The sequence below is a fragment of the Trachemys scripta genome, chromosome 4 (assembly GCF_013100865.1).
Source record: "Trachemys scripta elegans isolate TJP31775 chromosome 4, CAS_Tse_1.0, whole genome shotgun sequence".
NCBI classification, from domain to species: Eukaryota; Metazoa; Chordata; order Testudines; family Emydidae; genus Trachemys; species Trachemys scripta.
The window spans coordinates 96,428,025-96,500,113 of NC_048301.1; the positions used below are offsets into that span (position 1 = coordinate 96,428,025).

At 40.0% G+C, this 72,089-nt stretch overlaps 1 protein-coding gene across 1 annotated transcript; it reads right to left on the reverse strand.

Moving 5' to 3' along the window:
* Positions 1–2,199: 2,199 nt before the first annotated feature.
* CTR9 (CTR9 homolog, Paf1/RNA polymerase II complex component) lies at positions 2,200–29,608 on the reverse strand. The gene is made up of 25 exons (XM_034770007.1): positions 29,429–29,608; positions 27,812–27,910; positions 25,751–25,990; positions 25,035–25,152; positions 23,632–23,721; positions 20,367–20,515; positions 17,694–17,801; positions 17,062–17,169; positions 16,679–16,915; positions 15,512–15,601; positions 15,266–15,394; positions 14,964–15,147; positions 14,392–14,480; positions 13,930–14,115; positions 13,675–13,762; positions 13,275–13,423; positions 10,988–11,104; positions 10,734–10,879; positions 7,661–7,732; positions 6,007–6,142; positions 5,497–5,637; positions 4,952–5,106; positions 4,522–4,618; positions 4,029–4,141; positions 2,200–3,234 (listed from the first exon to the last, which is right to left on the reverse strand). The coding sequence occupies exons 1-25, from the start codon at positions 29,471–29,473 to the stop codon at positions 2,790–2,792; spliced, it is 3,531 nt and encodes a 1,176-aa protein (XP_034625898.1). The 5' UTR covers positions 29,474–29,608; the 3' UTR covers positions 2,200–2,789.
* Positions 29,609–72,089: the final 42,481 nt, after the last annotated feature.

The following is a 72,089-nucleotide window of genomic DNA, read 5'->3' on the forward strand; positions in this document are numbered from 1 at the left end:
TTTCCAGAGTCTCAGCTATAATTTTAAAAGTTTGATATGGCTGCAAACAAAACATTCAAAACACGAATTAAGTATACCACCTTCCACAGGTACTACTAGGCAAAATTCTCTGGCTCCTGTGAGTTGGGCGCACACACAGGTAAGCGGAATATACAGCTGCATCTGCTTGAAGATATCTGCTGCAGTTTGCAAAGAACCTGAAACAGCCGCCTTGAGAGGTAAGGACTGCCCCATTTATTAAAATGGGTGCTAACTCAGACGCCAACAATTATATTAATAGTGGCATTTAAAGTAGTTTAAAGCATGAAAGGGAGTAATTATATTCTATACAGGTTTTTATACCACACATCACCGTTGTATCTGAGAGCCTTCCAGCAGTGCATTAAGCAAAGTCACTACAGATGTTTCACTTGTTTATTCTCTCATCCTCCCCAAAGGAAGAACGTGCAGTAGATTATCGTGTTTGGGTGGTTTTTCTTTTTAAAATACACACACACACGTACGTTGCTAAATATTTATGTTAGAGAAGGCAAAAAAAAAAAATCAAAGAAAGGTGCTTTGAACTTGGAGCAGAATGGGCTAAGGTCTGTGATGGCCTTTAGTTCTTGGAGTTCATTTCACAGTCTCAGACAGCCCCCTGAGAAAATGCTGTCTCCACCACTGACGAGCTTTACTCTTATTGTTGAGAGTTCCATTGTGCCAGAGGAGCATAACTGCCTATCACAGTCTTCAGAGCTTTTAGATATCCTAGGCTCAAGCCCTGGAGAACTCTGAATATAGGGGCCAAGACCTTAAACTTGATTTGAGATTCTATGGGAAGCCAGTATAGACTGTAAAGGACAGGTCTGATGTGTTTGCAGTAACCTGTGTTGCTGAGGAACCATGCTGCAGCATTCTGTATTAGATGGCGTTTCCCCAAATGCTGAAGACTTTATACCCTGGTATACTGCATTGCTGTAATCCAGGTGAGAGATGATGAAGGCATGAATAACTGAGACCAGGGTCTTAGTCCACCAGACTAAGATGGTAGAATGTTACTTGGTGATGCTGCTATATGAGAGCTCAGCGTCAGTGAAGAATGCATGCGTACTCCAACATTATGGACCGAATTGACCAATTGAGTGTTCGTCTTCAACCAAGACTGCACCGTATCTGCAACGTCTTCCAGATACCATCCTCTGCCCACCAGCGTCACCCTTGTCTTGCTCAAGTTCTGCTTCTGCCAGGTGGTTTTCATCCAAGAACTGCTCTCATCCAAGCACTGGGCCATCTTGGTGGTAGTGGTATTGTTATATGTGGTGAAGGATAGGTACTACAGTGTATTATCTGCAAATTGCTGGCACTTGAGTCAGTGTCATATGACCAGTTCACCTAGTGGCTGCATGTAGATGTTGAAAAGGACCAGACAGAACTGATCCTTGTGGAACAACGTAAACGAGGAGTCTAGTGTGGAGGTGCAGTTTCCATCACTACTTGTTTGGATCATCCATCCAGAAAGGACGGAAACCATTTTAGTACATTACCCTAGACCCGGCAACTCTCTCAGGTGATATAGTCTCATATTATGAAGTTCTATACAATATACTTTGAGTGAATGCTCATTTTGGGTAGGTCTTTAATACATGGTGATGTTAGGGAATCAAATTGGTTTCCTTTCCCAAAGGATAGCTCAGCTCTCAAGTTTGGGAAACATTGCCACAACAACTAGAGTAGCAGATTGAAAAGTCTGGTTTTAGTGTCTACATACAAATTTGGTTTGTTACATGGTACAGACGGTACTAGATTGAGGGTTTTTAAAACTCTTGAACGTGGAACCATCTATTAGAAATTAAAAATGAACTAAAATGTCTGATTGCTGGCAAACTTAATTTTCTTAATGACATCTGAACTTCAAGATTTTCTGCTGCCACCATCATAATAGATTGCAGTTTGTTTGTTTTGTTACTGGTGGGCTCGGGATATAGGCATTTTTAAAAAAAGGATGAAGTAAAATAGATCACTCCAAAACAGATGGTAGTAACTACTTTTTATTATTACAACAGTGGCAGATCTTTTCACTCTACCATATAAGAATACGGAAAGTTTTCTACATCTTTATTTTTCACCTGTCAACTTAATATATTTGCACATTATCTACATACCTGTAATGTTATTTCATAAACTTTTGTTTAAACCTGCATCTTTGTTGCTTTTTATTTATTTTTTTTAAATTGGTATATCAGGAAAACAAGCAGGCACAAGAAGGAAAACTTTTCAAAACTTAGGAGTTGCATCACAATAAACTTATCCTCTAACAGAGAGTAAAAAAACGTCAGCATTGATCTCTATTCAGAATGACACAAAGAAATAAATACCCAAAGTTCTTTGTACCATTCAATAAGATCTCATGAAGACTGGCCTGTACCTTTTTTGCATGTAGAAACATGGAACAAAATACACCAGTTTTAACCAACTCTTTGAACTTGGTGTTTTTGTTCTGCAGCATTTACATACACCCCGCCCTCATTGTGTGAGTTTGTTACCACTCACTGTACAGCATCTGTGATCTTCAGCTATGTTAGCTTCAGTGTAAAAATACACCATATACAGCAACACAGAGAAATATCCATTAATGCCTAGTAATGTACAGCTTGATAGAAAAAAAAGTCTCATGAAGCAAGTTTCACAACGGTTTTACTAAAACATTAAGCTTTCTTTAAATCAGTTTTCAAATATAAAAATTGGATTTTCCTCCTCATAACTGAAGTATATTTAAAAAACAATTTTTAAAAAATGACTGTAATTTAAATCTAATCGCTATCATCTGATCCACCTTCTGATCCATGTTCAGACCCCTCGATGTTGGATGCCTCTGGTTCAGATTCATTGCCAGACTCTCTGCCAGAGCCCTCGTTGTCAGATCCTCTATCAGAGTCTCTGTCTGAATCACCACTGCGAGAAGCTGGACGAGATTCATTCTCTGAGCCACCGGAGTGACTTCTTCCCGACTGTACAGAGTGGCTTCTTCCAGATTGCACAGACTCATTGTCAGACTGTTCTGAATCTGACCGTCTCTTCTTTCTGGCTGACCTGTCACTGTCAGAATCCTCATCAGATGGATGAGCACTGGACCTCCGTGGACTACCTACCTCACTACCAGACTTGTTTCTGTTATCTGAATCGCTGTCCGACATGATGCGTTTATTGCGCTGCTGTTCAGCATCATCAGAATCACTGTTGCTGTTCCTGGCATTTCTGTTTTTTAAAAAAAAGCAATATAATCAATTATTAAAGCCGCAAGCATTGGCTTACTATGATCAAGCGAGAATCCTGGATTTCACAGAGATGTTGACACTCCCACTGAGAAGGAAGAGAAGAAAAAGACACTCAAATAATTCAGAAAGAAATATGGTATCTTGTATCATAGTGCAGTACTCACTATCTTCCCAAGTGCAGTGGTTCCTAGTTTGGCTATGAAAAAGGGCATTTAGCAAATCTGTGTGGATCATCAAGGAAATACAGTAGCGAATGAAAGGTGAAACACAAAGAACCCATTTAGACTAACATGATAGTCCTGACTGCTGAGATTGGAACCCCCCACTTCTCTGACATCTCTGAAGCAGAAATACCAAAGGAGACATGAGTATATGCTTTGACTGAGAATGTTTTTTAGACCTCAAAAGTACACACTTTCTGGGCACAGAATTTCAAAGTAATGACTGTTGAATTTTTGGCCGTTTAACAATAATTCGTTTGTTAATTTGAGGAGTGTCAACCCTACAGTTATGTCAATTTAGATTTGGGACTAATATATACTTAGTTTTATTTTAATCATTATCTTCAAGCACGGGTTTGCAACCTGAGGGACTGGATATCAAAAGGGTCACAACCTGCCCTTTACATATTGCTCATTTAGAGAACGGTGTCAGTTAACTAGGAAGGGTTGTCCTAATATGGCAAAGGTTGAAAGCCAATCTCAGAGCTTTTTCCATCAGGTAAAAGTCAGCATTTGACTTTCAAAATGTACAAAAATCAATAAAGATTCATACCCATCATCAGCAATTTTGAGTTTATCCTCATCAGAAGAATCTTCACTAGATGAAATTATGGCTTTTGATTTGATCTTTCCCTTCATTGAAGGAGGCAGACGTTCTGGCTTGGCCTGTATGGGAAAAAATGCAAAGTAACATTGCTTGTTCACTGGAGTAAAACTGATATTAATAACTGAGAGCTTAAAGTACAACTGTTCTAACATAACAGATAGCTGTTAGAAATAAGTCTAGTTTTCTGCATCCATTTATAAATCATCTGGTTGGAATTTATGTTCTGATTTCAACATGGAAGTGGAGAGTTTCAGAAGCATCCCTGTAGCTACTGCTATATTAGGAGACATAAAAGAAGGGAACAGTATGATGCATGTTTGCTGCAGGAAGTATTTTCCATACTTCCCCCTACAGCGAATGTCACTTTACTGAATGCAGTCGCACTGTAATCTTCCAAATGTAAACAGGAACTATCAAGGCATTACACTTTTAAACTTACAGCCTTTTTCCTCTCTGCTTTGGGTGGACGTCGTTTTTTAGGTCTTGGGCCATTTTCATTTTCTTCATCATCAGTTCCATCATCTCCTTTCTGGGGTCTTCAACACAAAAATCAAGTCAGAATTAATATTTAATTCCTGCATAAACAGTGTCTTATTTCCAACAGTGTCAAATTATCAATGTGTTAACCTGACATTTCTTGTATTATAGGAATATGAACAGTTAGCATTTTGCTAACATTTACGTTTTATAATTGAGGTGTATGGTCATTTACAATGGGGAACTTTCTTTTTTAAAGAAAGTTGTTTGGGGAAAAAAAGCAAATCTACTTGGTCTTATTCTAACACCATTTACAGACTCTTTTGTAAGGTATACTCTAAACCGATACTACAGAGTTACAAAAAGAATCAAAAAGGTTTAAACTTAGTTACCTCCTCCTCTTTTTCTTCTTCCTCTCTCCATCTTCTTCTTCACCATCCTGTTCACTACCACTGCCTTTCCTCCTCTTTTTCTTTCTGGACACAGGCAGATCTTCGTCACTCTCATCATTGACAAACTCATCAAATTCTCCTCCTTTCCTGGAACGCTGCAATAAATTAAAAACCCACGCCATACCAGATTATTTGTAATCTGAAAACCAGTCAACATATGGAGACTATAAAACTTTTTACCGTAATGCCCCAACTGTCCCATTATCTGTACAGACTCAGCACTAAGAAGCTGGTTCTTAAGATGAATATTAGAATTTATAATTCCACTCGCTGCTGCTATTTGTTGGATAAAATATTTATTTTCGGTACTGTACTCTTGGAACAATATATTAAATTTACCTTCCATCCCAAAAGTGTCTGCATGTCATTGATGAGCACTCTGTAATGCCCCACTAAATGTCAGGTGCTGATTAATACCTGTCTTAACTCTGGTCACAGAGTAACTCTAAATTATAGAAAAGTATGGAAAAAACTCCATTCTGTACCCTTCCGCCACCACGTTTCTTCTCCTTCGATCCTTCTACTTCTCCAGTAAACATCAAAATATTCTTGGTCTTCTCCACATATTGGGCTCTTTGTTCCAGAAGTTTCTTCTGTTCTTCTTTCTCTCGGAGACGTTTTTCTTCCTGAAAGAATCAGAGCAAACTGACCATTATCAGGACCCTGCACTGGAGGCATGGAGAAGCAGCTACTGCTAGTGTAGTTTATAGATCACAGTGACTATGGATGGCTTGGGGGGGAGGGGTGCGTGTGTGTGTGAATTCTGTTCTCCCAGATATCACTTTCACCTTTCCTTCCCCAAAGCCTGAATGAACAAGCTCCATAGAGGAAACAATTTCACCCCTTTTTACATATCCCTAAATTTTCAACCCCCTCTTTAAGTGCTTACATTAAAAAATTCATATTGAATATTACTTCCTGAACAGTTTCTAGGTATCAACACCTGTTGACAAGCACACCCATTTAAAACACAGAGTACTACAGGGAATATAAACCTGTTCTTTAAGCAGTTTTTGGCGGAGCAACTCCTTTTCTTGTTCTTGCTTGGCACGCAGTTCTCTCTCTTCTTCATCCTGCTTGCGTGCACGAGCCACATGATACTGAGCTTGGCTCAGTAAATCAGAGCATTGCCTATAACAGTCAATGTTTTCAATTAAAGGAAAGTAAGTTTCTAGGCACATCCTACATGCTAGAAGGAGACGGTTCTAAAAAGAACCTACATCACAATACTAAATTTGTCCATACCACTGAACAAAATACAAGCCATCAAAAGTAACATAACAACTGAAGTGCTTAAATTATTCTATACACAACATAGATTTTTCCTTTTAAAATCCATTACAGTGGTATGACTTACTTCAGTTTATTATTCATCTTCTGAGACATATGGATTTTCTAGCTAGCTTTTTTAATTTAAGCCTGAGGAACATGTTTCCACACAGAATGCTACTCAAAAGCTGCCTTGTTTGTTAAAAAGTTTAGCTACTTCAGTAAGAAAAAATCCTTAATATAAAGAGGAAGAGTCTTGAATTCAGCTGTGCAGCTCCACAAATACCCCTTACAAAAGCACCTTGTATTTAAACAGCTGTAATTAATGAACCTAATGCAAAAATATATTCAGAAGTTAAGATTGTATGTTCAGGACTCAGATTTTTTAAACTGATTTAGGACTAAATCTCAAAGTGATTTAGGCACATTAGAGCTTAAATTCCATCGACTATCAATGGGATTTAAGCTCTCAAGTGCCCTAAATCACATTTGAAAATGAGATTTAGGCTCCTAACTAAATGAGACATGGCAACGCTGAGTGCAGTCCTGTCTAAAAATCTGGGCTTAAGTGCTCAAACATCAGGAAATGAAGTAGTAAGTGCTCTCAGTTCAATCCCCTTGTAAAGTAGTATTCATTGTGAAGTGACCTTTAATATGTTCACAAATAGTTTCTCAAATACAATGCAAAATATTTTTCTGCCCACAATTTCAGACATACCTATAACTTCTAATGGTACTGTGGTCTGCACATGACAATCTGCGAAAAGCCTGAATTTGTAAGATGTGCAAAGAATAAAGCCGAGTTTTTTCATTCAATGTGCATCTTACAGATATCTGTTTACTGCACACCTAAGCAAGATGGGCTCATATGCACAGTACTATATTATTTAACTTGGAGCACTGGTAAAAACAGCTAAGAAGCTGCATCCAAAGTACTGCATGAACTCATTTTGAAGTCCTAACAACTCTTCAAATTACTGGTTTCACCATAGCACTTCTCGGTGAAAGGTAGTTAGCTGCCAGATTTCATCCTTCTGATCCCAAGCCCCCTTAAAAAAAAAAAAAAGGCCAAAAATTATTTTTAAGAGAAAAATGGTTGCCATTAAAAAAACCCACAACACATTTTCACAACGTTTTGCTCAAGCTTACAAACAAATATTCCACCAGAGGGCAGACACCAGGCCTGGCAAGTTCTAGCCTCTCAGCAGCAAATTTTGGAAAATTATGAGCAACTGAAAAAACGAAATTCTAATGGAAATGCTCACACAGCCTTATCTATAGTTATCACTATTCCCCCCATGATAACAAACCGACAACTGAGTTTAGTTCTGGAAAATACTCTGTTTTAATCAGAAAAAAAAAAAAAAGAATAATTTTTACCTGGCTTCAGTAGCAGCAAGAGCCAAATCAAATCTCATTTTATCTCCTACTTTACTTAAATAACTGAAGTATCTGGAGGGAAAATGAAAAATAAAAACAGATTGAAATAGTGACATTTCATATTTCATCTTATATTCCCTGTTTTGTTTTACTTAAACACTCCATTGCAATTTAAGTCTGATATCCGTAAAATAAACATTCTTAAAATGATCACTACAATTATTATTGCTCTTTTCCACCTTTAATCCAAAAAGGTCATAAAACACTTTACAGGCTTTGTGTAAGGACTGATTCACTCAGCGTGTAGAAATGTTTAAAATAGAACATGGCAGTCTTCTAATGCTGCTGACACTATCAAACTGTTTACAAGTAGTATGAAAAAAAGAAACTTCAGCCAATTGAAACCACTGGGAAAATGTAGGTAAATAGAAATTTGGCTGTGATAACTCAGGTGAACACCCTAACAATTGCCCAAAAAAAAAAAAAAAAAAAAAGAGATAGCATCTTTTCAGCACAGTTGGCTTGGTTCGATTCTATTTTAAAGTACTCAAACAGAACCACATCTAACAATCAAGTTTTAGATCTTTTTAATTTAAAAATGAATGCTTAGAACTCCCATTAATAGAGGGTCAAATACAAATTATCTATTTGCTTCTATACTGGAGGCAAGCCTAGTTTCTAGACACAGATGTGTCAGGTAATTCCTATGTATTGTAATTCTCACACAGAAAGAAACTGATGTCTCAGAAATAGAGAGCTCTGTTGGAGACAGCCTTGAAAATAATCTCTCCCCCCCTTACAGATCAGTCTTGCCCTAGCTTTCCCAGGAATCTCAGATCTGCTTCTGCTGCACCTGCATAACCCAGTCCTGCTACCCTGCCATCCGTAGCCTCTGCTGATGACATCAACAGGAGGGAGTCTTTAAAACCCTGCTCCACTGGCTCCTGACTATGTTTTTGGGACTAGTCACACTTATCTGTTTTCCATTCTACTTTGGACTGGGGTGACCATTGAAACTGCAGTGAGAAAGGGAGGAAATAGAAAAAAAAATATTTTTTTCCTGCTAGAACTCTACCCTGACCCAATTTACATGTTCTCGACAAAGCACAGATCTCAGAAGATGGAGGAACACAAGTGAGTGAGGATAGATCTAGAGACCTTTAGAGGTTTTGAGGTCCATAGGTATAGCTTCTGGAAGGCATGCAATAGAGAAAGACTTCCCAACCCCCTCAAAAGAGAAATCCTTGCTTGCAGATTGAGAAGTTGTCTAGGTTTACTTGGTTCTGCCTCAGCACAGAGGGCTGGGCTTCATGACTTGGGAGGTCCCTTCCAGCCCTACCTTTCTATGATTGAGAGGATTTCTAGAGTAGAACTTTTTTTCTGTGCTAGATTGACCTAGCATTCTACTGCAAAGAAAATGAAAAAAATGTGTTTTTTTGTTTTTTAAATGAGATACAAGATTCAGATTCCACCCTCAAGTTTATCCTGACAGACATTCAGCAGCAAAAATGAAATGTATTGGAAATCTGAATCCCCCCAGATTGGGGCATCAACTCCACTTTAAAAAAAAAAAAAAAAATCTGGCTAATTTATGGGTAATCCTAGAAGAACCATAATACTTTAGTGAGTACAGACAAGCAGGATAATTTAAATTCCGACAAATTCAGTTATGTAATGCAAGCCATTTTCCTCAAGAGATTACAGACTTCTCTTACAGGATTTCTAAATGGAAATTTGTTTGACTGGATTTTGTATTACAGCATGCAATACAGTTTTGAAGTGATTGCTTGTATAAATAAAAGTTTTTTTTTTATTTTTAATTTGTGAGCAAAATAATTAGAAGCCTTTATCCTGAGGAAGTGTTTTGGTCAATACTAGGAGCAAGATATTTCTGGGCATGAATAAGGAAATAGGGCAAAAGACTGAGAAAACTCAATGGCAATTGATTAGTAACTATGAATGAGATCAGAATTAGAGATGTCCAGTGGCAAAGCGAAGCCAGGACTAGTAAAAAAGTACTCAATTTGTAACGTTGGTTGATACCTGTAACCAAATCGCTATCTACATAAACTTCTCACTTCTGTAACTGAACAAGTCACTTTGATAGGTATACAGCTCAAAAGTGAAGAATCACACTGTGGTTTGTTCAAGCAAACAAAAAAGTAAAAGTTTGCCTGCCACACAGTGTTTTGGAATTTAAGGTAAACTACTCCTTGAGATCTGTCACTGGAGTAGGTTGGCAGGTAACCAGGATATAAAACAAATGACTTCATCCAAGATTTTACAACCAGAGTCTGCATCAGGAAAGTGGGCAGGAAGAAAAGAACGCTGTGGAAGGCCAGCATTAGTTACCAAGGAACTGAATTAAGCCTTAATTTCTATGGCATGTTCAACTGATTATGCTCACAAAAGTGCTGACAGTTTGATTAATCTAATTACACTTAGTTCTCTTTATTAAAAATGTACAGTTTGTAAGATAACTTATGAAGTCTGATTAATTAAGAGACCTTGAACAAGCTCATGAAATGGCTCCAAAGCTGTAGTTTTGTTTGTTTTGTTTTTTATTTTCACAATTTCTGCTTTGGTTGAAAATTTTAACCAAAATTATTATTTTCAGTTAGTGAATAGCAGTTTGTGATAGATTTCCCTGTCCCCTTCAATTGTGCTCTTCTCCCACCAGAATGAACTACATAAGGTGGAGACATAAAACAAAAACCGAACTTCTTTGGAGATTAACTCATTAGCTTATCAGGACATATGACATCAAAATTGGATTTGGAGCAAAGATTGGCAGGGCTCCATTTCTTCAAGCTTAAGCTCTCTACATCTGATGTTTTTCAACTAGGAATGTTGAGAGAGATGTAACTTTTTTTTTTTTTTTTTTTTTTTTTAAAAAAGCACACCAGATTTTTACAGAAGACACTTTCACTCATATCAAAATTGGAGTTTAAGATACACACTGAGTATTTTCTAGAAGAAAGTATTTTCTTCAATAACATAACTAGGTAAAACATACTATAGCAATTAAAAAAAAAAAGGCATAAACACTTCTTTTTTTACTGCATATTGTTACCTGTGGGCTAACTCCAGTTCTTTCACAGCATTTAGTACTTCCTTCAGGTTACTTTTTTCATCTTTCAGGACAGAGGTGGCTAGCCTCTGTAGCACTAGAGCCACATTAAACATAAGGACTGTATCACTGGGTGCTACATGTCTAGCCTGTGAATGAAATGCACATCTTTTAAATCGCAGAAAGTTATCAACGACATATGGATGGTAAGCAATTAAATGTACCTTAATAACTGCAATATACATACATATTTTTACCTTCAGCAAAGTCTGTTTGCATTCCTGTAATTTGCCACATTTGAAGAGTGCTCGGGCCAAGTACAATAATACTTCAGTATTCTGATGCTTATAGAACTTTCTGAGGCAGTTTTCATACTGAAATGGAGAGATCAAATTACTAAAAAAAGAGATAGTGGAGTTTTAAAGAACTCTTGTAGCGGTTTTGTATTGCAGACAATTCCAAGTAACTTGGGTTCTATTCATGAAATAGCATATTTCATGATTATTATTTTTGTTTTAAATAATTACATCATATTGCGTGGCTCTCTTCCACTTTGTTTACTGTATACCAGTTACTGTAAAAACTTGTAGGTCCCTCAGGACTCCTGCAAGTCCTTAGCTTAATACAATAGGATCCTACGCATTTTGGAACAGACAACATCGTAAGCACGTACCATTCATTTACAGCAGTGGTTGGTTGTCTGGGGGGTACACTGAGGTCTTCCGGGAGTATATCAACTCATATAGATATTTGCCTGGTTTTACAACAGGCTACATAAAAAGCACTAGTGAAGTCAGTACTAACTTAAAATTTCATACAGTGACTTGTTTTATAATCCTCTATAGTAGACAATGTTTTCACCACTCATGCTGAAATGTAAGTGCAGTATTTATATTCCAATAATTTTATTTTATTATATGGTAAAAATGAAAAAGTAAGCAATTTTCCAGTAATAGTGTGCTGTGACACTTTTGTATTTTTATGTCTGATTTTGTAAGCAGGTAGTTTTTTAAGTGAGGTGAAACTTAGGGTAGGCAAGACAAATCAGAATCCTGAAAGGGTACAGTAGTCTGGAAAGGTTGAGAATCACTGATTTACAGTAATCAGGGTAGGGGTACAAATTGTGCAAGAAAAAGAATTGTTGTAATAAGCATGTTCATTTAAGTTATGAAATTTGAAATTCCCATTTTCTCTCTCTCTATTCATGTATATGTATTGCTACCATAACCTGAAATATACTTGATGTACCTCTTTTACCCCCCTCCCCCGCTCCTTCACTATAATTTCTGAGGAAAAAGAACAGTCAGTTTTAATAAATGCCTATCAAGCTAGTTCTATTTGGATACGATCTTTTGATCTCCCTGTGCTTTGCAGTGGAGGAACTCTTTGCTATGCTGCTCTTAAGTTTTGCGTTCTTTTCTGCTTGTCAGAAGGATACGGGTAAGTGACCCCCCCTAGTTTGTCCCTGAAGTTCTAATACTCATAGAATACCTGCAAAAATGTTGAAGTAAGGTTTCTATTAAGATTTTTGTCCTAAACAATGCAATTGGCTGTTACAATAGACTTGCGACTTCACTTTCATATAGTATAATTTGACTCCTATTGCTATCAAATAGTTTTATCAATAGTTTCAAAGGAGGAGTGTATCTAGTAGGTTTTTTACGGCATATTAACTATGAAACCATATAGCATCACTGTTTCTTGTAATGCTTTTATAGCCATTCTGAAGCTCCTAGGTGTGTTTATTCTAAGGCCCATGTACACACAATTTAAGGAGGGTTCTATTTCCATGTCTCTAATAATGTTTTTTTGTTTGTTCTGAGCTTGTCTCCAAAATATCGTTCAGTTGAATTTTGCTTGTTTTTGTTATTTTAAGTTTGACTCGTAGGGCACACGTTTTACAATAGCAGTTTTCTAGCGGATGGATGTTTCTTTGGAAACAATTTTGTTTAGGCCATAGTTTACCAGATCCCAGTACAAAAGGCATTTTCTCTCTTAATTATTTAGTATGACTCTTGAGTTTGTGGATTCGACCAAAATAGTTGGTAGGATCAACTATGTGTGTGTTGAAAGGGCGATGATGAAGTTATAAACGTTTTCTTGGTAGTTTTGAAAGTGTGTTATATACATGTAAGTAGTCACTCTGGGCCATGATTACAAAACTTTGCCATGAAGGAAAGACAGCAAATTGTACTTCTCTACTTCAGTAAGGGTCTCTTATAAATGACCAAGTGACTGTGTTGACTGAACTACACACAATCAAAAATGCCTCCTATTTATATCTTAACTCTACTTAGGACAGCATAGAAAAGATAAATGTACAAGTTGATAGAACCTTTGTTACTCTTGTCCACAGCTAGCAGTTCACTTCTAAATCTAGACATAACCTGGCAGCTAAAAGGACTTCTATTTTATTTTGAATAGGACCATAATTTGTTAAAACAGAATATTATTCAGAATAGCTGAAGCTGCTAGCAATGACCTCTAGCTATTCCTTTGCTACCTCATTCCAATATTTTAAATGGTTCAATTTATAGAGGTTACCATCTGCACAGCACTGATGTACTGCTTCTGTTCTACGTAGATGTGTGCCAAATTCAGCCACACATCACTGATATCTGCTGTTGCCTCTCTCACTTGGGCAAAAACATCACGAGCCTCACGGAAATATCCTTTGTGTGCCAATACAGCTCCTAAAGGGAAAGTTAAATGTACAGTGTAAGCTTCCAGGTCTAAATACTATAAAAGTTACCAGAATGTTAACAGAAAATGGAGACAATTAGCTGCATGATATAGACAGACATTCCTCCAGAGATCAGTAATGTATAGTCCCTGCAAAAAAACAAAAATGCTTGAAATGCTCTACAGATTATATACTAAAAGAGCTAAATCCAAGAACCACCACTAGTAAACTACTAAAGGGAATTTAAAGTGTAATAATCACCTATGCCATTAGCAGCATACAAATTCTTTGGATCATTTCTAAGTACTTGCTTGTAGATTGCTAGTGCACGATCTTGATGGCGCTTTTCCTACAAACGTGAGTAAGAAAAAGATTAATCAATCATTCATCTGTTTGGTGACACAGTGCACCTAATATTTTACAACTGATGAATTTGCCATACAACATAAAATACTTGCGCCAGGGAGGTCAAAGGTTAATGGCATACCAATGCACTTCAACAGATGTGAAATTTACCTTCTCTCTATCCCTGGTGGGCTGATGCAAAGTTTGCAACCAGACATTACCAAGAGCCAGCATGGAGTAAGTGTCATTTTGCGTGGATGGTTGTTTCAATATCCTTTCAAATTTCTTCTGTCCTGGACCCCACTCTTGTTTAGCCAAGTGAAGATTACCAATTAAAGACCAAGCATCTGGATGGTCCTGAAACAAACTCCATTGTAAGTAACTTAAGGACTGCTTTCACTTATCTGTGTTAGACATCTAAATACAAGCCTTAATCATTGTATTATTACACGTGTATTATATGGAAATAAACTACATTTTTATATATAGAAAACAGAGCAGAGGAAGTTAACCAGAAGAAAGGACTACTTTGAATAACTTGCATACATTCATAAAAAAAAGAGAAAGACGGTAATCCAGTGAATCCAATTTGAAATTTTAGTTCTAAATTAAATATTTAAGAGTCTCACTAACCTGATTTATTTGAAGTGCTTCTTTAAACCAATCAGAAGCCTCATAAAAATTGCCTTTATCTCTAGCCATAGCTCCTAAGCGCAAATAGCCTAAAAACAGAAAATGATTTTACATAATCTGCTCAAATAGAATAAATTAGGTCAGGCATGGATTTCACAAACTGTTTTTTTCCTGATACATTTAGGTTATCAAGCAATTAAATATATTCTATATTTTTATTTCTATATATGGACACACATTACATATGATTTTTATTTAAATGCTGGAGAATATCTTTTGAGTTGGAAAGCTTATTCTATCTCTGACTATATCTTGTGTAAGTGTTAATTAAAATAGTTAAAATTTGAAAACACTCTGATTTGACTTATGAGCTATGCACCGAATAGAAGACAGAAAATTTCAAAAGAAAGAAGGATACATCGGTTACACAAGACAATCGCTCAGCTTCTGAAGTCTGTTATAAAACAAAAATCTCAAACAATACAGAGGGGCAGATGAGGGCCTCACTACAAAAAAAAAAAAATCTTTCAGTTTGAAGAGGATTGTTGAACCAAAATAGAAGAATTTCTTACAGTCAACATAGTTAGGATGTTCTCTTAAAATGTTTTTATATAGCTTTTCTGCTTCATGGAATTCACACATTGCCTCATATAATCTGGCAAGATTATAGGACGTTGTTACTGAGATAGCATTGTAGTAATGCTCATCATGTTCAGCTTCTGCCTTAGCACGATCCAGAGATGCCAAAAAGTATTTCTAAGGACAAAATAAACAGAGAGGAACAGAATGCTTGGATGATTAAATAATTTAAACTCAGACTCTGGATAATCTCTTAAAATTAGGTTATTTAAAAAGTAGTAATGTGGTTTAGTACCTTTGCTTCACCTAGGTTTCCAAGCCTAAAATGGAGAGCACCCACATTATTCAAAATCTCTGGTGGGACATCAGCCTGCACTTTCTCCTGAAGGATGCGTGTTGCTGTTCCATAGGCTGAGAGGGCACCCTGTGCAATTGTAAGATTGAAGAGGTGGGAAGGAAGTAGCAGGATGAGTTCTATGCATCACTTTGTAACTTAAACCAAGTGTATACGTTATACGTCTCCATTTTACAGCATTAATACCTGTATGTCAGTCTGCTCAAGGATTTGCGCTAGTTCAATCCACGCTTCTACGTCATCTGGATACTGTTCTGTGACTTTCTTCAAGTGACCCTGAGAAAAACCAAACATTACTTATGCACTCAAAAGATTAATATAAACTGTCAAAAAAGGCACCCGAGTTGGGTTTTCAACGTGTTTAGGCTTGAAAGCAGTACATTTCTCTTCTGTAAAAATATAAAACCTCAAATATGCATATGACTGAGCATGTTAGGCAACAAAGCCAACCTAGTTCATCATCACTTAACTCAACACCATCTATTCCCCTCCCTCTCCCCCCCCGCATTTAGTAAGATATGGGGAAAGCCCTTAGGGTTCTAAATATTCAGGAGGAATACAAACTTCTTCAAAACTACCACATTCAAATAACTGAGAAATTAGCAGACTGATTTGCCATGAAACTTATTTTCAGTTCAGTCCCAATGTTATGCTTGTCTGTTTTCATTAAAGCTCAGCGCTGGGAAATGTCTGTGTTCCCTACCAAAAAGATAGTATGTCATGACAGAGAGGTATTCTATACTGTTAAATTACTGATCAGTAAACCAAACCATGTTAACACACTGCCATTCAAAACGTGAGGGAAAAGCAGTGCTGACTAAATGCAAAGAAAATCAGTAGGAAAAGATCTAAGCATCAGAAAGAGTAAACAGACTTAAATTTTAAAAAATGTTGTATTAGTATGTGACAATGTCCTTTTAGAATGTTAAACTGGGAGGACAAGACTATTCCCAGAAATGTGATCATCAAGTTGTCATTTACAGGCAAATCACCTATTTTGTGCAGAGGAACACAAGTGTTTTTCCATATGCAACAGAAAACAGAATGGTTTTGTTAGCTTTGTTTAACAGGTCTCCTAGTGTGGTCCCACTTCTGTTCAGATGACATTACCTCCTCTGCAGTTAATAACATCTGCCATTCGGAAAAGTGATTGGCCTACTAAAACTATCACACACACAGTTCTATTTTCACAGCAAAGTAAACCTGATTTTTAGTGATACCATAACTCAGATTTTCAGGGACAAATTTTACCCTTGGATACATGAATGAGGCATCAGCTGGAGTGACACATTCAAGGTCATCAAACAGGTAATACTGAGATCCAAAGTTCAGCAAATAAATATTTGAACATACTTTTGCAATATCTCGTTTATCTTGGTCTTCTGAAGCAGCATAAAGAGATCCAAGGATTTTCATAGTCTCATAATTGTTAGGGTAGGCTTTCAAAACTTTTTCAAAGCATTGTGATGCATTCTCCTTGTCCCCCCGATAAATGTACATTTGACCCAATCCAAAAAATGGTAATACAAAAGAGGATGAGGCAAACTGCGTGGCTTGGTAGTAATACTGGAAAGCTTGGTCATAATCTTCCTAATTTAAAAAGAAATAAGGAGAAAAAAAAGCAGATGGATTATTTTCTTAGTGTTCTGTTTAGTTTTTTAAAAATGTTGAATACATTTGAATATTACAATGTCCTAAATGTAATCTAGAAGAGGATTTTTTAAAATTCAGTCTACCTGTACGTGAAAAGACCGGGCCAGCTGGTAGCAACTCTCTGCCTGCATAGCTTCAACTTCTGTATTATGGAAAGCATGGAGAGCCAAGTGCTGGACTTTACCATAATCCTGAATGATGAAAATAAAACTCAGTTTGAAAAATCCCAACCCATTTATGGTGAAGTTTATACATTTCTGAAACATCAGGCCTGGACTGATTAACGCAGACAAACATAAGCAATAGAATTTGGTAAGTTAACATCAGTAGATTTAGTTTTACAAGTTACTGTTCTTTTCTCTATACCCCAGTTTTAAAAGTAGCAGAAAATAAATGTCTTCAGGAAACATAGGTAGGTTTAAATTAAGAAAAAAAGTGTGCGCGCTTTCTTGGCAGTCTTAAGAAAAAAGTAATAAGGGATTTAAAAATTGAAACTTTACACTTGTCTGCCTATAATAAAAAATTTATTCTTACCCTTTGGCCTTATGAAAGTCACACGATGGGTAAAACTTATTCTTTTAACAGCTATACTTTAATACCTTTCGAAATGCAGGATTTAAAATGATTTTTGGAAGGCAGAAGCAGTAATGAGTTTGACACTGGAGCGGTTACTGTTCAGAAGGTTATGGAATTTTACATTCATGTATTTTCTTACCTTTTTGAAGAAGAAGTGATTAGCCAAGTGGTTCAGCACCATTGGGTTACTGGGATCAATTGTGTAAGCTCTAGAAAGGAGTTGAACACCATTTTTGATAGAATCAGCCTAGATGAAATATTGATAGATATTAGCACTATATTTCAACATATTTCCTCAATATAACATCTTCAGAGCTATTCTTCTCATAAGTCCCAGGAACTGTGGCTCAGAAGGGCCTTCCCATTGATGGCCAGAAGCAGCATCAGGATAGACAGAGCTCCAGCCAGAACCTCTTTTCTCCCCCCAGATTCACAATAGAAAGTAATGAGCCCTTTCATGGGTGGGAGAAAGGGGAACAGGACTTCCTGAGGTGAAGGTTTCCCCCTACCTCCTCACAGATCCTCTCATGACTGGACTTCCTCAGCCCACTATGGTACCTTTCCTCACACTCAACTACCTTGTTCCTATTTACTCCCCCACGCACCCGCAACATTCCCTTTCATCCCCACTCTGGCCACAATTACTAAAAGAAGAAACACCATGTATGCTCATCCTCATCTTGATTATTTTGTTAATATGTTGTACCCCTTTTCCCACACTATAGGTTTTTCTCTAATGCGCAAGCTCTGGCCATGTGTTCCTATGCCTTTGTACAGCAACTAGCACACTGGAGCTCCAATCTCAACTAGGGACTTTGAGCACTACTACACTATAAAATATTAGATAAGCATTTGCTTTTTATAGTCTGCCTTTTAAAAAATAAACATCATTCCCTTCCAAGGGGATCTCTTAATTTGCAATAATTTAGTTTTCCTGAATACAAACCCAAACTTTACTGCAAGTCAGAACCCATGACAAGTACAGTAACTTGCAAGCTGGCACAAATGTGAAATTGTCACAGGGAAGAAATCTTATCTCTAATTCTATTTACTGCTCTGTCATTGACTCAATGTGTAATTTCTGGCAACTCTACATCTCAGTTTAGCCATCATAAAAAGGGTAAAATACCCAACTGAAAGGATTAATATTCATGAAATGCTTTCCGATGATCAGATGGAAGGTGCAATAGAAGTGAAAGTGTTTTACAGTCCAAAAATATATAGGGCTTTTCCAAAGCTATCATAGTAATATCCCTGTGAACTTAGTTTAATGAATCACTTATGATCTCAGGTTTTAGAACTTTTTGGTTTGGTTCTATAATTTTAGCAATGTAAATTCTCTCATTTCCATATATGTTTATTTATACTGTACATAAAGTTAAATGTGCAAATGCAGGTTTGAAAGGATGCAAAAGGAAAAAACATACAGAAATAGAATTACTATTTGTATTTTCAATGCACTCTACATGAGGCTACATCTTAAATTTATATGAAAGCTAGAAACAATGCAGAAGGTGGTCACCTGTTTAGTAAGTAGGGTGTCCAATAGAGAGCAAGGCCTGGTCTACACTCAAAAAGCTGTATTGGCATAACTATGTTGGCAAAGAGTGTAATTTTTACTGATGCTGTTATTTGGGTAAAAGCCCTTGTGTAGATGCACATGTACTACTTTAGCTCATTTTGCTTTGCCAAAATGGAATAATCAGTACATGCAGTTCTACCAGTGTAAAAGTGTATCAACACAGGTTTCAAAAGTTTTTTTTCCCCTCTTACTTAATTGGCCTCTCAGAGTTGGTAAGACAACTCCCACCTTTTCATGCTCTCTGTATGTGTGTATGTATATATAATGTTCCATTCTATGAATCCGAAGAAGTGGGCTGTAGCCCACGAAAGCTTATGCTCAAATAAATTTGTTAGTCTTTAAGGTGCCACAAGTACTCCTGTTCTTTTATCAACACAGGAGGGTTTTGCCAATATGGTTAAAGTGGCAAACCTTTTACTGTGGACAAGTTCCATGTGAAACCTGTACTCTTGAATCTATACTAGTTACATGCAAACTTCAGACAGATGTTAAGGTGTTGGTTTGGACTTATGAAGTCTGAATAGCCTGGGATCAGGCCACCTGAGACTGCCTTTCTTACCAAGACACTCTGCTACAACTGCAATCACTGGAGACACAGACAGTAGATTATTCCTTGATACAATGGTGAGGGGGCTACTCGTATGGCATTCTCCCTAAAGTGTCCTTCTATATCAGACCAATTTGACTTGAGATATGCAGACTTTCAGAGGATGGTAAAGGACTTGTTTTTAATGGCTGGCCTTTAAAGAGGGTAAGGGAAGAATGCAACACTGGCCAATGTGTTGCAGAGTTATTTGTATTTAGAGGGGCTGCTTATTGAAGGTGGTGAACTGATTAAAGTTCCACAATTAAGGACAAATTTCAAACCATTAGCAATGTACTCAGACTGCGTACATGGGCACAGTTTATTATTCTATGTTAAATAAATAAATACACACATACACATATATTTAACACACCACTATAGTTTTGAATTCATATCACTTCTCATAGAGCCGCTTCTATTTAATAAGCGCACGAGAGATTAGCATTATTTAATTTGCACTCTTCATAACTATTCAGAATTGCAATACCATGATTCAGTGAATAAGAGTAAGTGATTCAGTGATTATTAAATAAATATATATAAAATTAAAAAAACAAATTATTTTCAGACTGTTGTGAGGCTCACTGTTTAACTAGAAACCCAATACAGTACTTCACATTCTCCCCATCCCAGCTCACACCCACCTCTTTGTTATTGAGCTCTAGAACAGCCAATCCAACCAAAGCCCCTACACATTTCGAATTGAGCTCCAGGGCCCTGCTGAATGCCAGACGAGCTTTTTCCAACTTGTTCAGTTTCACGAAGCAATGGCCCATGCCTAATCGAACCTCAGCTAGGAAACAAAAGCAAGTCATTCAGAATATCAAAAATCAAAACTTTTTACATGTATGTTTTTTACTCTAAACAGTGAGCTGATACAGGATTGATATCTTTATTACTTGATTCACACTGTATTTAGAGATGGTTATAAACAAGGCCCCGTGCTCAGTGGAAAAGCTGATATTAATAGTGTGGTAAGGCCCCTGGTTTCTACTCTATTCCAGTGGAGCAGGCTTCTACTTTTGAAGTAGTTTCAGATAATTTTTTTTCATTAAATGAAATATGAAAGATTAGTGCAGTCAGTGTAACATTTATGCTTATTTAATATCACTTTTAATCTATTCCTAATAATTTTTCATTGTGCTGCAGAATGACATTTAGAAAGAACAGTATTACAGAATTGTCAAGCAGGAAAGCTGGAGGTTTGATCAGCTAGAAAGGGAACAGTTTTGGTACCTCGGCAAGGGTATGAGATGGTTTGGGATTGTGGGATAAGCAATTAAGCAAGGTGTTTCTTCTAAAATGATTAGAAGTGAAAAGGTTAACAAAGGCTGCTTAAATCAGCATCCATTGGTATCAAAGTTCTTACACAGTTCAACATAAAGGGAGCAGTTCACACTACAGACATTGTTTCAGGCTGCCTGCAGACTCAAGAATAAACAGCCACATTTGTTTACAGTCATTTCACATTTAGAAGTTTTCCTTGTAAGCAATTAAAAAAAAAAAAGTTTCTAAGAAAAACAGGCACTTCAATTTCTGAGTACAACTCTGCAGCAAGGAGTGGATTCTGCAGCTAATCCATAGCTACAGAATCAAAGGTTACATGTGGCCCTAATTCAGGGGTTCTCAAACTGGGGGTCGGGACCCCTCAAGGGGTTGTTGAGAGGTTATTACATGAGGGGTCGCAAGCTGTCAGCCTCCACCCCAAACCCCGCTTTGCCTCCAGCATTTATAATGGTGTTAAATATGTAAACAAGTGTTTTTAATTCAGAAGGGGGGGGGGTCACACTCAAAGGCTTGCTATGTGAAAGGGGTCACCAGGACAATAGTTTGAGAACCACTGCCCTAATTATAACTCATGTTTAGGAGAGAAAATGGCCAAGTAGCTCATGTAGGTGTACCCCATCTTTCAGTGTTTTGTAACACTTATTCCTCTCTTAAAGGAATGTGCGACACCCTCTTCAAGTACTTCCTTAATTTCTAAACACTGCATATATAACTTCTGCTGCCTCTGGTAGTTTCTGCAGAATTTTAATAAGAAAAATCCCATACTATACAATGAATGATCAGCTCATCAGATATTTTTGTATCATTTGATACATCTTAGATAAATTTGACTCAGACATCATTTGTTTTGTTCAGAGTTCTGTGAGGTCTCCATTTACCTCTGTCTAACTTCATATTCAAAAAGCTTAGAGCGAGTTTCTGTAATCTTTTTTGAACAATTGTCTTGATTCGGACATCCCTTTTGTACTTTCTGCACTTCTTTAATGACTTTTTAAAAATCTATTGGTCAGACATGCATGAAATACTATTCTGAACTTGGTCTCCTTAAGGTAGGTCTACTCTTTGAGCTGGAAGCATAAATCTCAGCTCAAGGAAATATACCTGCACCGGCTCTCCTTGAGCTAGCATACTAGAAATGGGGTGTAGCCACTTTGGTGTGAGCCACTAGTCACGCCGAGTACATACTTGTCTGAGATGCTAGGCACATACTCAAGGTGGCTGGCCCCTCCCACTGGCATAGCTATGCTCTTTTTGATGTGCGCACTAGCTCAAATCATAGTCAGTGAGAGTACGGCCAATACTCAGTTTTCTACCCCAAACGTATTCATTTGATCCTAACCCAAACCAATTTTACATTCAACACACACACACACACACACACACACACACACACACACACACTTCAACCAAACCATGGGAACAGCCACTGGTAGTAAGATGGCTCTTCAACATGCCAGCCTCTTCATAGGACACGAAGCAGAAGAATTTCTGGACAAATGCACCATGAAACCAATGATATACTGGAGATACATTGATATTTTCATCTTCAGGACAGAGGACCTAGACTTCCTCAGATTTCCACCACAACTTCAACCATCCCCATCCATCCATCCTACAGACACCTAACTATACACAATAAACCCACAGATCGCACTTATCTTCACAGAGACAGTAACCCCCCAAACACACCAAGAAATCGGTTATCTACAGACAGGCACTCAGAGTCTCCTCAGAGCATATTCTGTGGTAAGTCTGGGATATACACTAACATATTTAAGACTGCCTTCATCAGACATGGACATTCCACCAGAGAAGTACATCACATCATGGAACAGGCCACCCAAATACCCCAAGAGAACCTGTTTCAATACAGGAAAAAAATCCTCCAACTTCACACCTCTATTTGTCACCTTCTACTCCACACTGGAACCCCTATGAGGTATCATAAAACAATCACAACCCCATACTCAATGGGGACCACATCCTGAAAAAAATCTCTCTCAAACTACCTCTTCTGGCCTTCAAACAACCCACTAAACCTCACTATCAGAAGCAAGCTCCTCACAGACCAAAACCACACCAACAGATGCAAAACTTGTATACATATTTACACTGCTATGATGACCAATACCCCCCCCACACACCTTTCAAGATACATGGGTCCTACACATGCCTATCACCCCATGCGTACCTCATCCAGTGCACTAAATGCCCAAATAACGCGTTAACTACCTATGCTAAACAATCTGTTCTGCATTATATTTAGTTCTGACACGGAGTACCTTTTCCAGACCTGAAGAGAGCTCTGTGTAACTCAAAAGCTTATCCAATGAAACAAAATTACCTCTGACCCACCTTGTCTCTCTAATATCCTGGGACCAACATGGCTATAACAATACAGCAGACATACTTTTAGTCATTTACTCAGTTAGCAGCTATTACAGAGCCAGCAGAAAGCAGATCTGTCCTATAAGAATAAGAATTTAATTTGTGACAGCGTGGATTGGAAAAAAGGAATTATAATAAAGCCCATTTTCTAACTGCAGGAATTATAAGGACCAGTTTTAGGTTTAAACAACTTAGTAAGATCACTTCAGTAGCAAAGATTTTCTAATGCCTTACCTGGACAACCTGGGTTGGTTCGCAGTGCTTTTTTGTAGTAGGCAAGGGCTCCTCTATAATCTTTCTTGTTGAACGAAATGCATGCTTTACCTATTACAACGAACAAGTTACAGAAGTTGCTAGAGGTTTGCTATTTTGACCTTTTCAGTAGTTAGTGCCAAAATAAATGGAATTAGTGAAAGCCTGGATGCTATCAGGAACATTCATTTGATTATAACTGCTTTGTGGGTCTTGATGCCGAGCCTACAAGTGTCAAGTATCTCAGAAAATAAAATTAATAAAGGGCAACAGGAAACCAAAGTAAGGTTTTAAAATAATTTTTAAATAAACATTCATTTTCCTTTCTTGGTTAGGAAGTTTGGATGAAAATTGCCCTAAGCTTCACTCTAGAATACTGACTGAAGGGGTTACTGCTTGCTGTCTCTTCACTACTGAAAGTATTCTGACCACAATAAGAGTACACAGCACCGCTAGTGTCAGCAAGAAAAGTCTAGTAAGTAAGGTGGACTGTCCCAGGTGACTGGCCCCTTTTAGAGTAAAGGGTCTGCCCCACCTGTGCCTCACTCAGCTCTCCTCCCCAAATGTGACTAAATCGGATAGGTCATGTGACATCAGTCTAAATCAGTCACAGGCCTAGGAATAAAAGAGAAGCCTCCAGAGAGCCAAAAGGAGGAGAGAGTGAGCAGACAGCTTGAAGGAGGCATACTTGCCTAGTGAAAGTCGAACTGTGCACCTGCCTGTTGGCCCTTCAGCCTATTGATCTTTCACAGTACTGGGGGAAAGGACAGGATTAAAGAGGCCAGCTCAAAAGCTGAGTGGTGCAGTCAGCCTGAGTTCTCAGCACAGACCCTAGGAGGGCTGTGAGACTCCTGACATATGGAGGGGTAGCTTATGGGGACACTCATACAGAAGCCTAGAAGGAGGACTGTAGGAACCCTGAATCAAGGGGAACAAGGACTTGATTTCAGGGGATAAAAACTACACTGATACACTCAAAGAGACATATTCAACATACATGACCCCTCACAGAGGAATCTCAATTTAAAATATTTTAACCTGGGAGTTGCTTCATAAGAGCCAAACAAAGGGGGAAGAAGAGGTAGCACATCTGCAGGATCAAGCCATACTACAAGGGTGGACATGTACATAACCACACAGGCATTAGCATACAGTTGTTGATAATGCCCCCACCACCACAGCTTTCCTTTCTGCAGGCACTTCCTGAATCCATCTCAGAATCTTAAATGTGTATTACCCCAAGACAGATCTCCCTTCTTTATTGCAAGGCCCACATATGTCTCTACTTACGAGAATTGGGACAGACTGAGAACATGCATTTTCTACAAGTCCTAAACAGAGATGGAGAGACTGGGTTTTTGCAGAGATATTCACAAAATTCTTACCAAGGAGGGCTGGAATATTATTTGGAGACTGGTTGAGCACAAAATGAAACTGGGCGTCAGCCTGGTCCATTTTATCACCCTCCAGCAGACAGAAGCAGGCTCTTCCCAACAAGTGATTCTAGATGAGAAACAGATTTCTAAGATATTATTCTTTGCATTTTTATGCAAAATCATAGTATTTGTATTTGGGTCTTTCTTAAAAAAGTTATAAAAATTAAACTAAAGAAGAGAGTGCTAATGTACTACTTTAAACCTCATTTTGGTATTTTATGATGAATTTGATTCTCCTGCATCAAGGCCTGTGGCAATACCAACAGCGAGACCGTAGGTTTCCACAATTAATTTCTACAAATCACATACCACCAAAGTAGGAAGGTATATTGAACAAAATGTTTAGGCCAACACACAGGCATAGTTACATCAAGACGCTTGAGCTAGAACCACTTTTATTCTAGGCAGTGCTACACAAGTGCCAATTTAATCCAAACATTTGTGAAATCAGTAGTGTAACACATACTAATGAGGTTGTAAGGGCTTGCCCATCAGTGGCTACCTTCCCTTTAGGGTACAATAATTAGGTATCTGCTTCCTTTCAAAAAATGTACTTTGAATCCAGAGTTGGAATATGGATACAATAACAAAAAGTTACAAACTAAGTTTAATGACACAGTTTATAGCTATGATTCTTTGTATAAATGGACTCAATCTTTTTTTACCTGATCATACATGATAATTTTGTCAGCCATAGTATACAGCAGGGTAGCTTGTGTAATGAGCTCCTTCTTGTTGTCTTTATTCTTTTCCTTCCGTGCCTGCTGTACATAGTATGCTGCCAGAGTATCCAAGCATGTCATCTGATCTTTTTCATGGTCTCTATAATCCAAGTTACCATCTATTCGTGCAGCTTCCAACAGTTTCACAAAATCTTCTGTTTTTCCTTGTTTGTAATATTCCAACTATAAAAGCAAACGACATTTTAAATACTACATTTATAGCTATTCCACCATATTTTTTTCCAGTTAAACTGCAGATATTCACTTACATACACCTCTACCCCGATATAACGCGACCAGATATAACACGAATTCTGATATAATGCGGTAAAGCAGTGCTCCGGGAGGGCAGGGCTGCGCACCCCAGCGGATCAAAGCAAGTTCAATATAGCACAGTTTCACCTATAATGCGGTAAGGTTTTTTGGCTCCCGAGGACAGCATTATATCGAGGTAGAGGTGTAGTAATGTAACATGTTTCAATATAGCTCCTTGAGTACTTTTTCTTAGTACAAGATCTTTCCACTGATTAATTACATACACAAGTACCACGATTGTTAGAACGGGTACTCTGCTGCCCACAATAATTCATTCATTCATTCAGACACACACACGAAAAATTATTCAAAGATGAAATTGTTGGACAGTACACAAGTGATCTGCTACTCCTGTCCAAAATAGCTCTGGGATCCTTAAGTGTTCAACTGGACAACCAGAGACTAAGCAAAACAAAAAAAAGTCAGTCTGAAGCCTGCCTGCAACACGTCTGAGACTACAGAACCTACTAAAGTAGTGTACGGTAGTCAGAAGAGGGTGAGCATCCTCATGTAGGACTTCATCCCCACAACCTTCTGGTACAGAAGTGAGCATCCTACCAGTCAGGCTGTAATCATTCCAATTTCAGTCATTCATTCTCTCTCTCTCTCTCTCTCTCACTCGAACAGGTTATACATTAGGAAGAATACAGTAACCAAACATTCATGTCAGTTACAGCAAGTAAGGTCTTTTAATCAAAATGGAATTTTAGTTTACACAGAAAATGTCCAGGATACCAAATTTCAACTATACTTACACTGCTAAATATCAGTACACCAAGACAGTATAAACATCAGACAAAAGTTTTACACATTCAAAATTGAAATAGCACATAAAATACTCGGAGGGTTAATTTTATTTATGAGGAGAAAGTGAAATAATTATTCTAGGAAGCAATAAGGTTTCTTCTATTAAAATGGAAGAGAGACATATTTGATTATGCAACCATGGAAAAAGCTATACCTAAACTGGATTGCCAAATGTGATATAACATCTTACATTTACAGTGTTCTAAAACACACTACATACTTTTGGAAAACACCTTTGGAAATTTAGCCAAAGCATACACAAGTTGAACTTTACAAGGAAAGAGTTCAGACCATTCAATCCTAAAATTCTATGTTGTTGATTCTTTTCACATTCATAGTCTCTTATGGCCATTTTCTCTCCATTCACTCTTTTCTTATTTATCAAAGCACTTCCCTGGGAACTGTTCAGATCTCCCTTCCGGACAGCATAAACTTGATATGGTAGTTATGTGAATATTGCTAGCACTGATCTTGCCTCATTATGATGCATAGCCTAGATAGTAACTTCTGTGTTACTAAATTAAGAGGATTTTTTTAATAAGCACAAACAAAGAGACAATTTTATTTTTCTCGATTCACCAATGTATTTTTCCCCACTATATTTGAACACCCGTTTATCAGGACAATGTTTTTTACTTTGAAATACCGAAGTTAAAACAAAATGAATGAAGTGTGCAATTTTTAAATATAGTAATAGAAGCAGCCAAAAATGGTATCATTTAATTACAAACCTCAAGTTGTAGAGCCTCTATTGATATCTGCAATATCAAAATTGATGTAAGAAATATCAAGCCCAGAATTAGTGACCTAGAAGAATAATTTAATTTCTTCTGCTAACAAATGCAATATAGTAGAAATTAATTTATTTGCATAAATACTGACCGCTAAAGCAATCCATATGTGCAGCTGAGTATGTTCCTGTTTCAGGATACTTATAACTTCATCCCCCTCCGGTAACTGATCGAAGTCAAGCTCAATGACCTAAAAGCAAGAATAATATTCATGTTAAGTGTTAACTCATGTTATCTACTTCTTTAAAGTTCCATTTAAAGTCTATATTTACAATATTTATAATAGAAACTCAACAGAAACCCTAATCCTCACTCTCTCCAGCATGCCAGAAATTAGATTAGACAACCTACAAGAGTCTGGATTGTCCACTTGAAGAGGTTTTCCCCACAACCACCCTCCGAATAGGATGACCAGACAGCAAGTGTGAAAAATCAGGATGGGGGTGGAGGTGGGTAATAGGAGCCTCTATAAGAAAAAGACCCAAAAATCAGGACTGTCCCTATAAAATCAGGACATCTGATCACCCTACCCCCGAACAACATAGAAAGTAAATATCTATGGGGTTGGGAGCAAATACTGTCCTCAGAGCACTAATGGCCACAGCCGTCAACAGAAACTGAACATATTTCAGAGAGCAGAATATAATCCATTTTTTTGTAGTCTATGGGCAAAGGGAGAAAAGAATAAATCTGTCCTATTATTTATACAACACTGACAATGTGCTCAGCAACGTAGAAAACATAAAATGAGTCTCTCTCAAAGAGGTTATGATCCAGAATACAGACATATGAAAGAAAGGTTGGTCCAGTGGTTAAGATGGCAAGTTTCAAACATAGTAACAGCTAATTGCAGTGAAAGATTTTTTTTAAACAAGTATGTGTAAGAAGTATCTAGTAACAGAATATAATTGCTTCACCAGTTTAATAACTCATCTTCATACAAATTTTGAACCAATGTAAGTTTTAAATTGATTTAATTATACTCATGTAAACACCTGTGTGGCACTCTTAAATCTATATATCCCTATTGTCAGTTTAGTTTATGTTGTCAAGGAACCCCCTTAACTCAACTTGATATAAATCAGCTTTAAACTGAATTAGGAATGTCCACACAAGGCTTTCCACCGATTTAACTAAGCTGACTTTAAAACACACTTTTAGCTAAGCTGGTGTGACTTTGTACATAGACAACATGAAGTTTAACCACTCCATACTACAGCTGGACAGCACATGGCCAAATGAAAGTTACTAGTCATCAAAGGAGTTCGGACTAAGCACCTTACACTTTTATTATTGAAGGTTTTCTTGGGGGAACTAGGCCATCATCCTCTTCCTTGTGATGCGTGTGTGAAAACAACCACCACAACGTGCGGCCGGCCGAGGCCCCGGGGCTGCATTTCCTAACAGCTGCTTTCCTCCCCATGAAAACAGGCACAATCCCGCTGGACCCCAAGGGGGGAGCGACAGGCCGGGGAGTGGGGGGGAGTTCAGCGGAGTGAGGACGGCTCACAAGGCCCATGGGTATGTGTATGTGTGTGTGTGTGTGTGTGGGGGGGTGTCAGAGTTATGAGGCCACTACACACACACACACACACACACACACTCACTCACTCCTGGGCCCCCCCGCACAGCCCCGGGCCCCCCGCCCACTGCCAGGGGACCGGAGGGGAAGGAACCAGGCCCGGGGCCGCCGCCGCGTCCCCCTCACCTCGTCAGTGTCCCGGAGGGGGATCTCGATCGAGCCGCGCGACATGGTGCTGCTGGCGCTGGCCCCAGCCCGACCGCTTCAGCCTGGAGGTGCTGCCGCTGCGAGCTCCGGGGCGGCCGGCAGCCTCCGCCTCGCTCGGCTCCCGTCGCCCCGCGCACCCAACCCCCGTCACAAACACGCCCTTTGACCCCGGAAGGGCTCCGGCGAAAACGGCCCAACTTCAGCCCGCCTCCCCCGAGACCCCGCCCCCCAGCGCCGGGGCCGCAGCCAGCCCAACCCGGTGACACGGAAACACCGCCCCTCCCCCAGCCCTTAACCCCCCTCCCGGCGCGCCCGCCATTTCCCCGCGAGCAGCCCACGCGTGTCCGAGCCGCCTCGTGCCGAGCCGCGCTAATGGGGTGTCGCCCCTGGTCCCTCGACGGGCCTGGCCGCGGTGGGAAACGGCATCGTGGGCAGCAGCCTGGCTTGGCGCCGTGGACAGGGGCAGGCCGCCGTGTGGGAAACGGTGTCAGTCTCCGCCTCCCCTGAGTGCCGGATCGTGCCAGGCCCGGTCTCCGGTGGGAAACTTGTGCCCGGGCGGTAACGTTAGTGTGGTTGGGGGTAATTCGTATCTTTCCGGGCATGTCGCTACCGGGAAGTGCCCTTGGTGTCCATTCAGTTGTAGTGACAAAAGTCCGTTGCTGGTACCGCTTATTTCCCGCAGGCCACCGGCGTAAGACAAACGAGCCAAAGCTCTTTTTTCGCCTGTGTAAGCTGCGTCTGAGTGCCAGCAGCAAACCTCTCCCAGTGTAGACAGAGCCTTAGGGCATGTCTATACCTCGAAGTTGTCAACACAACTTTGGTCTTTCATGGGTGCTTTAAAAAGTCCCACCCCCTCCCCGGCCTGTGAAAGGCAAAACTTTTGCCAACGCAAGTGGCACTGTGAACGCGGCTTTGTCGGCAGGAGCGCTCTCCTGCGACAGAGCTAACGCCGCTTGCGGGGCTGGAAGTATTTTGTCCACAAAGGTGCCGACAAAGAGCGTTACACATGCTGACTTTTAGCAAGAAGGCCATGTACTACCTTGTCACTAAAAGCTGCGTGGCGTAGACAAGCCCTTAGTTGGTATGTGTTATAGCACAATTCTTATGTGCCTCTTTAAGGGCATGTTCCTTTAACCCTTTCTCATGCAAATAGCCTGGAGACACACAAGTAAACTGTTACTCGCTTGAGTAAGGCCTGTTCATGTGATTAATGGCTGCATTATTAGGCCCTGATTCTGCAGCTGACTGCACAGCAGACTCTTGTACAGCACCCCATGAAATTCAAGGCCCTGATAAGATTTGTGTAGATAGGCTCCCATTCAAGTCCTCAAAGAATCTGAATTTTTAATCAAGATCTAATAAAGTATTCAACAACCTTCTCCTAGCATTTGGGGAAATAATTTGCCAATAGAAATGTTTATTATTTGACTATATAAGTGATGCAATAAAGTAGTAAAATAATTTGTCCACATATGATGTACTGTACATGGGTATCACGCTGTGTCCATGCATATACCCACAAGTACACTTGTGCTGTTGTTACACGGTGTTGGCACTACCATTTCAGGGGTGGTATCCCAGTGTGCTGTGCATCACTGCAGACACCCTAGGAAGTGCCTTGCTGTGTAGGGTTGGTGCTATTCCCCCTACCATCACACATTTGCTGATAACAGTTCCTGCTCATCTCTCCCTCCTGCCAAACTGGGTGGAAGGCATGGAGAAACGGGAGATACAGGATGAAATCTGGGCTGAACTTTCTGACGTGGTGAAGACAACCAACTTTGAGGATGAATGACAATTCATTCATGTTCCCTGGACAGATATGATGAATGCCAGTAATCTGGTGAGCTGGAGCCAGTTCGCAAGAACCGGTTGTTAAATTTAGAAGCTGGTGTAGAACCGGTTCCTAAAGGGGTGGGCGGGTGAGCAAACTCTGGTCCGCGGGCTACATCCGGCTGCCCAGCCCCTCCCCTGTTTCCCCTCCCCCCTCGCAGAGCCCCAGCGTGCCGCGCTGCTGGCGCCAGTGCTCTGGGCAGCTCCGGCCGCTTTGAGAGGCATGGTAAGGGGGTGGGGCTGCGAGCTCCAGCGGCCACACAGCCTCCTTACACAGCAGCATAGTAAGGGGGTGGGGCTGGGAGGAGAGGTTGGATATGGGGCAGGGAGCGGTTGGAGGGGGTAGAGGCTCAGGGGGGCAGTCAGGACAGGTTGGGGGGGGGGGGACAACTTTTTAAAATACCCATGAAAGACAAAAGTTGTGTTGACAACTTTGCAGTGTAGACATGGGTTGGGTAGGCATGAGAGTTCCGGGGGTCTGTCGGGATGGTGGTGGATGGGGTCGGGGCAGTCAGGGGACAGAGTGGGGTGAGGTCGGTATGGGGTGAGGTCCTGGGGNGGGTCGGGGCAGTCAGGGGACAGAGTGGGGTGAGGTCGGTATGGGGTGAGGTCCTGGGGGCAGTTAGGGTGGGGGGGGTCTCAGGATGGAGTAGTCAGGGGACAAGGAGCAGGGGAGGTTGATGGGTTGTGGGTTCTGAGGGGGGCAGGATGTGGGTTGGGGTTGGATGGGGGAGGGGGGGAGACAGGCACGTGGGGCTTGTACTCACTGCGCGGTTCCCTACCAGATCTTCGGGGGGGGGGAAAGAAGAGAGTCTTCACTCGCTCCGGGTGAAGTGCCTGCCGCCGAAAAACCCAGAGCGAGTGAAGACACCCCCGCCGCCGAAGTGCCGCCAAGGACCCAGTTCTTAGAATTTTGGGAGCTCATCACTGCCAGTAATGGCAGAGGCCTGCATGGCTTTTTAAATTGTGTTTCATTGTTCTGTATATGAACCAAGCCATAACAATGTTTATCTACCCATTTTCTGTGATGTGATTCTGCTGCTTTTAAAACTCCCAGTGCTTTATGTGAGCAGATAATGTATTCTCCCCATTCCCCCCCCCCCATGTATCCTTAGGATTTTGGATATTTCTTAAACTGAGGCAGGGATTGTGGGTGTGGGATGGACAGAAGAGTGTTTGCAGTATCATTCCAATCCATGTTCTGTGAGTTACATGGCACAATACCAAATCTGAAAACATCTTTAGGAAGGGTCTACACACAAATGAAGGAAATCACCACATTTATTAAAATTAGTATATGGAACATGTAACTGAAATCAGGGTGGATTTGATTTAAATCAAATTGATTTTAATCATGATTTAAATCACTAGTCAGGAAGACTGGATTTAATCATGGATTTCTACATAAAAATGCATTCTTGTTAGCTGTTATAATCTTAATACATATTTTCACAACTCAGATGTAGGTTTCATTTTTAGAAGATACACACTATACATTTATTTTGAAAACTTTTCACATTAATCACTTAGTTCACCTCCTAATGACTTCATAAGTATCTGCTTCAATTACCTTTGTCAAATGAAATAACTAATCATTCATTTTCTGATATAGCTGTAAAACTATCTCCAATTCAACAGGTTAATCATTAATATGTGGAGGATTTTCTTGCCATGCTATATTAGGAGGAGAGTATCACCAGACAGACATTTAAATTGTTTTATTTAACTAAAACATTATGTTGTCTGGATTTTTTTCTTCAACAGCAAAAAATATTTTAACAAGACAAGCATATGAATTTAGTTCAACATTCAAGTTTTTTAAAATCAGGTTTGTTTTTGTTAAAATTGTTTTTAAACTAAAATAGTAAATGAAATATTTTAAAAAACAACCAAAAAGTAAATCAACTAGGTCAGCCAGGTCAACATGAGAAACTTAAAAATTGGCTTTTGCAGCTAACTCAGTCGTCTTCACCTTCATTTTCCTGTTTGTTCATAATCTGAAAAAGAAAAACAAGCTTTCCTGCTTTTTCAGGTCCCAAACGATTTCTCAATTTGGAATGAATTAGTCCAAAGGAAGAAAATATTCTTCCTACACTGACAGAAGCTACTGCTGTTAAAAGTGAGTTAAAACTGAATCCAAGTGCTTAAGTGACTTCCACCAGTTCACTTGTGTGACTTTCTTTAAAAGATCAGCAAACATATTTCTTGAATGGTTCACCCTTAGCTCTGAAGTTTATTATAGTTGGCATTATGGAGGGATGATTGCTGGATGTCCATGTCATAGCCAATTCCTCTTCAGCAGTTAAGGTTTGACCCTGATACCGAATATTGAGAATATTTGCAAGAAAATGAGCTGGAGATTGTGCTTGTCCCATTCTTTTTTTAATGCTTGTAATTTAACTTTGTCATTGCATATTTCTCTTTTTAAGATCTCCCTCAGTTCCTTCCAAATTTCAACAGCATCAACAATAAAACAGCTATTTCCCTGCATTTTGTTCAAGGCAAGGCTGGCTCCAGGTACCAGCCCACCAAGCATGTGCTTGGGGCGGCACCTGGAGGGGGGCGGTGCGGTGGGGCGCTCCTGCCCAAGAGCGGGGCCGCGACCAGGCTCGCCGCCCTCCCCGCGGCGCTCCGGCCGGTCGGGGAGAGCGGAGAGCCCCGGCCGGGCTCGCCGCCCTCCCCTGCCACACTGGGGGAGGGGGCGGGGGGAGTGGCGGGTGGCTTTTTTGCCTAGGGCGGCAAAAAGCCAGAGCCGGCCCTGGTTCAAGGCTACAGAAATAGGCTTCAGGGTACTCAGCATGTGTTCAACATTTCTCAAACCCAATGTTGAGAACTTTGGCTGTGACAATGCCCTCTATTTTTTCATGATTTTGCTCACAAACTGTCATCAAATTAGGCCAGTTCTTGATATAGTGCTCAAAACAGTCCACTACTGAGTTCCATGGCACGTCTTGTGGGAGAGTTAGCTTGGTTCCTCCCACTTTTTTCAGAGCAGCTGCTGCAAAGTGGTTGTTACGGAAGTATTTTGCAATTTCAACAACATTAGCCTTTATTTCTGGAACACTGAAGTCTTTGGCTAGGAGGTGCATCAAATGAGTACTGAAACCGTATGTTATTAGCTTCGGACTCTTTACTCTCTAAATTTCTTCTCAGCTTGGATACATTTAATGTATTGTCGGTGACCAAGCTGCATTCTAGACGTTAGATTTTTTTCCCCCCCACAGTTTGTTATAGCTCTTACTGCTACTTCTTGTAAGTATTCTGCTGTGTGCGCATTTCCTGATATATCAATTGTTTCTGTAAGGAAGACATTCCCTTCTTCTGTTGTTACACGAGCACATACAACAGGATCGTTGTGGACATTGCTCCACCCATCACTCAGGTTAACCATTTCACCCTCTACCTTTTGCACACTGCTCAATTTCTATTTCATACACTTTATCCAGCAATTTGCCTGCGACATCTGCTCTGTTGGGTAGGCTGTATCCTGGTCTTAATGACTGAACCATGTTAATGAAGTGTGGGTTCTCCATTGTACGTAAAGGAGAGTTTGTTGCATAAACAAACTGGGCAATTTTTTCATCAATTACCTCTTTTTGTAATCTGCTGTTTCTTATCACAAATTTATCTATGGTTGTTTCTGGATGATGGGGATTCTTTTTGTTACAGGAGATATACTGTGGCTATGTGACATACATGATGTGACTGAAACACTGTCATAGGCAGATAACTCTGAAACTATAGAAAATGATGGTGATCTTGAAGGTGGATAGTCTTCTGAATCCTGTATGCTGAGGATGGATTCTCCTAAACAAAATAAATCAATGCAGTTATTTAATTATTACCATATGGCTCATTTAGTATTACTCATTGCATTCACTAACACTCAGTACTACTTTAAAGGTGAAATTGTAAAAGGAAGATCTGCCTATTTCAGCTATTTATTTTTTATCACAATTGCATCTCAAATGATAGTACCATAGAGTAACAACTATATTTTTTGCTCAAACATGAGAATTCAAGATAGTCCAAAAGGAAGACAGGAAGTCCTTAAGAAAGAAGTATGAAATAAAAAAGTTTACCAACCTGAAGATCCTGCATGTTCAGACATGTTCCTTTCATCATCTTCAACGCAGCTTCCTCCTGAGAAGGAACACTTCTCATGATGTTTCATTCAGGCAACCAGGCCTTGCATTGCTTTGTTACATGGTTTGCATTTTGGACGCATGCCTGTCTTACCCAGAGGTAGAGGAACTTCATTAAAATATTCCCAAACTGAGTCCCTTTTACGGCCTGCTGCCATTATAGGTTTTCACTTCTAGTGAGAGAATGGTATGGTAGAACTCAAATCAATGAGGGCTACACTCAGAAAGACCTCAAGATTTCTGGAATATGCTGCTCAAAATTTCACTTGTGTCTACTGCCTGTCCCTCCCTTCTCACATTTATCTCCAGATCTCTTCTCCTTGTCCAGATCTTTATTCCACCCCAAACAATCTTCTATTCATTGAACTTTTTGAAACTTCGCACTTTTAGAGAGAAGTAAGGGATTGACTCTGGGTACACAAATTTGCAGAGGGACAATAGGGTTGAGGTCTGCTGTTTCTCACCTCTATAATTTATAGAGAAACATTTTTGCTATTAGCAAGCATGTTATTTCTGGAGACATAAATCCACAATTTGAGAACTGCAAAACTAGGCATCTCTGATGGTATCTTCTACACTGAACACTGAGTCCTATTGGGTATATAGAAAGATTAACCTAAATAATCTATACAGAAGCCTGTGGAACCTCATAAGATTGGGTCCCTAATCCCGGAATTATTGGAACTCATTTACAAAAAATGTTTCTTAAACATTACATGAATATATTGTCTCATACTATAGAATTAGAATTTATAATCCCTATTCCATGGTGAGATATCTTTGAGCTATAATGTATCTTAATTAAAACTATCTTTAGATAGGTTTTTTGATAAAATGCTTTGAGGAAAAACCCAATTTAAATAAAAAAATCGGATTTATTTGATTTTTTTTTTTTAAAAAGCATTGATTTTTATCCACCCCGACTGAAATATTTTTAAAAGGAAACCTCAACCAAGAAAACATAACAGGGTCTGGGGGGAGGTGGGAGAGGTCTGGAGGCCTGGGATGCCAAAATACAAGTTTACCCAGGGTACCATTTTCCCTAAGGCCAGCCCTGCAGCTAAGTCCTGGCTACAGGATATGTGCTATGGGTTATTCTGATATGAGGCTCCCTCAGTCCCTCCTGTTGAAGCTGTTGCATTCTAGATAAACAATGAAAGAGTGGTTGGAGCAGGGGGACTGGACCTGTGGTCTCCCACCTCCTAGGTGGGTGCTCTAACACCTGGACTATAGGGTCATTCTCAGACTCTCTCTCTCTCTTTGGGCCAGAGAGCAACTAGCCACTGGGCTAAAGGTTATAGGGTGGGATCCAGCACCACCACCTCATCCTCTGGCCAGATTCTGAATGGGGCCCAATCCAGCTGGCAGCTTCTGTGTACAGCTTAAGTGGACAAATGCCTGTCTTTACCCGTGCATTGCTCTGGGGTTTAGGTTAGAGATTGGTGTCAGGACACTTGGAGTGAGGCAGCAGGACATGCCCAGACACAGAAACTTAGGCCTGATCTACACTTAAAAGCTAGGTCAACATAGGGTGCTCATTGGTGTGAAAAATTCACAGCCTGGAGCAGTATAGTTATTAATCTGACTTAATTCCAGCGTAGATGCAGCTAGGTCAACAGAAGACTACTTCTAAGTTCCACTATAGTGCTCATAGTCCTAAGTGGCTAGAGACTTACTCTGAAAAGATAGGCACCAAATGAGTTTAGGAGCCTACAGGGTTCAGCAAGCGTTTTGTGGATCACAGTAGAGCCAAATCTGGGTTTTAGGCACTTAAACTCTAGACATAGGCCTAAATCTAGGATTTAGGCACCTAAATACCTTTATGCATCCCACCCCTACAGCCATGAATAGCATTTGAGACAAGTCATGTCAGTAAGCACTATTCTCCTTAGTGTTTCCAGGCTTGAGTCCTATGGTAGTTTTTACAATATTTTTCAAAGAGATGTGAAGAGAAATTGAAATGCAGAAAATAAAAAGACACAATATTGTTCTTAATTGAAACCCATGAATTTGATCTTGTGATCCTTATTTAGATCAAACACCAATTTACTTAGACTCTGTGTGAGGGTTTACACCCCCTCCTTACAGTGCAGCACAGCCTAGTGGCCAGAGTCCATATAAGCACCCCTGGTGGCAGGGCCGTAGGACCTTACTACCGGCTCAGTGAGGGGGTCCTACCAAAACATGCTGGGCTTACCAGGGTCAAGGTACCAGTCCATCACCTCCCCCAGGTTGCTCCCTACCAGCTGGGGAGTTGGGGTCTCCCACAGATCCCAGGGTTCTCCATGAGTCTCCAGATCCATCACCTCATCTGGTTCCTCCTGCTGTAGGGGTTCATGCCAGCCTATAAAAGCCTCCATTCCTTCAAGAGCATCAGCTGGTCCTCTGCAGGCACTTCCCAGTTAGGTCCTTCCCCTGTGGCCACCAGCCCTGACTGAGCTGAGTTCCCTCCTTTTATACTCAGTGAGCATCTGGAGCATGCCCAGTACAAATGGGGCGGGACTTCCTCTGTCAGAGCTACTGGTCTGACATCACTGGGGCCAGGGTTGGGCGGGACTACTCTGTCACACCCTGATTCTGCCATCTGTGTTGCTTGGATCTCTGTGGAGCCTCTTGCTCCATGCAGATGCATGAATCCACCTGTGAAGAACAAATTGCAGGATTGGGCTCTTAAATTGGTATTTTGCCTCAATTACGACTGCAGGATCAACTCAATATGCACAATAAAGTTACTGGAGTTTCAGTATAAAGTATACAGTGGGTGGTAATTTACTATAAAACAGCAGCTATGGTCATCTAGTTTTGAAGCAGTATTGAAGGAACAAAAAGACAAGGCAAAAAACTACTTTTACTGAAAAGAAAATCATAAGGATCAGTTAAAAGAATACCATTTTTTAAAATATATTTATTTCAAGGAAAAATGTATTTAATATATAACAAGGGATCCCATTTCCCCTTACATATGTATGTCAATTGAAATAGATATGTTAAAATCATTTAATTTTAAACAGAATTATAAATTAATTGGTTTCTGCTGTTTTCATTTGCATTATCTTATTAGTTCCTAGGCAAGTGGTACATCTGGGGGAGGGATAGCTCAGTGGTTTGAGCATTGGCCTGCTAAACCCAGGGTTGTGAGTTCAATCCTTAAGGGGGCCACTTGGGGATCTGGGGCAAAATCAGTACTTGGTCCTGCTAGTGAAGGCAGGGGGCTGGACTCAATGACCTTTCAAGGTCCCTTCCAGTTCTAGGAGATGGGATATCTCCATTTATTTATTTAATTTATCTTATAATTATAAGGTTCATTTTGTTTCACAATACAGGGAGAATGGAAACTGACACACTAAGGAACAAAACTAGACATTCTGATTTGAATGTTGACCAGTGCATTTTAATCAATGTGGATTCTAAGATACTTTTTCAGATGATATACATCTATCACCAGAGAATAGTAACTCTCTATTGAAAGACTCTGCTGAAATTTCAGAACCTGTGCTCCCTCCTGTGTTAGACCTCCCTGTGTTTTTTACCATTGAAAGTAAGTATGCAAATTTTTTGAAATGTGACAAGTTCTGATTGCAGATACTAATAAAGGGCTCTGTTGTGCCATGGAGACATTGCCCTGTGTTTGAGGCTTGGAAGAGTAAGAAGTCTTCCCAGAGCTTTTCCAATTTAGACAACTTCTGCCCCATCCACAATATGGTGTTGTGCACATAGGGGCTGGAAATAGGGGTCCTCCTGCTCTTTCTTTGATATAGAGCGTATTACAGTTTGGTTCAGTGGTTCTCAGCACCCCCACTATAAAAATTGTTCCAGCACCCCTGCTTGTACATAAATGGCCCAAAGAAACCCTTATCACTCCCTCTTCATTGAAACAAATGCTAGTACATTGTGTAGTGCTCTAATTTCTAACAGTATTGGCTTGCTCTTTCCTTCAGGGTGCAGTTTAAGGTTGTTAACTTTGATTGTTTTAAAAACTATATGAATTGGGGCCTAACTACCTGAGACCATCTCTCTCTCTAAATGAGGGGCAGTTGGGGTCAGCAAGGTTGCCCAAGTTAACAAGCCCTAATTTAAAACATCTGCATGCTGTTGGATGGTGTTTTCAATAGCAGACTGGAATGTGCTTCTTTTGCTGCTCGAATAGAGCAAGCAACTATTGGCCTCTAAAACATAATACAAGTCAAAGCTTTTCTCAAGGGTTTGCTAGAGGATGTGATGGCTGGGGTTGGAAGAGACTGCTTTTGGGATTTTTCCTTTTCTTTATGAGACTTGGGGAAAACAGATTAAAAGTGGCATGTTTTAATTAAATGATGGATATGTGTCCTGAAGCCATAGCATAAGATATATTTTGAACTTATAATATTTCCATTTAGGAAATGCTAGTACTGCTGTCAATGAAGGCGTAGCTAATAATATAGTAAAAGTTGCTGTTACTCAGAAGATGATTTGATCAATATTACTTTGAAGCTTGCAACCTTAAGGAAACAGGTACTCTTGTTCTACTGGTACTCAATCAAAATAGGACAGGTAAACATATATTAAACCAGGGATTGGCAACCTTTCAGAAGTGGTGTGCCGAGTCTTCATTTATACACTCTAATTTAAGGCTTCGCGTGCCGGTAATACATTTTAACATTTTTTAGAAGGTCTCTCTATAAGTCTATAATATAGAACCAAACTACTGTTGTATGTAAAGTAAACAAGGTTTTCAAAATGTTTCAGAAGCTTTATTTAAAATTAAATTAAAATGCAGATCTTATCAGTTTAGTGTGATCCTTGCCATTGCTTTTCCTTGCTGAGTTTTCCAATGTCTGGCATGTATTTGGATACTTTAAGCTGCACACAGGCTTCTGAGTGATCACTTGTTAACAGGCTCCAAGAGGGACAGAGGACAGATTTAATGTGTGAAAATACCTGGATATGTGGATCCAGATATGTGGATCCAAATGCTGAAAGCATTGCAAACGCAATTTTCTTCAGTTAAATTTCACTGGCAGGGACGTCCAGCAGGTCAGAATAGAGGCCCCCATGATCTCTCTCTGTAGCTTCAAGTGCGCTCCGCAGATCCACAAACTTTGATGTCCACAATTCTGAGCTTTTTAACTGAATGAGTTGCATTTCGAAATCTTCAACACCCATCCACTGAAATACAGACAAATCCAAGTTGCTTTCATTGAACTTTTCAGGTTTAATTAGAAAAGAAAGCATTGGGCCAAATGGCTGGAAATCTTGAAATCTGTCAGAAAATTCTGATTCCAGTTCTTGCATGTACTTTCCAATCTCATCGACATTGACAGTGCAACGTGTCGATAGCTCTTTTATGAGTTGGAAGTAGCGGAAAGTAGAAGTTTGAATATCCCTGGAAAAAACTGCTAGTTTCACAACAAATCTTTCCAGGATTCATAAAGATTCAGAACTGTTTGCCCTGCACTCTGGAGACAGAGGTTGAGTTAGTTTAGGTGAGCGGTTAGAAACATGAGCTTACACAGCCATTTGTAATCATCCAGTTTGGGGTAGTTTTGTTCTTTTTCCGATTAAAAAGGCCTTGATTGCATCAAAACACTTTACAAAGCGCACCAAAACCTTGCCACGACTTAGCCACCGAATGTTGCTGTGAAGTGGGATGTCGTTATAAGCACTGTCCATTTCTTCTAGCAGTGCTTGAAATTGTCTGTGAGTCAAAGCAGATCGAGCAACAAGGAAATTCACAATTCGCACCACTGTATTCATCACATTAAGCTCTGAATTAGAAATTTTAGCACACAGGTTTTCTTGATGGATGAGACTGTCAGACGGCCAATTTGATCTTCAAGTAACTTTACAAATCCCTTCTGTTTTCCGACCATGACAGGAGCACCATCTGTTGTCACACAAAATATTTTTCCGATGTCAACTCCTTGTTCTTCAAAATGGTTTACAAAACTTTCCAGTATATCTTCCCCCTCTGTTGTGCCATGCAGGGGTTTTAGGCAACATCGTTCTTCTTGGATTTCATCGGAAGCACAATATCTTGCAATAACTGCCAAACGTGGAACGTCATTTATATCCATGCTCTCATCAACTGCAACACTAAACACTGATGTGTCTTTCAATGCAGTCGTCTGCTTTTCCTTAATGTTTTCTGCCATTTCACTTATGCATCTCTCAACTGTTCTGGCAGAGATGAGCAGTTCTTTTATTCTAGATATGATTGTATCTTTATTTGGCAAATCATTGAACAAAATCTCCGAACTGCTGAGGAAAAACTTCTTTTATGTATTCCCCATCTGTAAACGGCTTTCCGTTTTTTGCAATGCACTGTGCAGTCTTGTAACTTCCTTCTGTAGCTTGATTTTTACTTACACTTAAGCTTTTAAAAACACTGCTTTGCTTCTCATAGGCTGCTACTGCCTTTTTGATTGATTCAGTCTTGTCTGCTTCATCAAGAAAGGTTTTCTCGTGCTTCGTTTCAAAATGTTGTCGAACACTTGATGTGCGACAGACAACACCTTCATAACAGAAAGCACAAATAGCATGGTCCTTCTCTTCAATAAATCCAAATGCATCTATCCAAGCAGGCTGAAATGATCGAACATCTAGTTTCGCTTTCTTAGGAGCTGCCATTTTGTCAAATATTCCCTTCAATTCTCAGTGGGGAAGAAAATGGCGATAGAAGGCAGGCACAAGGTCAAACGCCGTGTAGTCTGATATAAGCAATTTTAAGATGGGGGTGCTGAGCTGCACCCCCATTGTCTTGTGTGCAACCCTCACTGTACCAGGCTGGGGACAGTGGGCCACAGCGGGGAGGCTGCAGAGCACTGATCCAAGACCAGGAGCAGAACCCAGGGTGGCCTGCTGGGACTCCAGGCTGGAAAGCAAGCTGAGCAAGGCTGGAGATCCAGACCCTGGCTGGCAGAAGGTCAGCGGCTGGAGCTCCAGATCGGCAGCTGAGGTGAGTGGAGCTGGTGGCTGGTAGGGCTGAGCAGGGCCAGAGGCCTGGACCCTATCTGGCAGGGGGCCTGCGCTGGAACTCCAACCTGAAGCAAGGTGAATGGGGCTGCAGCGGGGGGGACCCCGGCTGACAAGGAGCCAGCAGCCAGAACCCCCGAGCAGCGACTGAGCGGCTTAGCCCACCCCGCTCTGGGGATTCGGCTGCTGGCTCCTGCCAGCCGGGGTCTCAGCCCGCTGCCAGCCTGGGGTTCCCACCCAGGCCAGCAGCGGGCACTGAGTGGGACCGGTGGCGGGACCCCGGCTGGCAAGGGGTCAACAGCGGGAACCCCAGAGCGGCGGTGGGCTGAGCGGCTCAGCCCGCTCCAGCTCTGGGGTTTCAGCCACCGGCTCCTGCCAGCCGGTGTCTCAGCCTGCTGCCAGCCTGAGGTTCCTTCACCCAGGCCAGCAGCGGGTGCTGAGTGGCACCGGCGGTGGGACCCTGGCTGGCAGGAGCCGGCGGCGGAAACCCCAGAGTGGCAGCGGGCTGAGCTGCTCAGCCCGCACCGCATGCCACCTTTGGCACGCATGCTATAGGTTGCCAACCCCTGTACTAAACTGTGCTCCATATCATTGCTTTTTCTACAGGACTAGTTCCTGCTTCTGTTTTTATAAAATATTTGGAAGATGTGACAGGACAGAGCCATGAGAAATGCAGATTATTAATCCTCTACAATATGTTAGACCCTAAGAGACAGAATATCTTTATTGATAGAGGAACATTTCATGCTACTATGAAAAGCTGGATAGCCACATTCTGTCATGATTGATAACTAAGTGTTTTGTTTTGTTTTTATTCAAACTGTTTTGACTTGGTTATACACCTCTACCCTGATATAACGCTGTCCTCAGGAGCCAAAAAATTTTACCCCGTTATAGGTGAAACCGTGTTATATCAAACTTGCTTTGATCCTCTGGAGTGCGCAGCCGCGCCACCCCGGAGCGCTGCTTTACCACGTTTTAGCCAAATTCGTGTTATATCGGGTCGCATTATATCAGGGTAGAGGTGTATTTGATTTGTATGCATGATGGATCTGATACTGAGGTCAGTGGGTGTTTTGCCTTAATGAGGCTCTTGAGTATGTCCCCAAAGTTTACTATACAAACATCAAATGTGAAAATGAAGGAATGATAGTTTTATGGTTAAGGCACAGCATTCAATGGGGATCGCTGGCTTCTGTCCTAGCTGTTCCATTGACTTCCTGTGTCACATTAGGCAAGTCACTTAGGGTATGTCTACACTACCCGCTGGATCGGCGGGTAGCGATCGATTTATCGGGGATCGATTTATCACGTGTAGTATAGACACGATAAATCAATCCCTGATCACTCTCCCATCTACTGCTGAACTCCAGCAGTGCGAGAGGCAGAAGCAAAGTTGACGGGGGAGCCGCGACCGTCGATCTAGTGCCACGAGGATGTGAAGTAAGTAATTTTAATTCGATCTAAGATACGTCGACTTCAGCTATGCTATTCTCGTAGCTGAAGTTGCATATCTTATATCGATCCCCCTGCACCCCCAGTGTAGACCAGGCCTTAGGTCTAAATCCACACCTGAGTACCCAGCCTGCTGACTTAGATAAAGCTCTGCCTTCTCATCTGTTTTATCTATTCCCCACAACTACCCATCTACCTGCACAGAAGAGGGAGTAGCAGCCTTATGTGGGTTCCTCCCCATTTGTACTGTGACCTGTAGGGAAAGTAGCTTCACTTCATGCCCTCTTACTCGTCTTCACAGGCATGAGGAGCAAGAGACAATGTATTTCTGACTAATTATAGAGCAAATCTGTCACGTATGGTGTTTGATATAATTCTGAAAACTACAGGAAGCAAACTTTCCCACAAAGAAGAAAGAAAGATATGTGCAGTGTTTATTTTGATCTTTTTAAATAGATGGACTTATAACACTTTCTAAATTCAGTATTTCAGACGATGAAGCTGATGAAAATAGGTCAACAAGTAAAAGGAACATGCGTAAAAATAGTAAGTCTCTTTGGGCTTGCATGTTTTATAGACTGTCAAGCACATTTTGGGCATTACTGTAATATGCTATAAATAATAAGCTTTATTACATGTCAGTTTTGCTGCATATAATGTATAACATTTGATTAGGTACTTAAAACACTTAACCATTTTATGAGTGACATGTTAAAGCTGTAAATTTCTCTCTGCTTTCAAGGAGGAAATACATCATTTCTATCTGAGGAAGATTATGAGACATTCCAGGGAACAGCTGAAGACATGTATGTTTCCTATAGTGTATTGTTTAGAAATGTGTGCCTGATTGCAGTGTGGCAGGAAATTATTTCTTTTAGACATCTTCATGTATTGTTTTTTGGCCTATTTTGTGGGTATTTATAATGTTACATTTAAGGTATGGGTATCTTCTATTCCTGACATATTACTATTTAAAATAGTAGAGCATAATAAAAAATCAGGTCAAACCCTGCTAGTCTTAGTTAGGCAAAACTCCTATTGGATTTGGCCCACATTAAACTGAATATGCACTACATATATCATCATTATTTGAAAACTGCAACTTAAGATCATGTTATCATCTGGAAAAAGAGCAGTTTGGTAATAGCGAATAGTATCTTAAGTGTGTGTGTGTTTTACTTTATATAACACACATACACTCTCTCTCTCTCTCCCCGTTTCTGTGTCTCTCTCTAAATTGGTTACATTCACCTCTGGAGTTACTTCATTGAAATCAACATAGTTACCCCAGAGATGAATTTGTCCAACTGCACATAGTTAGAAGGGTTTTCATTTTAATTTTAGATTCAAATCTACCTGTGCTGACATTCTTGGGGTCGTTATTATTTTTTTTTTATATATAAACCCCTTTTCTCTAGAAAACTAAATATTGTTTTCAATGCATATTTCCCTCCTCCCCCCAATTAGGGCCCCTTTTGTGTCTTGTAAGTGAAAACTCTCTCATCTAACTTACCTATATATATATATATATATATATATATATATATATATAAAAAATATACTTGAGATTGCCTAGCTCATAGATCCAGCTGGATTGCCTCTTCTGAGGGAAAAATCCCATGAGAAATGTTCAAGGGAAGGAAATTTCCACAAGAATACTTTTTAATGGGTTCTACTGTTTTTATTATGGGAAACAGTTGAGCCACAGGCCATGAGTGTCAAGCACCTGTATCCAAATTTGGTAGAGTCCCAGCATTCCCACCCAGCTCCCCATAGGCATTGACTTTTGTTTTTGCCGATGGGTGCTTTTGAAGAGGGGTGTGTGTTTGGGGGAGCACTCTGCCAGTTTTGGGGGGAGGCTATTTTCAGCATATTAAACATTTTTCATATTCTAGTTATTGAATGTGTCTATCATTGGCATCTTAACAATTGAATCATTATTAAATTAGTAATGAACTACATAATTACATTATCATGAATTACAATATATTAAGATCATTGCAATCACCTACAAGCTGTCTTCACTAACATCCCAGTTTAAAGATATTATGTCTCACTGTAGCTTTCTGGCTGAAACTGTCAGCAATCTTATTTACATCTAGGTTCTCTGGTATTATTTTGATGCACGTTAAGGACAGCTACATTATTCAGTTGCGTGTGTCCCACTGATGACTGGAGATAATTTTTAAGTCTTCTGAAGCAAGCGAATGAGCATTCCACAGTTCAGGATGATACAGGCATAGTGAGAAGGATTCTTATGAATTTGCAGTACTCTGGAAACATAGTGCTTCTAGAGTACTGCAAATGACTCTGAGATCTTTCTTGATTTAGGCACCATCATTTTGTATGTATTGTTTGGATTATATTTTGCCATGTGCATTACTTTGCATTGAACATTGAATTTCATCTGCCATTTTGTTGCCAAGTCACCCAGTTTTGTGAGATCCCTTTGTAACTCTTTGCAGATGTTTTGGACTTGAATAATTTTGTATCATCTGCAAACTTTGCTACCTGTTTACCCCTTTTTGCAGATCATTTATGAATATTTTGAACAGCACTGATCCCAGACCAGTACAAGTCCCTGGTGGTGGTGGGGGGGGGGGCACCTCTATTTACTTCTCTCCATTCTGAAAATGGACCATTTATTCCTACCCTTTGTTTCCTTTCTTTTAACTGGAGTGCCTGGGAATGCTTTCAGGATCATCTAATGATCCTTAGCAATTTAATTTAATGGCAAGCCTTTTATCTTAATCACCTTGACTCTGTTTATAAACCAACTCCCTGTCCCAAGGGCAGAAGCTGTTAGCAGCACAGAACTCATCAGATTCAACACTCAAGCTGATTCCTGGGTGCGAGCCCTGGAGCACCTAGGAAGTCAGTGCCTATGCAGTTCCCTAGGATCTGTGGGAGGGGAATTTTGCAGAAAAACAATAAAGCCTGAGGCTATATTTTCTTTTCCAGGGAAATCTGTGGGACTAAATATTTGTGGTGTGGAGGACAGAGGGAGCAAACATATTGTCCGCCCTATGACCTCCAAGGCTTTTCTCCCAGCTGGTGCAGTCTCCACTCCTTCCCAGGAGTGTAGCTGGGGGGAGGGGGGAAACAGGGGGAGCGGCTGCTCCACCACTGACCACATTCTTCAAAAGTGGCGCCTTAGGTGCCGACTCCCTGGGTGCTCCGAGGCTGGAGCACCCATGGGGAAAATTGGCAGCCCAGCTCCCCGGTCCTCTCCCCATACACCTCCGCCTCCACTCCGCCTCCTCTGCTGAGCACACCGCCACATTCTGCTTCTCCCCCTGGCTCCCAGCTTGTGCCACGAAACAACTGACTTGCAGCAAGCCAGAGAGGGAGGGGGGAAGAGGGGGAAGGAACGCGGTGCTCTGGGGAAGAGGCGGGGCCAGGGGAGGATTTGGGGAGGGGTTCAATAGGGGCAGGGAGGGGGTGGAGTCGGGGCGGAGCTGGGTGGAAACAAAACACAGTGATCTGGTAGGAAAGAACAGAGATTTTTTCCAAACGAAAGCTACAAGAAATTAATAAACAAAAAAAACCACAATGAAAAATGTGGTCTCCACCCCACAAGTGCTTTAAAAGCATCGTATCAAGTTGCATACCACATTGCCAAGAATGGAAAGCCTTACATAACTGGGGAAAAACTGGTTCTCCCAGCTGCAATTGACATTTGCAGGACGATGCTTGGATGACAGTGCATCAGAGAAGTTAAAAATGATCCTGGTGTCAGACAACACAGCCACCAAATCTCTGACATGTCAGAAAATATAAGGCATAGCTGATCTCTCAATTGCAGTCCATTTTATTTGCAATCTGGTTAGAAGAAACATACCCCATATCCTAGTCAAAAGATTTATATTAGTGTCTTTGGATTTTCAAGATGTTCAGCAAGGGGATTTGTGTTCACTCCTTCATTTCAGGCCCAATCCAACATTTCAATGGGAGTCTTGGTTCCACAAAAAATACAGGCTCAGGCCCCGGATTTTCTTCTTGAGATGTAAGCCAAGAGAATTTAAGTTTCTCATATTATTACAAGCTGAGAAAAACTCTTAAAACTAGCAGAGACGGCTAAAAAGTACAACCATAAAAATATCCTGAGACTCCGTATAGTATGGACACTGAAATGCAGAAATATGACTTGACATGCAAAACAATCACAAGTGGCAAATGAATTTTGGATCATACCCCATTTGATCCCTTCTTGTTCCACTCATTCAGGTCACCTTTATGGAAGGGGGCCTATACGATCTGAAAAAACCCTTCTGGTATTAGGAAGGTAGCTCCTGGAGGCTCCAGCTAGATGAGGGCCCATTGTGCTAGTAAGGGCTGGTCCACACTAACCCCCCACTTCGAACTAAGATACGCAACTTCATAATAACGTAGTTCAGTTAATAATGTAGCTGAAGTCGAACTATCTTAGTTCGAACTTACCGCGGGTCCACACGTGGCAGGCAGGCTCCCCCGTCAACTCCGCGTACTCCTCCCGTGGAACAGGAGTACCGATGGCGAGCACTTCCGGTATCGATCCCAGAAGATCGATTGCTTACCGTCTGACCCAGAGGTAAGTATAGACGTACCCTAAGGCCTAGTCCCCACTAAGCCCCCACTTCGGACTAAGGTACGCAAATTCAGCTACGTTAATAATGTAGCTGAATTCAAAGTACCTTAGTCCGAACTTACCGTGGGTCCAGACGCGGCAGGAAGGCTCCCCCGTCGATGCTGCGTACTCCTCTCGGCGAGTTGGAGTACCAGCATCGACGGCGAGCACTTCCGGGATCGATTTATCGCGTCTTAACCAGACGCGACAAATCAATCCCAGAACATCGATTGCCTGCCGCCGGACCCTCCGGTAAGTGAAGACGTACCCACAGAGACAGTCCCCTCACTCCAAACAGACAGAGGATGGAGTATTATCCCCATTTTACAGACAGGGAACTGAGGCCCAAAGAGATTCATCCAAGGTCTCCCCAGGGAGTCTGTGGCAGAGGCAGGAATTGAACCTACATCTCCCAAGACCCAGTCTGTTGCTTTATCTAGAAGCCCATCCCCTAAGTTGCAGATGCCCCCTAAAGAATGGGAAATGCTCCAGAGCTCATGTCTGCACCCCACACTTTCCAATATAAAGTTAGCACTGTACACTTTGTATTCTGTGTTGTAATTGAAATCAATATATTTGAAAATGTAGAAAACCTCCAAAAATATTTAAATAAATGGTATTCTATTATTGTTTAACAGTGCGATTAATCGCAATTAATTTTTGTAATTGCTTGACAGCCCTACCAAAGACGCGAACAGAGTGATAGATTAACTACCTAAACTTGGACTGTTAATCTAGTTCCTTCACAGTAAACTTAAATGTCACCATCTCTGTATGTTATGATAGCTAATGCCTAGCTTCCCTCCCCCTCCTCCTCCCCCCAAAGGTTTTACAGGAATTTATATTAAAAGAACACTTCTTGCCAGTTAGTGTGTCAAAATCTGAAGCTTCACCCACTTTCCCCCAAAAGAACTCCCTCTGACTTGAATAGGAGTTCTGCCTCAGTACTAACTTAATAAAAAACTTGGGGGGAAAAAAAGACTTCAGGATTGGTGAGAAGATAGCATCTCTACAAATACTGTTTCAGACAGTGATAGGAGACAAATATGGGCCAAATCACCTGAGACTGTACCTTACTTTAAAATGTCTGCTGGTAAAACAGTTGAACGTGTTTCTGAAATGGGCCTTTTTAGCACTTGCACAAGTTTTAACAGGAAGTTAAAGCAACACATAACTTAGTCAGATTATACAAGCAAGTATTCGTGAGCATAGAAATCAATACCAAAATGAAAAGCTAACTCTGGTGAGTGAAAATACTTTATCAAAACTCTCCAGAAGAAGGAAACCTGAGAAGCAGAACAAGTGAAGATGGGGAAAGTTAGTTGCTTGTGGTTTTTCAGTACAGCAAAAAATCTTTCTCTATTTCCTATTTAACTCCTCTGTCATTAATGCAACTTTTTAAAAACTAAACTTTCATATCGACCATATATAGTTTCATTAGGTAACCAATTAATTTTCCTTTCCTCTTCACTTTTTTAACTTTTTCCTTCTGTTTTTGTCTTTTCTACTCCATTCCCTCCTTTTTCACTTCCTTGAACCACTCCCCATTGTCGGTCTTCTCTAATCACTTTTTAAGGTCTACAGCTATTAACACACCAGTGTTTTTTCTTCCTGGATGGACAGCATGCCATACTGCAAAGGGTGATCTAAAATCAGCCTCTTGTGGCCTTAAATCCTGTAAATGTGTGCATAGGGGCTGACTTCCTCTGCTCCCGGGGTGGAGGTGCTTGATACCCTGCTCTGCCCCACTCCCCCTCCCCGGCCTCTTCCTGCTTCCCCACCTCCCACTCCTCCTGCCCCATGCCTCCTGCACACCGCTGAACAGCTGATCTATGGCATGGGAGGCACAGGGAGAGTCGGGGAGGAGCTGATCGGTGGGGCTGCTGGTAGGTACTGAGCACCCACAATTTTTTCCATACGCTGGAGCACTCACAGAGTCGGCGCCTATGAAAGTCTCTTTTTCAAAATAAATGTGGCTGATGTCCATCTACCTTACAGCATGCAGCAACCTCTGGAAAATTTAAAATATGTACCGAATGAGCTTGACGACATCAAGAGCAAAACAATGAATTTGTGTGAGGAGAATCATGTGGTTCGTGGTTGTTGCAGAAGACTGGTATGTATATTTTATTATATTACATCAAAAGATGCTGTATTTTTTAATAAGAATTCTAGCAACTATTGTTAGTCTAGCTGTATTTCACATTTCATATTATTTCTGGGTCATATTTGATAAGGGCCTGATCCTGCAAATACTCTGAATGTAAAACTTAGACATAAGTTGGTACTCAAAGCATGGAGTGTTTAAAGGATTGTGTTCTATGTTGCTGAAATAATTTTAAAGTTGTACTAATAAAATATTTTCTAATATTTAGAATAAATATTTGATGTTAACATTTCTATAGGCTTATTCATAACCTTTTAATGATGTGATAAGATTTAACTTTTCTGATAACAGAATACAAAGAAATATTTCATGACAAAGGGCCCACAGTATGTGGGAGTTCAGTTTAGCTTGCTGGCTTGGGGAGCAGGAGATTGTGGAACTGGGAAGCAAACCAAGGCTTCCACAAGACAATGCAAAGTACAGGATCAGCTCTGAACCATGTTTTTAAAAATCAGAGTGTGTAATGATATAACAATAGAAACACTGAAATATTAATATGCAGGCTAAACAATATTTAATCCTTGTTAGTCACAGTATTCATTACTAAAGGATGTTAAGTTTTCATTGACGAATACTCTTCTTTTCCCATCTGTGTATTTTCCCATCTGTGTATTTTCATGTAACTTGTTTTCCTTTTTATAACATAGAAAAAACAAGTTGAATCTTTCACTTCAAAATTGACTTTGTTAGAGGAGGTAAGTACCAGATCACTTTGAAATGTCAGAGGTTTAAGTCAATAGCACACAGTCTTGCTTGGCACACTAACAACTATAGTTTTTGTTTGTTTGTTTGTTTTGTTTTAAAAGAAAGAAACATAATTGAGGTTTTTACAATGTGTCTTTATGTCAAAACAAACTGCAAGAGATCTGAATTTTTAAGACTCAAACTGTTAACCCAATGGAAGTAATTGCTAGGTACAGTAAGTGTGCTTTTCTGTTACTTAACATTCTTTCTTTGTCTCTGGGGATAAGTTTTCTCTTGTTTTCCATATTTTTTTTCTTGTGCATTTTTAAAATACTCTTGTTTATATAAACAAAAAATCATTAATTTCACTTCTCATCTGCACTGGATATGGTAAATCGCCCAATCTTCTGAGACTAAATTCCAATGCAATAATAGGTATAGTTAGCAATAACTTAAATCTGTTTCTGCAAGAAAAATCTGTGGAATGTTATTTGTTTCATTTCCTGTGTTTACTTCACTTTTTTTTTTTTTTCTCCCTTTGGAGACTAGCAACATTTTTATCTGTTTTGAGAGTAATGTGGATGGATGCCAGACTTGAGAGAAGGTAACGGTTTTTAGACCTAAATACAGGCATGGTGCTTCAGTACCTGCTGAATCAGTTGGGAAGGGAGCCAATAACTACCTTTGACCAGAGGTGGATGTGATTTCTAGATGTTATGAGTTCTAATGCCAGTTCCTTGCTAATACAGAACAAAATATGATCACTGATAGAGTAGGTCTTAATCATATTTTTCTTGCTAAATTAAGTCTTTCTCTAAAGCTACACTCCTACTAGATAGATCTGGTGTGTAAGGAGTAGTGCACATCTTTGTTAATATTTCTTGAATGAAACAAGATCCTGTTGAAAATGAAGCTTCCAATAAGTCCTGCAACTTCCATGGATGATGTATTTTCCTACTTCTACATCCAATATTTTAGTATAGAAAATTGTAATATTACAAGGCACTTTTAAAAAATAAATGTTTTTAATTGACAACGTTTCACTGATTCAGTGGGATCGTAGTACAGAATATAGACAACGGGCCCAATTCATTCACTGAGTTCTGTTGGTAGAACCCCAGCTGCAGTTCATAGCTGTAAAAAGTCACCATGGATAGAGTACAGCTCTGCAAGCTGCCTGCAATCCTCACTCCACCAAGGTGCCTGGAGCTAGTATGTGCCATCCCAAAGTGGATGAGGCTGGGGAAATGGGAAGGAGCCTCCTGAGCTGCCATTGCCAGAATGTTTCATTATGGAGGCCTGACTGGAATTCAAAGCTGCCCTCCTCCTGGCAGAGGACAGCTGAGGTACTACGGTGTGTCCTCACGTGCCTCTACAGGTGGAGCTGCCCTCTCTGGTACACGGATATATGTTTATAAGTTAGAAAAACATTTTTATCTACTAGTACTACAGAGTCAGCTTGGGACCTAGAGACTAGCTGTGTTCCTCTTGGCTTGCACGTTATAACCATTAATAAAGCTTCTGCAGCTGGAACTTGGTCAACAATTCTGTTGATGATGGAGGAGTCAGAAAAGAATTGCCCAGAACTGTAGTGCCTTGGCAGGGAGAAGAATAAAACCTTTATTTTTGTCAGTCAAGTAAGCAGTTATGACCTTGAATGCACACAGAAATCTCTTCTTCTTGAGTGAAGGAGCCATTTTCAATATAGTCAGTCTTCCTGATCATAACTTCATTGTGTACCAGATTCCACCTTTCTGTAACTCTACAGACTGCAATTGGATACTATACATGAGGAATGACTATGGCTCCATTAGAATGAGGGTCCGAATAACGAGCAGTATACTAGAAAAATCACATCTCTGAATTTGTTTTATTATATTGTGAAATCTTGTTTCACTTGTGATTTTGTTTTGAACTTTTAAGGGTTCAAGTCCTATTATTTTCAGTGCACTGAATATAATTCTTAATTTGCTATTCTGTTGAATTCCATTAATCTCTTTCTTATTAGAACTCTAAGGCCCAGGAAGAGAAAAAAATCAACTGTGTATGAAGTGTTGTCAGTTGAAGATGCCTGGGAATATTTGCTGCACTTCTTGCAGGAAATAAAATTTCAGAAGAATAGCATGTTTCTGGCCCTGACAGATGAGACTGTAAGCAACTCTGCTAGTCATTCAATCTTGAAGGCCAATAAGATTTAATTAATGTTTTAAATGTGTATCTCTCATCTTCCTTTTACTTGGGAAGTAGGTCATGCAATCAATATACCTACCTTAATAGCAAGCATAAGGCGTGCTTATGTTTAGAAGTATCAGGAGAGGTCCAAGTTAGTTTGGCTCAGCTCTCATCAAAGCAACCTTTTCATCTCTACCAATTTAAGGGCTTGATCCTCCAATTGTTTCACAATAGGAGTCTTGTCTGAGTTGACTGCAGGATTAGGCCTTGATCCTGTTTTGAAACAATCACAATAATTTACACAACATCAGAGGGTTGCATAAACTGTTATGATTTACCACCAGAACAAGAAGGGAAATCTGAAGTGGGAGGATGGTGGCTTTTGCAATCTGTACCCAAATAAAATAACAAAGGATTACAGAACATGACCAGGCACATTAACGTTCTAGAAACGTTTTTAAAAAAAAAAACTTTCTGTAGCCTAGAAATCCTTTTGTGTATGTGCGGATGAACTTGCATTATGGGCTAAATCTTATCCCCTCCACCCTGAGCAAGTCAGATGGCGCTATTTTGTACAGGTGGAGGATCTGCCAAGCCTGCATTTCACAGGTAATTCAGAGCTTAACTGTGTAGCAGCTCCTTCTTTTTGTTCCCTTGTAGCAGTTTGAGAGAGAGGGGCAGAATGGGCTAGAGAAGGAGCAAGGATAACCAATTTACTTCTGCATGGTACCACTAGCTTCTGACATCTCCATTTCCCTACAGTTTGGGAGTGCAGTAGCAGTAGGGGCTACTGCAATCCAGGGTGGATAAAAATCAATGATTTTTTTTTTATCTGATTTTTTTTTATTTACATTGGATTTTTTTGATAAAATGCTTTTTGAGGAAAAATCCTATCTAAAGATAGTTTGAATTAAGATACTTTATAGCTCAGATATCTCATCATGGAATAGGGGTTATAAATTCTAATTCTATAGTATGAGACAATATATTCATGTAATGTTTAAGAAAAGTTTTGTAAATGAGTTCTAATAGTTCAGGGATTAGGGACCCAATTTTATGGGGTTCCACAGGCTTCTGTATAGATTATTTAGGTTAATCTTTCTATCTACCCAATAGGACTCAGTGCTCAGTGTAGAAGATACCATCAGAGATGACTAGTTTTGCAGTTCTCAAATTGTGGATTTGTGTCTCCAGAGATAACATGCCTGTTAATAGCAAAAATGTTTCTAAATAAATAAATAAATTATAGAGGTGAGAAACAGCAGACCTCAACCCTATTGTCCCTCTGCAAATTTGTGTAACCAGCGTCAATCCCTTACCTCTCTCTAAAAATGCAAAGTTTCAAAAAGTTCAATGAATAGAAGATTGTTCGGGATGGAATAGATCTGGACAAGGAGAAGAGATCTGGAGATAAATGTGAGAAAGGAGGGACAGGCAGTAGACACAAAAGTGAAACTTTGAGCAGCATATTCCAGAAATCTTGAGGTCTTTCTAAGTGTAGCCTGAGTGTAGCCTTTATTGACTTCATAAATATCTGCTACAATTACCTTTGGTAAATGAAATAACCAAACAATAATTCATTTTCTTATATAATTGTAAAACTAATCTGAAAAGTTTTCAAAATAAATCACTCTTTAAAAATGTATAGTGTGTACCTTCTAAAAATGAAACCTACATCTATCTCTGAATTGTGAAGAATATGTATTAAAGGTATAACCAGGGATAAAAGTAACTTAAAGGACTTACCAGTATACCGGAGTCTTGAACAGGGGGGCCGGGCCTCAGTGGGAAGGGGCAGAGCCTCAACCGGAAGATTAAAAGGGCCCCAGGGCTCCCAGCTGCCTCCACTACCCAGAGTCTTCGGCAGTGGGGCTCTGGCCGCTGCTGAGAGCCCCAGGCCCTTTAAATCACGAGCCTGGGGAAGCCGGCTCTTGCCAGTACACCGGCCTGGCCCAGACCAGCCTACTTTCACCTCTGATTATAACAACCAACAAGAATGCACTTTTATGTAGAAAACCATGATTAAATTGAGTCTTCCTGACAAGTGATTTAAATCATGATTTAAATCGATTTGATTTAAATCAATCCACCCTGCTGCAATCTCAGGGCTGCCGTAGCAACTGTGGATCATGATTTGAACTGGAGGATTCCTTCCCGTCACGGAATCCCATGCACCCCACCAAGCTTCTGACGCTGATAGAAGGGGGCCGATATAGCAAACTGTAATGTAACATCACTCCACCCTAATGGGGGCAGACTTCTGGCCTAGATAATTTTAATCTAGTCTGATACTTTGCTAAATTGACTAAAAAGGTGATGCGTGATTTTTTGTTTTGTTTTACTGTTAAGAAAAAACAAATGTAGCAGCAAATATGTCATTTATTTAAGACTAATTTGTGCTGTTTAGACACAGGCTGGGCTTCAGGGTGGTATGGAGCCACCCTGTACCTACCTCAAGAAGAGCATACTCATTTGCTGCACCATTTTAGGGCATGCAGCCTGCTCTAAGTCTGCTCTGTGAGCTGCTGCAGACTGATGCCATGTCCTTAGAGTGATGTTTCCCAACGGACATATGGAGGGAACAGTCCCTATTCTCCTCTATCAACAGGGAGTGCATTGTGCAAGTAGAGGAAGTCCCTGTGTGCTCCTTCTCACCCCATTAGCTTGTAGAAAACCACCAAGGGCCAATAACAGCACTGCCCCCCCCCCCCAAAAAAAAAGGCCACCTCATCTCAAATAGAAATTGTACTGTATACAGTAATTTTCTGTGGAGCACTTAAAGATTGTGTACTATAAGCCTGGCCATACCTTTCTACAATATACCTTACACTTCTTGAGGACGGGAGCAAAATATAGCATTATATTAAACTAGGCTAAAAAATTGCTATTTTCCCAAAGGAAGTCATTGCTCTTACAAAACACTTCATGGCAGATGTGATCAATTTCAGTACTAGAGAAGCTGTTAAAAATAGCTTGTACCAGTCATGATGTTGACAGATACAATGCAAGCTTCTCCAAACACTGCTCCAATGCCTCTCAATCCTGACTTTCAAGCATGTCTGTTATTCTGTTGCTGAGTAGATGCAGTAAATGGACAGGTCATGACAAATTGCAGGTCAATAATGATAGAAAATATCTGCTAGCTTATTGAGCCATCTTGTCTGTAACTTTTTTGTAAAATTGGAGTCCAGCTATTCAGAGGTGGAGGGCTGCTGAATTCATAGACTGCCTTACTACTTGATCTTTGAATGCTTTTTTTTACCCTAGCCATTGGAGAAGCCTTGACATCCCTACTCATTTGCTTCCTTTTTAAGTGATCTGCATTGTGATAACTTTTGTCCTCTGTCCAAAGAAGCTTGTGTGCAGCTGTCTTGGGAGCTTCTCGCCTATCCTGAAGGCATGGCTGAGAGTGTCTGAAGCAGAGCATGCTTCTCAGCCTGTGCCACCCAACAAAGTAGAGACCAAGCTCACTCTGTAACACAGAGCCTCCCTATATGGAGCTGAGTGAGACTATCGATGCCCTGCCCATTTTTTAATGTGCTTTGTCTTAAAAATATAAAGTTAAAGAATCCAAATAAACCCAGGGATTGAATAGACTGACCTGAATGTTAAGATACAAAAAAAATCTGTTATTTTATAAGATTATTATTATTATTTATTATTTGTGCTTCATTTACGGGAAAATATTTAACAAATTTATCATGTTTTAGTTCAGGAAGAGAGATCTCTTCCATGCAACCTACAAAGTAGAGCATGAGTTCCAGCAGAGGGCAGTATTAAATTATATATGGAGATAGCTTTTTTTAAAAACTGCTTCATCTGTGAAGCTGGCATGTTTCCTGTTTTCTCTTATGGACCATAGTAATCCCTGTAGGCTTTAACTTGTTATATAACAGCAGATAGGATTGTAATTCCTACATAAATAGGGCTGGATATGCTTCCTCTAGAAACCTCTATTATATCAGGATTCACAAGTCAGCTGAATAAAGATTTGTGTCCTGTGCTGAAATGCAATTTCTTAGACATCTTGCACAGTATTTAAAAAAAAAAAATCTGTTCAGACTTCATTTCTCTATCTTGTATTATCATAACTTGTTTGAGTAATCAAACCATTTTTTTTCAGGCTTTAGCCCCTAATAAGTTCTAATCACTTGTTTGAAAAAAATATTTTTTTGAATTGCCCAACGTTGAACTTTTAAGGGTCAGAATTTCAAGCATGGCCTTTAAAAATTCTGGGCTCAATTTGCTTTCCCAAATTTTTTTACATACAACTTGTGAAAGCAACAGTACCTTGGATTTGTATGCAGAAACTGCATTTACTCATGCAAATGGGTTAATTGAACACTGAGTGTCCTAACCATTAAGGTTGTTTTTGCCCCAATTATTTAAGAGTACATGTTTAATCATGTACTCAATGTTCATGTTTTCAAACAACCCTGTCTCATCTTAGTCTAAATTGAGACATTAGGGCAAATTCTCTCTTCAGTAGAGCAGTAGAACTCCTTTGAAGTCAGTGTGATTAAAATGGAGTAACTGAGGGCAGAAATTTGGAGATGGTGGGTAGATTCCATGATTATTAATCTTATGACTACTACTAATGAAGCTTGATATGTGCCTTCTGGTGTGGGAGCCTTAAAGCATCATGTTTTCAAGCTTTTCTTCACTGCCATAAAGGTTACAAATTTATTCTTAAATAAAGTTGCAATTTTGAAGTAATAGCATCATTCCAGCAGCTGGGGTTTTAAGAAAAACACCAAATACTGTCCGCTCTTCCAATTTCATCCCCGTTCTCATTATACTGGAAGGGCAAGCAGCCTCCTATGAAAGAGGAGGCCTGGAATGAGAGAGTAGGAAAGGTGCTCCAGCAGCAGAATCCCTGCGCCACCTATGGCAGCACTGCAGATAGCAGGAATCGGAGGCTGCTTGCAGGCAGTAGTGCTGATGGCCTACATCCCACTGCCTGTATCAGCTCAGAGCTAGACCAAAGGGATCTATATATAAATGCTTGTATACATATGCATTAGACCAGTTCTATACAGTTAAAATGTTTGAACAAAAACACCTGGCTTTCCTCTCTTAAGGCTTGTCTACAAGGGAAATTTACCTGTAGTGGTATATCCGTATAATTCCCCATTTGCACATTCTAGTTCCTGAATGTGTGTTTTTTTTCCCCCTGATTTAGCTTATACTGTTTGCTGTTCATGATTCATAGTAATGTAATCAACTAATGTAAAAAACCTGTATTATTTTTGCTTCCCTATTGGATGACTGAAAAATGTTATATGAGAATGAAAAATTAGTGAGCATTGCACTACTGAAACAAATATTCAAATGAATAATCATTCTGCTAAATATGACGCTTTTAGGATATAGGAACTTTTTTTGTGAATAACTGGCATTCATCCAAGCACTCAAGCACAATTAATAAAATGACCTTTACATATAACGTTGAGACAAATTTGCCACTTCTATTCGAGAAAATTAATTTAATTTTTTTTCTGTCAGCCTAGTCTTGGTGGCTGAAGTTTGTTTTGTGGGACAGAGCATATTCCTGTAGTTTCTCATGTGGGTCTGCTATAGTTTTTTATATTTTTTTTCTTTCCCCAAAGTGATAATATTGTGGGTGAAGTAGCAAATTCCTAATGTGGGAAGTAATTGCCTACTATAATACTAAGCCTAATGTTATGCTAGGGAGTTTACTGACACTTCTGTCATGCTAAAGTACTTTTGACATTTCTTTAAACTATTTACATGAACTAACAATTTATCTCATTGACTTCAATAAAACAAGTACTCTCTTAATGTCTTCAATTTGAGCAGCAAAATTATTACATTATACTTCTACTCCTATGAGTGTTTAGTTGTGTTTTCTTACAAAAAAATGAGTTGCAATGCTTATTTGAATAAAACATTTGTAATTCTGCATTTCGCTCTACAGTATCTAATGAGCAGTTTTCTTTATCTAAAACATCTTTTATTCTTTCCTGTTTTAGGCATTGAAAGAGCAGTTGAGTCACTCACTCTTAAGTGTGATACGGATGCTTGCTTGCTTACACCCATTCATAGAAAACTGGAACAAAGTCATAAAGAGATTGAAAACCACGTTTCTGGAATGTCCAGAACTTTCAACAAAATAAACCAGGTATGTAAGTTGTTTAGCTGAAAAGTCCCAGAAAAAATGTGCCTTTATTTCATTTTTTTCTTCCATACAATTTAGAATACTGTATGGCTGCTTCCGTCTTTATGGTGGTGATTGATGGATGCTTCTGTGTAGATATGCCAGAATTGAAGAGGAAGGGTTTTGGGTTTTTTAAAATCTCATGCTGATGTCTCTGCCGCTAGCTTTTCCAGCATATACTCATCAGTGCATAGACTGTGCGGCCAGATTGTGACCCTATAAAACAGAATGATATACTCACAAAAGTACTGTGCTAGGGATAAATTCAGTTTATCTTAAGAGTGCCCAGATTTTTTAAACACCGTTTACACAAATAGGTGAAATCATTACTCTTCTCTCATTTACACTGTTGGTACATCAGTTCATTTGCTCCATGGAATGATATACATTGGTGTGCATAGAATTCTGTGAGAACTCTAATATAAGGTTTGTCAACTTGAACGAACCATGTTTTCAAGGAGGGCTGGAGTTAGGTTCCGCTGAACTAGTGTAATTCCTCCCCTCTTCCCCCACCCCCAGTAGGAGTTGGAAATAGTGGATAAAGTTGCGGTTCAGCTGGTACAAAAGCATTGCTTGTAACACAACTGGAGTAGGTGTTGTGAACACCAGGGGACTGCTTCTCCTCTCATTTGCACTGGATTTGTTCTGGTATAATGCTTGTTTATTTCACTAGTTACAAATGTGCAGCTGGGATAGTCTCAAACTTTACTGAGCAACTTGTTGGCCATGCTTTTCAGCCTACTGTAGGCAAGGTCACAGAGATCTAACACCATAGAAATATAATACTTGTTCCATCTTAGAAAAGAAAAGTGAATAAAAATAAATGTGGTTATAGTAGTGTACACGTGCAAGTAAATATTTTTGGCTTCAGTTTAAAGGAAATCTTATTTAATAGTCTTTCATGAATTCAGATAACATCTATAGTGAGAAGTTAAATTTCACTGAAGTTTGAGCAAAGAACCCTGATCTTGTAACCTCCTTTCAAACTGTGATGCATATAGCATTCCTTGATTTTAAAATTTACTGATCTATGATAATAGAAACAAAAATGAAGGTGGATGATAAACTTATAAAGGATTAAATACCATGTAACTGCTTTGAATTTTAAGCTTGACAGCCTTAAATTAGAACAATCATTTAGACAGAATCCATTTAGAGAATTGCTATAAAATAAACATCTGCCTAATATGACAGACATTAATGTTCTTTGTGTAACCTTTGAAAGAATAATGCTAAAGAAATCTGCTAGCCTTTTGAAAAGAGTGGTTACTATATACTCACCTCTTATTTAGGTGGTGCAAGTAACAATGCCTAGTTAAGGTTGCCTAATACTTTCCATTATAAGACCCTGTTTTCAGTTGCTTATACTTTGCCAGACATTAACAGTTTAGGCTAAAATTTTCCATGCCAGGTTTCTGCCTCAGGCTGTTTTGGTTTTTTTGTTTTGTAATTCAGCAAAAATGCATCCACCGTTTCTCAGATAAGTTCAGGGGAAAATGCATTGTTTTGCCTATGTTAATATTTTTTATAACTGTTTAGTTGAGAAGCTCTAGTGCCTCCATTCTGTGGAGTAGGGACTTGAAATTTGGTTGGAGCAGCAGTCTCCATACTGTCAGAGATATGGCGTTGCCCATCCCTGTGAAAGTCCACCCAAATTTGGCCAAGGTATGAGCCTCTGAAACTCTGAGTTCATACCTGTTCAGAGAAGACTAATTAGGGTTTTTGGCATTTAAATTTTCCGATGATTCCATCTTCCATGAGCACACTCCATCCACTCACAACTTGCATGTGCTGGACAACTGGACAACTTCTGTATGTGCCATCCCTTCAGACCAGCTGAGTATGCCTGGGGCTGCAGACATTTCCCTGCAATTGCTCCTCCCATTTACCATGGCTATTCCATGCACAGAGTCAGGAGACTCTCTCTCCTGTTCCTTTAATGTGTCCCCTATTGGCCTCCTAGCAGAGAGAAGGAGAAGGGAGATGCAGGCTGATTTTTTTTAAAATGCAGAAGAGTGTGGAGTCACACCTGGGTGTATAGTGGCAGGGTCAGACTGCAATGAGGAGCAAAGGGGAGATTGGAAGCCAAGATGAGGTGGGGAGGATGGGAAGTGGAATGAGGAGCCAAGGGGGAGTTGGGGGCCTCAAGACTAGGACAGGCTGGAGGGCAGAAGCAGTCAGGCATGAGAAGTTTCAGAAATAGAAGTGACTAGTGCAGTGTGTTTCAAACCGTGGGTCGCAACCCGCTACTGAGTTGCGGCATGTCAGGCGCTGGGTCGCCTTGCTCTGGTCAGCAACGCCGACCGGGAAGTTAAAAGTCCCATCGCCGGTGCTGCCCAGCTAAGGCAGGCTAATGCACCCCAAATCCCTCATCCCCAGCCCAGAGCCCTGACCCCCTCCTGCACCCCACCCCCTGCCCCAGCCCTGAGCCCCCCCAAACCTGGGGCCCCTCCTGCACCCCAGAGCCCTGACCCCCTCCCACACCTCAACCCTCTGCCCCAGCCCAGAGCCTCCTCCCACACCCTAAACTCCTCATTCCCAGCCTCACCCCTCAGTCCTCACCCCTGCACCCCAACCCTCTGCCCCAGCCCCTCAACCCCCAGCTCCTTTGAGTCGCAGACATCAGCAATTTTCTTCAACTGGGTCCCCAGAAAAAAAGTTTGAAAACCACTGCTCTAGTGTAACCACTCAGAACTTGGAATGGCACCCAGAATTACTGAGTCTGAACACTCTTCTTCTGTCAGAAATAGCTGTGAAACCCACTGTCTTATCTCCTTTTAGTGGCTGGCCCCCATAGAGAATGACAGCCTACTACTGCTATTCGTTACTCTGATAGTTTGAGAGGCAGAGGTCTGTGTTATGGATTTACAGGTTCCAACACTGCTGATAAAAATGGCTATACTGGGTCAGACCAATGGTCCATTTAGCCCAGGATCCTGTCTTCTAAAAGTGGCTGGTGCCCGATGCTTCAGAGGGGATGAATGCAACAGGGCAATTATCAAGTGATTAATCGCCTGTTGTCCAGTCCCAGTTTCTGGCAGTCAGAGGTTTAGGGACACCCAGACTATGGAGTTGTCATGGTTCCACATGATGAAACTTCTATTTTTCCACTTCGCTTTTTTAAGAACCGAGGCATTTTGTTAAACCAGTTTTCAAAATGTACAACTTGTGTGAGAAGATTGCTTTAAGCCAGTGTCCATATTTCAAGGTGGGAAGTGACTGGAAGCAGCTCCAGCAGGTATTGAGCCTGAGCCACCTCTGGGGAGCGGAAAGAGTAGCGGTATCTGTGTTCTTTACCTGGCTGCAGCATATACTGTGTCCAGCACTTGGCCCATCTCTGCTTGCTGGTGCAGAATGGTGCAGGACCATGGCCCTGCAGTTCGTCCCCTTCTCCACTTCTATTATGTTTCTAGCCCTCTTACTGAGGCTAGAGACCTTTTGGCTCTTATGCACTGGGTGTGCAAGGACCAAGACTGTGCGTAGTCCCTTAGCTGGGTTGCAAGTTGAGATGCTCCTTACTTATACCTCCTCTCCCCCTTTTCATCCAATCAGGCCCTTTCTGTAGTATGATTTCTATGTTGAAGTGTTTCATAACTCCTAGGATTTGAATGTTCTGCTCTTTAGCTCCTGCATTCTGACACTTTCTGACTTAACAGCAAGAGCTGGCATTTCTACTGTGTGCAAATAACAAGCCAGCATCTTCAAAACAGCATTTAGAAAGGGGTGGGCACAGAGAGTCCCAGTTACTTGGATTTTTCTTCTGTAAGAGGTAAAAACTCCACCTTGGCTCCTAAACACCCAGCGGTAGAGGGTAGGAGGAACCCCAGAGTGTGAGTTTTGTGGGTTAGCCAAAAGAAATCACAGCTGTGACCTGAGCACAGCATCTGTCACTTCTCCAGAGTGGCCAGCAGAAGCTAAGGGAGGGCCTGGCCCACAGAAGCTCCTGGGCCTGGCCAATTATAATCTCTTTAGAACCTTTATTTTGCTGCCATTTTTTACACAGTGATGACATACCCACAGTAGTATTCAAACAAAAAGCATGTAAAGCTATAAACATTAAGAGGTAAACTCTAGTCTCAGATGTATTAGTGGCTCCAATTGATTGCCCTATTCTGCTCTCGGATGGGTGCCCATAAGCAGAGATTTTAGTTCTAGCATTTGTAAAAGCATTTAAAAGTAAGTATATCAAAAACAAAACAATCACAGTTGAATTTTAAAAAAATATTTTTTTTTTACAGGATTTCTTAAAACTTTTTTTTTTTTTTTTTTTAATGTATGAGCTGGTTAAAAGGCAAGGAAATTTCAAGAATTTATAACAGTTTATTGTTGCAATTTATAGAGGCAGTAAATCAAGTCATGTATTTTAGTAAGTTCATGTTTAACAGTCATGTAGATTTTCTGTATGCCCTTTCCTGTAATGGATAGTTAACATGATACTGTAAGAGCACCAAAAAAATTCAGCCTCAGTGTAATCAGATACAGTTCCATTGTTGTTGCTGGGATCTCACCAGTGTAACTAGGGGCCAAAACTGAACAACAATCTCTGACTTGATACTCTGAGTCCAGTCATGCAATGCCTCATGCATAGAAGGAGTCCTGTTTGGAGTCAGTGGGATTACTTATATGAATAAGGCTTTGCAGGATCCGGCCAAATTCTACTCTGTTAAATGTGTTAAAGCCCATTAAGTACAATGAGTTGCATGCTTGTAACTGAGAGTCAAAATTGGCTCTAAGAATTTATCTATGCATTCAGCAACAACTGGAAATGAAAGGCAGAAATAATAAATAGCTAAATGGAAGTTTAGAAACTATATATTGTCATATTACAGTAAAGGTTTTTAGGAAAACTATCCATGAAATAACTTCTTGTACTCGATGCCAGTATATCTCCTGCTAATGTGCATAATCTGGAGGACAATTCTTTGTTTAACTCAATACCAATATATTGTAAAAGTATTGCTTGTTTGTAAGAAATCATGGGATGATGATGATGATGATTGATGATAGTGTAGTAACAGATCCAATTTAGTTCTAGTTAAATGTCTACCTGATGGACTAGACTAGGTTCTTATTATATGTCTTTTCTCTCTCATATCTGCCCACACGCACACGTTAATCTGACATCCATGTTTGTATTTTTCTAAATGAATTAAGCGGTTTGATGAAAAATGTATAGCATCCTGAATGGGTAATAATGAAAAACTTTAATCCACTGTTTGACTCCACTTACTTTTTATGAGAGGAGAAAATGAGTCATCATAACCAAGGCAGTGGAAGGATAAGATAAATAAAAGCTGATCTCAATAGCTAATAATAATTGCGAAAAGAAAAGAAATCTCTTGTCTTATGATCTGGCAGTTTGCTGTAATACACTTAACAGCAACATTCCTGCATATAAAACTTTTTGTAAGAAATGATTGTCCAAATATTTAGTAAGAAATATAGGTATTCCTGCTTGCTACAACTATGTTGACAGGCAGTGTTTTCCAGTGAACTGTGTACAGGACTGAAAGACTCAGTACATTTTAGTTTAGTAGTGATTCACGCTTGATCTGGTTCCCATTGAAGTCAATGGAAAAACTCATCCTGATTCCTATGGGATCAGATCATAGCCTCCATGTGGCCTTTGGAATATTTCTTCACCTCTCTGTCTCTGTTTCCTCATCTAACATGGGGGCTGGGTGGTATGGTAATATTTGCTTTCCTGCCTCACAAGGGTTCTGTGAAAAATTACTGATTGTTTTACCTCTTCAAAGCATTTCCCCCTCCCCCCCCAGCATGCTGTAGCTACAACAGGTGGTATCCATGTGGGTCACCTTTTGCACCCACATGAACCTGCATTGATTTCATTTACATGTAGAATTGGCCTTCTAGTACATAAAGACCTATTTAGTCATAACTTTCCTCCACCCACATTTTATGTGGGTCCTGAATGACAGCTGAAACAGGAGGATCTTTTTATTTGTTAGGACATGTGCTCTAAAGCATCTCCAACCCAAGTGAAAGTCTACATATAAAGCCTCACTTAATTTCAAAGGGCAACATCGAAGGAAATAACTATAAGACATGGCTATTCTTGTCTGACTTGTCTAGCTACATTTTACCATATTTCATGATAAACATTATGATGATCCCTTTGACTGCAGACATCTCTAATAGAGTGGTTATATAAATTACGGGTTCTGATGTGGTAAGTTCAGCCCCAAATACTTTTAGTCCTCATCAGTCTTAGCTTCACTTTACCTTAAAAAGAAGTTATGTAAGATTGTTCTTCAATCTGTTTTGGGGATGGGGGGGAAGAGATGTAGGGGGAAACAAAGGGAAAATATGAAAAATAAGGCACAAGCTTAATTCTGATCTCCATTGCACCCATGCATCCCCATTTTCTTCAGTTGGTGTTGTCTTTATTATTATTTGTATTGCAGTAGTGTCTAGAGATCCCAGCTGCATAGTGCTAGGCACTGTACAAATGGGATGGTCCGTGAGCTGAAGATTCTACAGTTTAACTAGAAGATAACAAATAGACTGTGCAAGCATAAGATTCACTGAGATGATCCAGATATTACCTACTTGCTCCCATCCCCCAGCAATTTCTGAGGCCCAAAAAGGAGGTCACAAAGAGAAGGTAGGGCATTCTGACTGAAACTTCCTCAGATCTGGAATAGGAATTGTCTTTATTTGTAGACCTAGGGTCTACACAAGTAAGGGCTTTAAAATCAGCATTGATTTAAAGCTATCAATCAGCCACTTTATAAGCAGCCAGTGTAAAGTAATGGGCAAACAATGTAAGCTGAATTGGCAAAGTAAATGTTCTAGGCATCTGATATTGAAGTAAATATCAGTATTCAGAGGAAATAATTTTATTTAAGGAGAAAAATTAACAAGATTAGTAACAAAAATTATTATTCCATTTTGATAGCACCCAAGATCCTGAACTACAGAAGGTCCTTTTGAAGAATCAGATGAAACAAAAAAGCAGTCAGAGCAAAATACAGCAGAAGCAGAAAGTCACACCACTACTAACAGTGTAAGCAAAAAAAATAAGTGGTCCATAAAGATGGCCAAAATTAATTGCCACAAAGGCCAAGATGAAGAAACCTTTTGGCACACCAACCAGAAGCTAACTCAAACTGAAGACAAAGCTCCAGATCAAATGTGCGTGTTTCAGACCTGGCAAAAATTATTAGAAGTAGAAGGAAAAGCTAAAACAACAAAAGAAAAAATGGAGGCTATGTTGGAAATCATGAAGTCTTTGACAGAAGACAAAAGGAACAGTGTGACTTTGGTTGAGCAAAGAGTAACTGAAAGAAATAAACCTGTGGCTGCTACGGAAAATAAATCTCAGTCAGAAGGCAATAAAGAGCTATATCCCCCAGCGTCTATTTTGAACATTAATAAATGGAGAGGATCTGCTCTTGGGATTCTGAGAACTCTCAGTAATGATGTACTGGAAATTGATGTGTTAATTTCATGTTCTGCAGATGATTCAGGAAGTTCAGCTATGGTTTTCTGATGCTGAAAGAACCACGGTGCTTCCAACATGCCCAAAGGAAGTAAAAAGCTACTTTAAAATAAAAAAAGGAAGGAGAGCAACTGTCAAGCAGGTAGTGTATGTAAACCAGATGCTTATAACTAAACTTAACTGAATAATTTTAAATATGCTTTGATTTATGCTAAATGCTAAAATCCTGCTCCAGTCATAATATTGGAGGATTTTCCACAAGTATCAATGCACTTTACTCCCTCACCTTTTTCTGTCCCATATTGAACCTCTCCTTCGCAAGGATTTAGAGTAGGATCATCATTTGTGATTCTGGTCAAAACTGAACTCTGGCCTTCAAGAGGGTTAGTGCATCATTTATTTCTACATCAACATTGTTATCTAGTGTACATCTTTAGGACCAACTGTTGCTCTCATTTGTTCATATAGGGCTCCTGCTGAAGGCAATGGGAGTTGAATCTATATGTCTGTATTCAAAATACAGTGCAGTGCATTTTTTAAATGTAAAATCATGATGCCATTGAAGTGAATGGTAAAACTTTCATTGACTTCACTGGGACCAGGGTTTAGTCCTTCTGAGAGAATCAAAGGCCCAGTGACTTCAAGTCTTTTTTACTGTTTATTAAAGTTACAGTCCTGTAGGAAATAGAATTAATATCACATGATTTACTTTGATCAGTAATACAACTTGAATTTCAAATTATGAATATCTGCTAGTAATATTCACATTAGCTTTTTGGTTGCTCAATTGTTTAAACTGTCAGACAAAATACTTATCAAATAAATGTGTGTAAAGAAATCATTGGATATCTAGATCTGTGTACAAGTTGCAAACAGAAGATTTCTTCACTAGAAGTAGTTCTTTCAGCCCTAGTAAAAACATAACATGACCCTTATGATTATACAGGCTAAATTCCATTTAAAATTTGAATTTAGCTTTTCAAGATTCTAAAGTGGTTGCAGGGCTTCCCCTTGGAGGAAATCCAAGGAGGCAATAACAGTGTGGGAAAAGATTCTTATCTGTGATGTTGTACACTCGTAATAATAAGTTGTACATCCAAAAAACTATATTTAAAGAACATAAAGGTTGCAAAGTTAAGCAACCTTACATCTAGCATTTCCTGTGCAACCTTAATTTGTCCCCCTTTGTGTGCATGCGTTACAATAGAGTCTTTAATTACATGATCATGTAATTCTCTCCTGTTCATTCCCTCTGGAGCACCTGGCATTGGCCACTGTCGTCAGATAGGATACTGGGCTAGATGGACCTTTGGTCTGACCCAGTAAGGCCATTCTTATGTTCTTACTACCCTCCCCCCCCCCATGAGACCCTAGCCTCATTTAGTGGATGGCAATATTTGTTTTTATCCTCCACATTCAGTGTGTTCCTCCCCCGGCCTTATTTAGTGCAAACCATCCGAACAGTGCTGTATATACTGAAAATGGATTTCAAGAGAAGAAGAAAACCAGAGCTGTCTTTAGACCTTACTGCAGCCTATGACACACTGCTATACAAGATATCAAGAGTTCTTCCTAGTGGGTTGTCCTGGCAACTGAGAAGAAGAAGCAGCTGATGCTCTGAGGTAAATGTTTTCAGGTGGCTCTGTGCCACAAAACCAGCAACTGAAGATTTCAGAAGAATTGACTCCTGCAAGACTTGCTGTTGGTGGTAAATGTATGCCAAAGATATTTGCTTGGCCTCAAAGGACTGTGACTTCCAGACGACAGAAGAGAACTTGAACCATGTTTCAGTCTCTATTTCTTGCAGTAGTTACCTATGGCAGCCATACCAAAATACATCAAAAGCCATGTCACGGTGCTTCCACCTGCACTGGGTTCTGAGCCAACATGAGCTTAACATCTTCTTGAATGGTCAGTAGTTGTCCCATGATCTAAAGACTCTATGTGGGGGCCGCTTTAGATTGTACACTCACATACAAATATCTTGTCACTAAAATAGCTCAAAAGATCAAGAGCAGAAACGGTTTCTTGAACAAACTGGTAGGGTCACTCTAGGGCGTTAATGCACAAATACTGCATGTTTTGGGGCTCCCTCTCTTATTTAGTTGGTGAATATTGTGCTCCAGTTCAGTTAAATTCTCCCCACATTAAACTAGTGGACACACAGCTTAATCATACTCAGAGAATTATTACAGGCACACTGAAGCCAGCAAAACTTGTATGGTTATCAGTCCTACCCAATATTCCTCCACCTAACATCTAGTTTTGGCAGCCAATAAACTGATCACCAAGGTATAGCAAATGCCACACTTGCGACTGTTTAGGGATATACAGGATGCATCCTGCTACTAAGTGCGTAATAGAAATCCTATCTGGACAGTGCTGTACACCTTCCATGTAACTGATAACTTCAGCCATTCACTGTGGTGGACGGAATGGAAGAGAGCAGAAGCTGCTGCTGCCGCTGCTAGCAGGAATTCTCACATCAACAGGCTGGATGGATGGCTACCTGACTTTGGTCTCCTGCACTTCCTTTGGAGCCAGATTAAAAGTTCAGGTGTGGAGTGGTTCACTGTGTGAAGACTGACTGTGCCTTGGGCATCCAGGACAGCCCACTGTGCATCTGTGATACTTTTTTAGGATGCCGCACATGTGTGGGATGGTTCCTGGTTTCGTGCTCGGTTTCCTGGAGGTCGTCTCAAGCTCAGCAGTACTGACTGAGAGGCCACTGATTGGCTCTAGACTACTTAGCTGTGGTTCTTCCTCTCCTGCCTACCCCCCAAACCTAGCCTTGCTTGTCTTGCCCACATGCAGTCTGTATAAATATACACTCTACAACCCTGATTTATTTCCAGAGTGCCATCCATTCTGTGGACTAAACAAGGCAGGAGTCCTGTAGAAAAAGTATTATGTGTATGCTTTTTAACACTGGCAAAACAACATCTTTTTTCTGTAACTGGATTCTGTGAAATGGCCAAACTCTTTTAGCTGAAACTTTCCAAAAATGTTTAGGAGCCAGATGCCTGGCATGCAATATTTCAGCCCAAACTGCTAAACCTGGCAAAGTTTTATAAGCAATTGAAATAGGGTCTTATCGTAGAAACGGTTGGGCAACTTTAACTAACATTACCTGCTCTGCCTGTAGTTCTTTGAACTCCCATAACACCTTTTTAAAATTTCAAAACATTATTTGCTAATGAATCCACAAAATGGTCCTGTCTAGTAGGATTAATTTAAGTGGTAGTATCTCTATTTTACACCTGGGGAAAACTGACAGAGAATTTAATAACTTACCCAAGGCTAAAGAGAGGGTGTTTTGATAGGATTTCCCCACAGCATAAGTAGTAGCCAGGCATATTGCTTGTTTTATAAACTGGTTTCATACGAAGATGGTATTAGGGCAAGGTGTACCATCCTACTATTTAATAATCCAAGCATGGTTTAAAAAATTAAAAGAATTGTAATTGCTTTGTTTTAAAGATTGATTTTTAATTTTGGATTTTTCACTTGACCATGCTTAGACTGTTTAAGCAACAAGACGTGGCCATGTGACAGAGGGAGATTTTCAGAGACACAAAGAGGAATTAAGCACTCAACTGCCATTGACTTTCAGTGGGAGTTGGGAGCCTAACTCCCCTTTGGGTCTTTGAAAATCTCCCCCACCATCTTTTATAGAATGTTGATCCCATGCTGTTCACTAATCCCTCACTCAACCCCTTCTGTGAACTTGGGTTTAGTATTTGGATTTACGAAGCAGTTATATTTTAAAGATGCCTAAGAAATGAATGGCTATTAAATTATTGATTTAGTTTGTTTTTGCTGCATTATGACAAAAGTAGTATATCTTTTCATCGTGCTCTAGTTTTAGATAAAAGTTGCAGCACCAGTTTAGTGGTTTTGGGGTGTTTTTGTTGTTTAAATTGCTTCCAGTCTGCCATGTTTTACATCATTGCCAATTTTCAGCTGAAGAGAATTTAAAACAGCTGATCTCTAAAGACTTTAAAATTAAAAAATCTCAACTGTGGAATCTGGTCCCCAAAATAAGTGCTTAGAAGGCTAGTCAGATCATTTTAGATTAATTTACAGTGTCTTCCTAAACCTGGAATAAATCCAGAAAGTACTATTAATAGAATGCAGTAATAGTTAACAAAAGATGTGTTATATAAGAAAAGGATTATGTAGTTTAGGTTATCATTTTTCTCTTTCTAGGTGATATGTTTTTAAGAGTACTTGTGGTTACAGGTCTACTTCAGTTGTTAAGTAAAGCCTCTTCTACATCAGAGCACAAGGGACCTTTGGACTTCACCTAAATTAATCCCAGTCTAAAAATAAAACTCACCCAAACTCACAAAGTCATGTATTAGCAATGGTATATTAATTTAAGAAGGAATTTTTAAGAGCACTTGGCATTGGCCTAACTTTTACCATTAACTTCAATGGGTGCAAACTCCCAAGGACTTTTAAGGCACCACACAGGCTGAATTTTGTAAAAATTTGTTTACACAAGAGGCAACAATCTGGAGCTGGAAATCTGCCTGTGCCTTGTCCAAGACATCTAGAAGGCAAAGCAGCAGAGTGCAGCTGAGTTTAAAAAATTCCAAACTTTGTTCTATATGTCTCATCCTCTACTTTTCTTTCAGCGTCTCCCAATTTATATAATGTAGCTTCTCTGTGTGTAGCTTCTTTCACAGTGAATATGCCTATTATATTCTGCCACAGAATGAGTTGACTATTGTGAAACTGCTTTGCAAGAAATGAAAATCCTACATTGGTTCAGTGCATTTTAGTAGACTTTCACATCTCTTATGGCAAAATAGTACTGCTCAGGATTTTTTTTTATCAGAATGACTTTTCCAACCAAAAAGTCTCCTTATTTGCAAATTTATTTTTTTTTCTGGAAAAGTTGAACTGACAACTCCCAGGACTGCCTGCCTAGAAGATTCAGCAATTTCACTTTCTGCCCTAGAAAGTGAAATTGACAAAAGCC

Coding starts and splice junctions, on each gene's coding strand:
- CTR9 (XM_034770007.1), bottom strand. CDS start 29,473: ATGTCGCGCGGCTCGATCGAGATCCCCCTCCGGGACACTGACGAG. Junction 25,991..27,811: donor ACATATGGATTGCTTTAGCG/GTCAGTATTTAT, acceptor TTGCTTTTATAG/TTGGAATATTACAAACAAGG. Junction 23,722..25,034: donor TAATATTCCAGCCCTCCTTG/GTAAGAATTTTG, acceptor TCGTTGTAATAG/GTAAAGCATGCATTTCGTTC.